This window comes from Strix aluco, chromosome 1, assembly GCF_031877795.1.
Source record: "Strix aluco isolate bStrAlu1 chromosome 1, bStrAlu1.hap1, whole genome shotgun sequence".
NCBI lineage: Eukaryota > Metazoa > Chordata > Aves > Strigiformes > Strigidae > Strix > Strix aluco.
The window spans coordinates 10,479,449-10,551,537 of record NC_133931.1 but is presented as its reverse complement, the minus strand read 5'-3'; the positions used below and the strand labels follow the sequence as shown (position 1 = coordinate 10,551,537).

Here is a 72,089-nt window from a genome sequence, read left to right as displayed (position 1 = left end):
TTGATGGATTTATTATTATTAAATCCTGTGGCATAGATCAAGATACGAAGAAATCACAGTCTTTGAATTTGAAGATCATACAGGAAGGTTGTGAGACCTGATAAGAAAAAAATGTAGTTATTTTTATAATCTGAGAAAGTATTTACATATGCTAGAATATTTAAAAATGAGGTAAAGTATTATTTAAAAATGAGAGAAAATAAGAACTAAAGGTTTAGGAAGTACAAATCTCATACTCCAATCCCAAGCTTTACCCTGCTTTGTGATCACAGGCACTCTCATGTCCTTCCCTCATTTCCTAAAGAGATTCAGTAATAAACTGTTGTTAGTATTATCTAGTTCCTAGGTAACATATTTATTCATCAATCTCAAACTACATTACTAACAAAGCAGCATTATTTTTTGTTTTTCAGACTTGGGGCAGGAGCTGTGCAGAGAGAAACAAAAAGACTTGTCCAACCAAGGTTGGAACAGGACACCCTTCTCCGACATCTCAGGTTGCTCCTATACCTGCTAACCCCCACTTTGAAGATTGATCTCTTATCCACAAGGGGTTCTGAACTAAATTAATTAAAGTTTGAGGAGCCTACTGGTCCTGAGTTGAAAGAAGTGATATACACTAAGTGCATGGTAAATATTTTATGCTTTGTGTCTATAAGACACCAAAATTACTATATCATTTTCTCAAAATACAGGTAAGTATTTGCTTGACAAAAAAGAGAAGATGTTGTTCCATGACTATTTTGTATAGGTGGTCAGTAAATGGATTTTCCAACCAAGAGGAAAAAAGAAACAAAACAGAATCTTACAAAATTCTTTAATAGAACTTTATGCAAAAAAAAAGTATTTCTTCTCAATGAAAATCTTTTATTCTGATAAACTGAAAATATTAGCTCATAGGCAGACCTTTAATATGGCCTTTCAAAATAAGAAAATATCTTTTTTCTGCATGCTTTTCTACTGATTTTAAAAGAAATATAACCAAAATCAGTAAGATTTCCAAGTTACTCATTATAAACAAAAAATTGTCAAAAAGTGAATTTCCCAACTCTTTTGTTCTCCACCCTTCCCATTTTAGATGGTTCTTTCTGTCCACCAAGGGGATGAAATAAACATGTTGTGTATTTCTGCAACATGGTTCCCTTGTGAATGAGACCTTCACACAATTCTGTAATCATGTTGTTGTTTGGGAGGATTTACCCTTTGTCCTTATACCTGGGGACAGGAAGAAGAAACAAGTCCAAACAAAACTAAAACAAGTGTGTGAGAGAAATGCAGATCATGGTAAGGCTGTCTGAAGTGCTTGCATTCAGCTCTACCCTTCCCACAGAAGCCAATGGCTAAAAGCTGCCCGATGACTAAGTTTTCTCAAGTATGTTGCTCATTTCCACCAGGAAATTTTGTCCCAGTGTAATCAGGCAGTTTGTAAAATTTATCAGAGTTTTCTGGACAAACAGCAACCTGTTTAAAAGACTGTGGTCCATCTGATTCAGATGCTTTATAACTGTAAATACCTACTTCTCCAACATGCAGATGAACTATCTTATGGGTAAGCATGAAGGCAGCCCCTTCACTGAGCACTAGATTTGGTGTTACACTATGCAGAATCTTGCCAAGAAGTGTTGTCTGTCCAATTACCTTCCCAAGTGACTTCACGTGCAGCAGAAGACCCAAGACATTTGTTCCCTGAGAAGTTTAACGCATCTGAAACACCAAGCCCATACACACATCCCTGTCCAGCAGCTCGCAGAGTCCTGGACAGAAACAAAACAGATTTACAGCTCTTTAGGCTTGCAGTGAGAACAGTTAGGCTTCTTCAAAGCTCTCTGGAGAATTTTTCTTAAATATCTCTTTTTTAATATTCCTGAAAATCCTGCAAAACATCATAGTAGTGGAAGAAAAGCTAACTGAAATATCCAGTGATTAAACTTTCTCTACTGTTTCTGTTTCAAAAGGCATGAGACAATTAATTTAAGTAGAAAGATAACCTACTACTATCATAAATGTAGATGTTTACTCTGTAGTATGTGCTTTTAACCACTTTAAATACTTCATATCTACCCTTTTACAACAGTTCCTATATTACTGTTTTTATCTCTTCTGTATTTTTACAATAAGCACCCTAAACTTTTCTTATCAATCTATTGTAATGATTTACTTAGTTCTAGTTAATAAGATACTTCTGTTTATATTTGTATTTCAGGATTTTTTACTAATTTAGTTGCTGTTTAACAGTAATAGTTGTAAGTGGATCCAAGTACCTGAATGTGGTTTATTTGGTCTTGATATTGATGTCAGTGTAGCACTGATTCAAAATTAACAGAAGTAAGCTAAATGGAGGCTTTATGGACCAGACTAGTCAGTGGAGTGGCATTCTCTGGCTCAGATCTGCTGAAGCAAAACTGCTACAAGGGGAACCTCTAAGGTTTTTAGATCAAAATTCAGACATTTTGACAGACATGATAAAGTGTAAATCCCACTTGCCTAATCTTTCCACTGGTGTTCCTGTATACGTACATCATCTGGTTTGTGTGTAATGTATATTTAATTTTCAGTGTGTTATACCAAATGACAAGTGGAAGAAGACAAAATGCAGCAAAGCCTTTAAACAAATCTCATATTTTCCTGTGGCCTGACTTCTGGCATTTGAATATTTGAATTTGACAACCCTGCCATGGTTTTCCATTGTCATTTCCCAGTTTTATATTCATGGACAAGGTATTAGGATGCTGAATCAGAAGAGAGCTGTCAATATTGTAAGCAGCACAGGCCAGAAGGTGTAAGTTCCCATTTGCCACAAACTGGAGATATGTAGTACTGAGCTACTCTGACTGAGCTCTTTTCCCGTGGGGTGCTCTGGCTAAATGTCTGTAGTGTGCTACTACTCTCACATGTAATGGCTGCAAAAAAGCTTATGGGCAAAAGTCAAGTGATAAAAGAAAACTGAATTAGAAGCAGTCATTCAAGGTGCAAAAGAGCTTATATAGCCTGGCTTTCAACAGCCCCTTCTGATAGCTAGTCAAATATGTTTGCTTTCCCTTGATGGAGACACAAAAAGATCATCCTTTTTTTATGCAACTGCTGACTTTCCTGAAGCTGTTTGGTACTTAACATTGCTTGGGATTTCTACTTCTTCATCAGATTTTCTTGAAATTAGACAAAGACCTCAAATGTTATTAGGAAAGGTCAGACGGATAGATAGACACATGCACGCACACAGAGTATGATCAAACAAGCCTCATTTCCTTACAAGCCTGAGGTAAAAATAACATTTTGGAATTTCCACTGCTAGAGTTTTGAACACTTCTCATTACAGGATCAGGAATGAACCTTGGCACTGCTGACTAGAGTCATTTATTGTAGACAGTGGAATTATTGTTTACCCTCCAACGAAATGTTTCCTTCTTCTTCTGGGCCTCACATGAGAAGGGGGTAAATTGCTTAAGAGCAGAAATCTAAATCCCACCATGGCTACCAGAATCCTTCAATCTTCTGAGGAATACTAAAGGAGTCGTAGGTGAGGAATAATTGATTTGACATGCTTAATCTATTCCTTGTGCATGGATATGTGTAAGCATTTTGCAGTTTCCCCACATTAACCCATCCATTGAGGAAAGTTCACCTACTGCATGTTCAGAGAGAAAAAACTTGTCCAGTCATAATAACAGCACAGAAACCTTCTGCAAGATGGTCTACAAAGAACTGACTGGTGGAGAGGGTGAATACAGAGTGATTAGTCTCTCTCATAGTAAAGGAACCGAGGGTTCACAGAGCAATGCACAGGTAGTAACACTGCTGCTAAAATAAACAAAAGGACAACCTTTTTCACACATACGGTACTTTCAAGATTACAACATGTGTAACCATCTAAAAATAAAAGCCAATCATGGTGTTTTCTTGGGAGAGGAGGATAGCACAAAAGGAAGTTCAGCACAGCAATTAGTTGCCTCTTACATCTTACTCCACGTAACTTTCTTCTCTACCCCTAAGATCTACCCATCCCCATTACATTTGTTCTCCTTCCCTGTAGCAGAAAGCCTCCAAGATGAAGTGAAGGACTCTCTGACTTGGCAGCTGCCCTGAGAAGGACGGATTTACACAAGGGCATCATCACCTCTCTCTGGCCTGAGTCCTTCCTTGCACTGTATTCCTGCCTCTTATTTCTGAAAAATAGTTCTCTGTCCCCCTTCTACTAGCTACACAAGATTACCTTAGTAAGGGAAGGTGGCAACTATAGAGAGACGCACAAGTTGTTCATGAATAGCATCCAGCTCTTCGACAGCAATATGCAGTGGTTTCAATGACATCAGAAACAACATGCTAAACTTTTCCAGCTGAATTCAAGTTGGAAGTTGTAGCCTATGCCTTGCAATGGGGAAACATGAATTTAGCACAGGCCAAGTGTGTGCTCATTGCAGAGAACAGAGAGAAAAATCTCCCTTGCATACATCATCTCAGGGAAATGTTTTTGCCAGAAAAGTACTATTGAGACACATCTGAAAAGGTGTGTTGCTACAATTCAGCTGAACAATAGTTGAATTGTAATAACAACTGCTCAGGTGAAGGCTTGAAAAAATACAAACCAGGAACTTTAAAGATGGCCCAAATTACTGCATACACTGATGAAACTGAAATCATCCAAGAATACTTGTAAAACCTCAGGCAAGAAGGTGCTTGACGTCTCCTTAGAAAAAGTGACGAGCTTTTCTTCATATATCATTGACCCAACAATGAACTCAAATCTTGCAGAAAGCACTTTGTACCTCATTGATGAATTCCCCTGTGTTTGAAAACCCTGTAAGAAAACCAGCTGATGAAGCAGATGCAAGAAGCATGATTATTTTTAACACCATACATCAGAAAACTAACTTTATACTTGTTTCAAGTTGTTCTTCTAATAGAAATATAAACTCTTTAAAAGCATGAAGTGATGCCTCTTGAAACTTTGCCGGAAGGATTTTGTGACAGTTAACCAAAAAAAAAAAAAGGTTCAGTTATGAAATGGGGACAAACTTTATTGAAAACTGATAGTGGGACTTTTAACTAGAAAATTGCCTCACCTTGGTTAGTGGAAAAGATGACAGAAAATCTCTCTGAGTTGGAATTAGGCTGGCCTTTTCTGGAGGTCAAATAAATAGATTTGAATATTAAAAAAAAAAAAAAAATTAGAAGAATCAGTTAAAAAAAACCCCACATCTACAGCAAAATAAATTAGGAAAATTTGCAGAAAACTTGAATTGTCAGTACTTGAAAATCTGTTAAAAGAAAAAGAAAGAAAGAAGTTCCCTAAGTACACACGGGCTGAATTCAAAAGGGAAGATCATGCCAACACTTCAGAAAATTCAACTGATGAAACTTTGCTCTATCTCCAAATGCCAACAGTGAATATGAAACAGTTACCAAATGCAATGCTCTTAACGACAAATTCCAGCAAATGCTTTGGACCAAAAGAATTGACTCCATTTTGATAAGTATGGTTGAAATTTTGAGTTGCTCTGTCATTTTCTAAAATTATATTAAATTACAGCACTATTTATTCATCAAGCAATTATTTTAAATGTGTGAATAGTATTTCATACTACCATTAGTTCTTTAATGAATTTTTTTGGTAAACAACCTGATGATGCAAATTATCCACAGATGTGTATGAGTGGTTACATTCAAGAATTTCTATCCTTAGAGAAGTGCAGATTGCTTCAGATGTAGATTATTTGTGTCAATAATATACCTACAAATTTAATTCACCACATTTGGAAGCCAAAAACTTAATTTGTTCTCTAGGAAAAACCTGGAAAATAGGTCACCTTGCAGATGTTTATGGTTAAGATGCAAATTCCAGGTAAGAAAGTGCCTGAAGGTCCACTGTTGGGACTGGGAAGAATAATAACTGCTTTATCATATTTGTCCTCTTCATTATACCCTGATAACTCTTCCCTACCTAGTATTAAATCTTTGAATGGAGATCTGTGTCTGTATCTTTCGTATGATTTCTTTTACAACCTGAAAGCAATGTGCCATGATGTACTTGGTGTCAGTCCCAGCCCACTTTCATCATGTCTCTGGCTATTCTTTCCACTGGTATTTCATTCATTTTAGACATAAGCAGACCTTTTCAAACAATTCATCTCCTGGATTATAGCCTCGTGTGAGGTTTACATCAAATTGACTCTTTTCTTGATATACATTGGAATGTATACTAATATCACATAATTTTAATCATATTCAGTTTAGACATGAGCTTGCTTACTCAGTTCTTTTGCCACTTTCTTAAGACTCTCTGGAAGGTTGTGGTTGACACCATTATAGCAGTATTTTAGTTGTAGTTTAATATACCTTCACTTTGTTTTAACTCTTGTTTCTTTTGTGATCCCTTGTTCAGCTTGTGATATAATTTGTATTTCAGCATCATTGTCCCTTTAGGACAACAAGTTTAGAAAATTAAGGTATTACAAATTGCTGCTAAAAATGGCATAAACAGCTGACCACTGAAAAGAAATGTGGGAATTGGGCTGGTAGGGATAACAAGTCATCTGTTAACAACAAAATGCATTGTCTTTTGAGGCCTTTTCCTTGGATAATAAACTAATCTGTCATATTAAAATCTCTTGGGGGGGCACTTAGTGTTTGCCAGCTACAGAGAACATAAAAACTCTTCTGCTTCTGACCACCCTATGTTCTTATGGCCTGTCTACCATAATTATTGAAGGAAAATTGTTCATTAGGAACTGCTGTAACATGTTTTCTGTATAATACTGAAGCTCTCAGAGGAAAGAAAAAGAGCTACTAAACAAAAACAGTGACAAGATTACAGGTCTTGCATTCCTTGAGCAAGAAGTGAATTTACTTAATGTACAGTAGGACACAAAATAATGATCTGAGTTCTACAGCAGCTTTTGTTCAAGAGTTCAAATGATGGGTAAGGTATCTGAAGTTAAAGGGAATTAAATGCCTCAGAGGCACTGCTTCAGACAGTGTATTTTTAGCCTACTGAGGAAGAAAAAAAAAGAATAAGGCAAACATTTCCCAAAGTCCTTGGTTTTTGTATGATCTGCCTGAAACAATCAATTGAAAATTCTTAAGAAACAGTCCTGTATGTATTCATGCACTAAAATCAGTGAAGTCTTACACACAGCTTCTTGGTGTAATTACTCAGGATTTTGAGATTACCCACAGCCACTTGTGTTGATAGGCTATTTCATTCCACATAAATTCCTGGGGATGTCTTTTCTCTTCTAGTCTTCAATAAATCCATATTCAGACAAAATTCCTACTTGAACTGAGAAAAGGTTTTTGGGCTTAGAATGATTCAGAATCAAAATAGTCCATACCTAGAGGTGAGCTACAAGAAATCTCATAATCCCCCCTCTGAGAACACAGTAAGAACATACGAAGAGCTGAATCAGGTTAGACCAACCCAGTGACTGAGATGGATAGTGGTGTCTTTGTATTTTAATAAAAATTCCTCTATTTCTTTTTTTCTTCTCATGATTTTTTCTAATCATTTTTGGAAATGATGAAAGCCTCCAGCATCCACAATATCCAGGGGTCAAGGAGTTCTTCATGTCTGGGAGAAGAAAAATCACCTTTTGGTCTATGCACATACTGCATGGGAGGTTGATGTACTAGTTCTTGTACTGGAAGAGGCAGTGAACAATAATTTCCTATTCACCTTCTCCATGTCATTCATGCTTTTGCAGATCCCCTTCCACTCATCTTCTTTTTCCAGGCTGAAAAGTACCGATCTATTTATTTGTTTCTCATATGGAAGATATTTCATGCCTCTGATTACCCTTGTTGTCCTTCTTGAAATCTTTCCTAGTTCCACTACATCCTTACTGAAGGTGTGGGGGGAGGGAAGAAAACATCCTAAATAGAGCATCATAACCAAAATGCAGGAGTACACGAATTTTATAGTAGTTTGATGCTTTCTGGTTTGTTCCCTATTCCTTTCCTAATACATCCTGATATTCAGTTTGCCTTTCTAAGTGAGGAACTGACAGTTCCACCAGGCTATTTATTATAACCAGAAGATTCTGTCTCTCAGTGGTAGTAGTCAGTTCAAACCCCATTGCCCTGTTTACAGATTACTTTTTTGTTCACCTTTGCTGTGCTTTTTCTTAAAGTCACAAAAAACTATGAAAAAGTAATCTTTATCTGAGATATTGCAAAGAAATCAGCCAGTCAGCACAATCTGACATGTTGCAACATCTCCTTCCTCTGCGCTGGTCTAGCTCATGCCATGTCCAAAGCATATCTCTGTGACAACTTGCCAATTTGCAGATTCAGGTCTGTTGGTGGTGGGAATGAAGGACACCATTTGGCTCTGCATTCCACCAAAGCCGGGGAAAGAGGTGACCAGCTGTTCCCTCCTGCCAGGCAACAACAGCTTTTATGAGAGTGAAAAAAAATATAAAAAATCTCTGGATCTTATTATTGTTCAACATTTTATGTTTAATAGTGAAAAAAGAGGCAGGTGACTAACCAGGACTGTTTGAAGTCCAGCTGGTGTTGTCTGGAAGAGGATGTGTCGCCTGTAGTTGTGAGGTACCAAGATGAAGTGGCGATTTAGAAGGTGGCTTTGTAAAAGTCATTTTTTTATAACTTGAATAGTTTAGCCTCTATCAAATGTATATCACCTGTTGTCCCTTATCAAGCATGCCTCTGATGTTTTTGATTCACTTTGTTCATTCATTCTTACTATACAAAACAGCATTGGTGGGCCTGGTCTCATAAAAGCAGATCTCTAAGGCCCTTGGGGCACAGGAAACCAGCAAATGCATGTTTAAAAAAAAAAAAAAAAAAAAGAAAGAAAGAAAGAAAGGAAAAAAGCCATATGACCTAGCACAGGAAACAAATCTAATGAAGGAATGTCCTCAGCTTTCACAGGAAATTATTTTCATTTTATGCCATTTTCTGCCTCCATAAAAAGTAACAGAGTTGACCTCCTGCGCTCCTACCTGACCTTTCGGCATCAAGGACTGGAGAGGAGAAGTGTTGCCTCGACCAACAAGATGCTAATCCATTAAGAGTGTAACAGAGAACAGACTCTTTTCATCATGGGCAACTTAACTGTCACACCACAGCCAATATTTTCTGAAACAGAGCTTTGTAGGGAATGGAGGATATTTGCTGTTTTGTAACCAAACTGAGATATTTAAAAGGTGCTACATTTTTAGAAAAAGCACTGAGCACTTGCTTTCTGGCAAACAGATCCCAACTGGGATATTCAGAATCACTGACTGTTCCTTAAATCCCAATAGTTTGTACTAAACAGTGTAAAGCAAGACTGTAATAAATTACAGGCAGTTGTTAATAGGGAAGGTGGTTTAACCTGACGCTTTTTGTCATACACACGTGCTGATTCTGTTTGGTTTTGATTTAGGGCAGAAGCTGAAATACTGTTTTTATTTTCATCTCCTGTAGTCTGCACCTTAGTTCGTTTTAGCCTTGTGAAGGAGCTCAATATCTTCCTGCATGACAAACCTTGTATTCACATCTTTTATTGCTGATATGATATCCAAGGAAGAAAATGTACTGGGCATGGCCTGACTCAAAGAAAGATAATTCCACAATGTCCTTAGGTTGCCCTGTTAATGTTGGAACAGTTGATGATTCAAACTCTTGTGTTTGTTTTCTCATGGTAGAAAAGCTCAAGAAGGTAGAAATAACAGCAATAAAACTACTAGATGTCAAAATGTTATTTCTTAAAGTAACTGCTTCTGGAGACAATTTTATAAAATGCTTTGGGTCAGGAGGTGAGTGCTCATGCCCATCCCCCTTCACTAGTTAAACATGTTAAAACTACAGAAAATAAGCCTCCAAAACATAGTTCAGAGGAAGCCTTACATGGAATCAATGATCAGCCTTTAAGAAATAACTTTATCTGCACCATATTCACTTTCTTTCTGTAACTTCCTGCAACTCTCAAATTAGCACCAGTGCAATGAATCTTTATAAATTAATGAGTTTAATGAGTGAACAAGAATCAATCACTCTCCCTTGTTTCAGAACTTCTAATAAGAACTTAAACCAAGTATAAACCTCTGAGTCACAGCTTCTTGCTAATAACACTGGTTTTGCTTTGAAGAGAATAATTAAATCATCACCACATTCCTTTTTCTCTGTATAACTTCCTGTATGATATGAATTTAGATCAAAACATACCCTTTCTCCCCTAAGGGTTCTTTGTTATATCACTTTGGAAAATGATTTCATGAATGACTTTTGTCCCTGAAGGCATACAAATCAGGCAAGGAAGTTAGCAGTGCTGATTGCCTGGACCTCAAAAGGAATTGATAAGCCTGACACACCCTAATATTTTACAACTGTGTTAGATAGCACACAGATCTATGCAAAGCTTATTATAAAGTAGAAGCTGTAAAAAACTGGACACTGACACAAGTAGTACAACAGGCAGGTTAGGTTGACAGTAGAAGGGTATATCGACAAAATGGACATAACTGAAAAACACAGAACATCCAAAATCTATTTAGCAATGGAATATCCAACTCTAAAATACATATGAATTTGAGGGTGGGTCAAAGGTGTAGGGGAATAAGATTTTGCCATAAAATTGCTATAAGACTCTAAGAAGAGCAAAAATCTAAGTGTGAAGAAAGCTACATTAGACTTTGTGGCTGTGGACCCTGGGTCATAAAGGAAAAAATTTATTGTGGCTGGTTAATATTACCATTCGCCAGATCAGGTAAAGGCTATTGAATGCAGAATGTGGAGAAAGATCAGAGGCAACCCAAGTCTCATAAAATGGTGATAATGGGTGACCTTTGTAACCTGCATATAAACTGGTCAAATGTCACAATGGGAAAAGGTTAACAGAAGCAATTTCTTGGTACCTTAAATGATTGCTTCTTGGAATAGCTATTAACCTACTGTATTCCCATCTGCCGGTGTGTTTTCAGTTCAAACAGGTAGTGTATTATTACTAACAGCTGCATATCCCATATACTTATGATGAGGTTCATGGAGTACAGTGAGGTCAGAGCACCAGGGGAGTGAATAAAGTGCAGAACCACATGTAAGATGACCTGGTTTCTGTTCCCCATCCTGCCAAAGATTTGCTGAGTGATCTTGAATTCAGGTTCCTTGTCTTCTTCAGGCTTTCATCTTGCCATCTGTAAAGCAGGAGTATTGTCCACTCATTGAAATCTCTGGGAAGATAAACTCACTGGTATGTAGAGAGTTTTGAGGTCCTCTGATGGAAATAGTGGGTAGAAGTGTAAAACATCGCCATGTATGTTGAGCAGTTATTGTTTATGGTCTGAGAGTGCCTCAAAAGGATGTCATCTTTCAGCAGATGGTCTAAATCAGCAACATTGTCTCCAATTAGATTAAAAATACCGTGACTGAGACCAAATACATGAAGTCCACTCAGTCATTGACATCATGGCAGATTAATCTTCTTTAACAAGGAAAAAGCATACTCTTATTTCAAGTGGTGATGGAAAAAGACTGAAAAGGCTCAGCATAGTGGCAGGAGCTTCAGGAAACTATTTTCATGCTCACCATGGTGGACAGATGGAGAGAGAGCGGGACATCTTAGCTCCCTGTGGGAAGGAATCTGCAAACTATGAGCATTTAGTTCCTCATAATGCATGGCTCCAGCTATCAGCTGGTCAACAGGTTTTCTTCTCCCACACAGAAGAGGGATTCCTTTGTTCAACATTATAGCTTTGCTTTGGTTGTCAAGCCATGAAGTTAAGCTCACGGCCATATTTGTCTTTATGCTAAACATAAACTCCCCCAAAAAGGCTACTCTTACACTCTCCCTCTACTTTCAGCAAGCTCCCAACTCTGAATCCTGTTTGTGTAAAGTTTCCAAACCCATGAGCTATATCCCCACATCTCAGCTTGTTATTTCCATCTTCATTTGTTATCACTTTATACCCCAACTTTAAAATGTGTTTGTTTCCTCTTAGGATGTAGCTGTTAATTTAGCACTTGAAATATCTGTGTGTGAGCGCAAAGTTGCAAACTCCCACAAAATAGATTGCACATACGTTTTTCATATGTGTATGCTATTTGACTCTTTCACCCTGTGCAATTAATGCCACCTACAGTTATGCATTTTGTAGAGCCTTTATTTTTGAAATGTGTGCACTAAAATTCCACTTAGTAAATTTGTCTTCCTATATCCTCAGCCAAATTACCAAAAGAGAGCCCTGATTCATCTGTGACCACAGACAATTAATTCTCTTGCTGGATTCGGTTTAGTGCAACCAGAACCTATTCTGGGGAGAAGAAACATTGTCTCTTTCTGGGTTACTGCCCTGGGAAAGGGGGGATTTTGCAGACTGGTATGCATTTGTCTGAAGAGTGGCTTTTATTTCTAATTATGTTTAAAAATGGAAGGAAGTACAAACAAAGCTTTCAAATATGGGTATGTAGAAATAGGATTTCAAATCTATTTTGGGTCTGGTCCTACAAAGAATAAATGGGTGCATAGTTTTGTGGAGACTCATGCCTTATACTCAACTTCTGCACATTCTAAGCCCAAGCAGGATCAGATCTTTTGCTTTGAAATAAATCTGTTCTCGTGTTGTAGAAGACTGAAGGATCTTCAGCTCATTGTCTTTCCACCTAGTGCTGTTTTTTTTATAGGAGGCTAAGAATAATTGCCCCAGCTGGAAAATGTTAGCACATAAATGGGCAAGATAAAGATTAATTAAAGGAATAAGTATGTCTGCAACAGCATACATGTTTCTACTTATCCAGCTACAACTACATATGGAGGTACAACTACAAATGCATTTAAAAACTGGATACTTAATTATGTAAATGTTAAATTGCAAGTTCAGCTCACTGTTTCCTTCAGCACAATCCCAAAGCTCACGTTTAATTTAGAAACATTCTTGTCCAAGAGCTGCTACAAGCTAAAATGAAAATGAATAGGTCATACATTGGGAAAATAATTGACCAGATGTAATGATGTATGACCATTTCTTTGTGTACATACAATCCATGTATGTGCACAGTGACTGTGACTGCATCAGAACAGCACTGCTTATATCCACTAATGTACCTTGCTGAGGTAGCAGTGGGTCCATATTCACCATATGTGAGGTGCAGAAATCTCCACTCAAGCTCCTCACACGTTAGTACCTTCACAGGACATGGTTTCAAGCCCAGAAAGCGGGACAGCCTTCAGGCTGATTAGCTTGGGCACGGTGCTCTGCTAGTTACACTGATTCCCTCAAGTGTCGCCCTGCTGCGCTTGGCTATGTGCTGTCCTCACACCCTCAGGCTGCCAGAGCTGAAACCCAGGAGTTTGTATCACCCCTCTCCTTTCTCCTGCAGAGCTCTCAGCTAAGGAGAAAAATCTTGTCTCGCGGCTCTTTTTAGATGTGTGAGTGGGTTATGGAGAAGTTGGAAAAGTTTGCAGCTTCTAAAGTGGGTCTATATAATATGTTGCACTTTGAGACAGAATAAGCAAATTTATGAGAGAATATAAACAGTGCCTATAAAGCCATTTTACAGTCACTTTTCAGAGTATGACTGCTCTTTAAAATATTTAGAGATATTTTTTAATATTTTATTGGATATCCTGGTTTACAAGTAAGTGCCTAACAACCCCACATTGTAATGCTTGACATTTTCCTGCCAATATCTCTGGCTTCTAGTGTTTCAAACTGTGTTTCAGCAATAATATCAACTGACTTTATTCAGCTCAGTTTGCATCCTCTGAAAATTATGTGAAGAGACAGAATAAGGATTCCAGTAGAGCAATGCATACATTAGTACTGGCCAAAAAACCAGGAATCCTCCTGTTAAAAAAAAAGAAACCCTTTTTGGGGAAGGACAAAAATATCAGTCTTGCATTGGAATGGAAAGTCAAGACTATGAAACTTTGCATGCAAACTGGCTCACTTCCCTTTGTAGATACTTTGTATTATTAATTATTCACTGGGGAAAAGTCTGAAGTTTAAGGATTGCACTTATATATATCCTAATTGTCAGATGAAGATGGTTACACATTTTTTCTTCATCTCTGTCTCAGTGTCTCAGGACAGTAATGAAATAACTCCTAAAAATAAAAGGAAAAGATGTCTTTGTTTTATAGTATGTGATAGTCAGTGGCGAAGAAAATTCACCTGGGAAACTGAACAAAGTGAGGTCATGTTAGCATCTTTTTAAAGTTACTATGTCTCAGCTGTTTTTCTGCTGAGAGCCATAGCCTCAGTACTTCTGTGTTTTGTCTTTTCTGTGGTGCAGGAAAGATGAAAATAGACTTTACTTTGGAATGGAAACTCCAAGGGTTTTTATAAATTGCAGCATCTCAGAAGAGGGTCTGAATCTTGTTAAAATGTGTTAATGAGGTTGCAAGTAATCATAACCTGTAGTTCAAATCCCTGACTTGAATCAGAAAGACAGTTAGTCAGAAAATCGTTACCCTCTCATGAGACGCCCAGCCTTGCTTTCTCATCTTTCATGAGAAATTCCTCACCTGTCAGAGAGGTGTTCAGCTGGTTCAAAACACTAAGACGGTTAGTGTGACAGAGGTGATTCCTCACCTAGGGTAGCATGTTGAGTTCAAGCCATAGTATAGTCAGCTGTAAATATTCTTACAAATCAGGTCAATGTTAAGAGGAAATACTGCAAAGAGTGCTTAATATAGGGCTGGTGACTTGTGTTTTGCTATAGAGGTACAGGTTTACTTCCCCCAGGTGAAGGAGAGAAAAGAACATGGGCTCCTTCTGCACATACCCCAGATAAGGATTTGACCCCTGAGACACTTGGTTAGAAGAGAAAGTATTTTTCAGTAGTTCCATAAAGCAGGCCTTCTCTCTATCAACCTACCCCTACCTCTTCCCCTGATTTCCCCACCACCACACAGAAAAAAAATAATCTTATTAGTAACAGTATAACTTCAATATCAAACTATTAGTAAGTCGTCTAATTAACAAATAATTTCCCAGGGACCAAAACAATAAAAGGTCATTCTGTTATTTTTCCCAGTCCAAAATATATTTGGTGGCTTCTGTTTGGTACTAAGTTTCAGCCCAGTTTCCAGAGAACAAGATGAGATTCACTGGGCAGTTGTGGAGGCAAACCACTCTGACTTGTCTGACAGCTTCATCTCACAGCACCTGTGGGCCATAAGATTTATAAGCAGTGAAAGAAATTTCTTTGAATCTATGTGTTGCCTCTCTGACATCAGTTACTGGTGGTGACATTATCCCAACATGTCAATAATCTTGACCTTTGCCCTTCACACTGTCTTTGTACAGTAGGACCTTAGCAATGAAGAATGAGCTTTAATTACACTGTGGTATGCCCCGTTCTAGACTATAGGCATCAGAGGTTTGGAATAAACAGGAAAAAAAATACATTGGAGTCCCTCAGGCTGAAATGACTTGATGGTGTTTGAGTGCAGGAGAAGTTGTGCTGTAAATATTGCTCCTGCTGCTGACAGCAGATGTAGATATGCTGGTGGCTTCTGAGAGGCTGAGAGCAAGGGAGCATCAGAAACCTGTGCTCCTCAAACATTAGCAGGTGGTGGAAACAGAATTGCACCTAGTTAAAAGCACCAGGTAAGCCTCCAGGCAGACTATCAGTGTCAAACAACGGAAATTATGTTAAAAGAGGGTGGAAATGAAGTCAAGAGAACAGCTCATTAGCTGTCATTCATCGCCAGGCCATCCTTTGTGGTAAAGGCTCTGCCCAAGCAATAGTCATAGCAATGCACTCCAGATTTTCAGAGCAGCAGCCAGATTTGAGAACTTCAGATCAACAAGCATCACCATCAGATCACTGAATGGTCCTTTTTAAAGCCCTGTTTTAGTTTCAGCTGCCCCTTTTCAAATCCACATGGTTTGCATCAGGGTTAGTCAAGGCATAGTTTAGTTCAGTAAACTAATCAAAGAGTGGACTGAAGTAAGTCACATGGAAAGGTGAAATAGGTGGTCAAAGATCAAGGGTTTCTAATGAACATCAACTAGGTAGGCTAGAGATCTTCAGGCTTAAAAAATGATGGGGAAGATACATACTTTCCAATCACCAACCACTTATCTTAAAGTGGCCTGTGAATTCCAAGTGCATTAAAGGAAAAAAGTACTTGCATCCAGGACACCCTTCAATACACAAACTATGGAGAAGTATGGGGTCATAAATGGTTACTGACTGTGACTAGACCTTCTCAGCTTATACAGCAGTAGCAGTTCTTTCCCAAAACGAGGTCCTGAAGTACAACCTCATAAAGAAACACAGATAAACAACATTGGTTTTTTACTCTTGAAGGTGAAAAAAATCCCAGGTGTTTATAACTACCTGTCCTTACTCCCTCGACTTACTCCAGTTTCATACTCAGTAACATATGTTAAGTCTGTTAACATTAAGGGAAGTTTCCTAAGTGGACGTGGGAGGAGAGGAAACAAACCAGTCGCGCTGCAAACACTGTATGCACTCTCCTCCGAGTATTCCCACAAGATCAACACACACTGTGAACATCACATTCTCTATTTTGAAAAATGCAAAATCAGAAGAGTTGAGCCTGAAGCCAAACTTTGGATCTGGAAACCTCTGTAATTTAGGGAAGATTGAATCAATATCTGAACACTGTGGCTCAGACCTCTTCCTAAAATATAACAGTTGACCTCCATCTGCCCTCAGTGTGTCCTCTTCTCAGATGACTGAAGCTCCTTTGCTTGCTGTGGCTGACTACTTCAGAACAAGACTGCTGGAGTGAACTGTGAGATGATGAAAAGTAGACGCAGTGGGAGTTTCTTCTGATGTGTTATTCTGCAGTATGCTTTTTTATTAGCGTCTGAAGAAGTTTTAAGTGACTGTCTCAGTATTATTATGTCATTATGTCTTATCTCTTGAATAAAACCACAATAATAATTACCGCAAGTTTCAGTGATGTTTATTAGCATTTGCATAAAAATTGTCATGTTAAAATTAACAGCTTTACTTTTATGATGTATAACTGAGATCTGCTGCTAGTCACTGCCTAGTGCAGTGATTAAATAACCAAATATTCCACCATGGTTTAAACCTTTTCCAAATGATTGTGGTGATTTTTGGTTTCATCCACCCTGCAACATGCTCTGTTAAAAGCCACTGGATCTTCTCTTTCTATGGGTAGGAAGCCCCAGAATAACATGGCTACCATGAGCTAAAAATGTTTATACTTTAAGGTGCCAAGACAGTGGCAGAGTTTTTTACTTCTGTAGCATTTGATTTGCCTTAGACAGTTGGGAAGTGTCTTATAGTATATTTACGTTAGAAGTGTTTTGTGACTAGTGCTTTGAACAGGTTCATGGAGCCAGTGTTCTGCAGATCCTTCTAAGTAACCTCCTGGCTTTGTTGCCTGTGGTGCTTGGACACTGGGTTCAGAGACTCCAAAGGCTGATTTGAGACCTGTATTCTGGTTGAAAGGGCAATTTATTACTCTAGCAAGAGTAATCTGCTATTGCTCTTGCTAAATTCATCTGAAGTATCCTAAAAGCCTTCAGGAAGGGAATACAGCAAGGGGTTTCAATTATTTTACAGTAGCAACCTTCTTGGAACTTGGAACTTGGAACTGCACTTGCATATGCATTTATGGAGGTGTGTCTTCAGTGGAAGTGCAATACGTCCGCACCGTGAGATCTGCAGCTACTGGATACTGTGAAATCTGAAAAGATAAAGTGTGTGGCAGCTCCGTGGCATTGCAGTTGAGATCTAGATAATCTATCTCCATTAAGAGGCCTCAAAAGCAACAACGGTTTCTGCCTGAACTTGCAGACTTGCAATTGCAATTTTGCAGCTCTCAGAGATGGAAAAAAAAGTGACCTTTTCCAAAGAAAGATGCCACTCACAACAGGAATAGTCTTTTAGATTCAACAGCTTCAGTGGCCAAAAAGATTTGTAAAGTACCCAGAAATAAATCTCCTTTAAAAAGGAAATAATTAGTATCTTTTTTTTAAAAAAAAAGGAAGAAATAAAAAGACAGAAATCAAAGATTTATTAGCCCAAATAAGACAAATGCAAGAAAGAGTATCTTACCTAATCCTTTTCCTCTTGGTATAACTCTCATCTGAAAGAATGCAGTGACCCACATTACTGACCCTGGATGGTATCTTTCTGTGTAATATCTTTGACTGAAATAATTTGTGACTGGGTTTAATTATTTTCACTGAAAAAGAAGCACTTAAATCAAAAGGCAAAAATTCCAATTTTTTTGGTTTATCTTGCAAACAAAAAAAAAGCCCTACAGCTCACTGTTAATCTTCATACAGCTCACTGTTAACCTTTTCAAGATATTTGGGAAATAGAGATATATTATTAACCCTGATCTTACAAAAAAGAGGCAAGAAAACAGATGGATAAAAAGCTCCAGATTTTCAATGAAACTTAGGCATCTGTAGCCTACTGATTTCTAAATGTCTTAACCAAGGTCAAACAGCTTTTGTAACAGAATAGGGACCTGAACTAAATTACTCCCATACTCATTAGAACATCTTTCATCTTAACTGCTGTAGTGGTAAAATTTAATGTCATTTTGAAAAATAAATTTTAAAATATTAATACATAGTTATATTACTACAAAGTTCTCAAATTAGGAATGGAAAACACATATTATTACTCTCTTTGTTCTCAGCATTGTATAAAATAACAGCATCTTTGGAGGATGTAATTTTTGGTCACATCTGAAAAAGCTGGGTACATTTTAAAATGCTGGCATGTGGGAAATCCTGGTGATTTAGTGACTACATAGTATGCTTACTTTACAGGGGATCTTAATTTGTGCCTAAACTCTGTGGGCTAAGGAATAGTCTTTGACAATGCGGTAGAAGAGAAGGGAAAATACCCAACAACAAAAAACATTGGCAGATTCTGGTGGACACAAATAGTCTGAGCACCAAGACATGGAAATTCACATGGTCAGCAATGTGTCAAATAGCTCTATTGTTTTTAATCTTAATTTAGTGTGCAGGAATGATTATAGTTTCAGGGTTTTTTCTCCTTGTGCTCAGTTCCTAATTTGTCTGAATCATACGTACTTAATGAAATCCTGCTTTATAGTTCAGGCAATGCAGCTCTGAGCTCAGTAGGGTTGTTTTCCTTTGTGCTCCAGGCATATCTACAGTATCTGGCTTGATTAATCTGTTGCCATTGTATGGTTTATTTAAAATGTCAAATGAATTGTTAATGTGGGAAAACATTCTGCACCAAATTCATCTTTCAGCTACACCTGTGCTGCCTAAGCAAAATCTGCAGCATCCTACAGCTGTAAAGAGAGAGTAGAATTTTTAGCTCATTCAGAACAAAGAAAATATGCAAATCTTGGGTACAATTTGTCAATGTTTGTAAGAACTGAATGCCTATAATTAAATCTCCTCATCAATGTTAAAGGTTGTCCACTAAAATCAGAAGAAATCTCACAATTTGGAGCCTGACTGAAATTTAGAGGATCAAGATTTTTCCTTTTACAATGGTCTCATGCCCAACACACCAGGTTTTTTTGGTTGATTTTTGTTTTTATTTTGCCATAGATACATGGTGATGGCTGTACAACCACAGCTGAGGTTACAGCACTAGGTGTCTGAGCACATCACAACTTTTGCAGTACTTACATGTTCAAGGTCTTCTGGGACGTATTTGCAGATGGAGAAGACAGAGAAAATCTATCATAATTGAGGTAGCCCGAAGTAACTAAATAAGTAATGGAAATGATCCAGTCACAGAGGCACAAAGCTCCAGCAAGTTTAGGAATAACTCCTGTAGACCTCCATGCTCCAGTGGCTGTACAGTATCTAAGTATCAACCTGAGGAACACCCCAAGGAAAACCGATGGACATCTCCAAAAATGTGACTCATCCCATCTCAATATCTGAGATAGATGAGACAAATCACTCCTTAGAGTTACATTTCTTACCCTACTGAGTCTGGATAGAGCCTGGGTGACTAGCTTAGGCTGAATGCTTAACTTTGATAGCTACCTGAAAAAACTCTTAGCATAATGGACTTGCTACAATCTTCATTCACTGATTTGGCAGAAGAATAATACAAAGCCCAGTCTCCTGAATGTCAGGAGAATCTTTCTGAAGAGTCCTGCAGAGAATAAAGAAAGATCTTGAAAGCTAGTACTTAATATAATCAGAAGTCAGACAAATCGGATTGCACACTAAGACTCTCACTAAAAATCAAAGTTGAGCTTGGTGGTGTGGGTCTGTTACATGTTACGAAGATATTATTTTTGCTGACTTGACATTATTTTTTTTGGGTTTTTGGTTTGTTTTTTTTTTTTTAAATATGAATATTTGTTTGCTCAGCAATATTCTCAGAGATTATGCTGGTAAATTGCAACTACAGGTATCTCTTTTAAAAGCATCCCAAGAGGATTCCAAATATTGCTTTCTAAAAAACTGTGAGCCAATTGTCCACTTCAAAGGAAGGCATTCCTGCTGACCTAGCAAGTTGTGAATGCAATCTTTACATGGCAACAAAGCACATGATGCACACACTGTTGATCAGCACTGAAATGAGAGCTGAGAAATGTGATGCCTTTGTTTCACCTCAAGACAAATGCTCTGATGGCTATACTGCTGCACCATGATCTAATGATGTAGACTTTGCTGTCTCATCTGCTTCTCCAGCAAATAAAATCTAAGTCCAGCACCCCGTACAGCAGTATTAACTCAACTCAGGCCCAGCTTCAGATCCACACCTGAAATACAACCTGTGCACAGTGCAAGTCACATTGGAATATTAATATACACAAAATTCATAGAGGAGATTACTGAAAGAGTAATTCTGAAGGACAGGAAGTTGTTTTGTACCAAAGAGTGCTTTTTAGGCCAGAGTCAAGCCCAGTACAGCTGTTCTGATCGGCTCCCATTGCGGATGAGGGACAGCATATGCAGGGGAGAGCATATGGAGATTGGCAACTTCAGAACCTTTGTTGAGAACTACACTTTATTTTTTAGTACTGATCTTAGCATTGTATCAGGCAGGCACTCCATTGCCAGTCCACTCCTCATGCTGTACAGTTAACACAGTGGTTCACTGCTTTTCTGTTTGGTGGCTGGACTTTAGTTTCCTCCTTAATTTTGTTCTCAGAATATACTAAACTGAATCTTGCCTTGTAAAGCCCATATATACAGTTTGTGCTCAGACTCCATGATCCTTTGAACAGAAAATACGATAGCACATACTGAAACAAAATTGTCAGCTGCTGGTAAGGAAGAGTTTAATGATTTTAGTGGCCTAAATGGGAATTAAGTTGTCTTTCCATGAAAATCCTTGAAGATCCACTTCTGTTTTAAGATTTGACTTTTGGTGTGTTTTAGGTGTCTAAGCTGAGAGTCTGCAGATCATAAGCCTCTTAAATTGGCTGCATGGAGAGGAAAGCTCCATCAGAAGAGAAAAAGGAACCTAACTGAGGTTCAGGGAAATGCCTACAGAGAAGCCTGTGCAGAAAGATGACCGCTCTTCAATTAGATAAGTTTGAGGATCCAGACACCTGGAGACCGAGCTATTCAAAAGCAGCCTGAGAAACCGTGTCAATGAGAGCTACCTGACTCTGGTCTCCACATGGGCTCCAAGCCTGGTGAGAGAATCAAAGGGTGGAGTTCAGATTTGTTTGCTTGTTCAGTCCTTGGGCTGCTGTCCAAGACCAACAGCAAGAATGCCGATGGTGGTGGAGGTTTCTGTGATGTGGTGTACCCTCTCTGCTGCTCCAAAACTGTCTATGCTTTTCTTATTCTCTTGTATTCTTGGAAATTCCAAGGTTTTTTTAAAGATTTTACAAGAGGGTAACCAGAAACATCCTATACACCAACAGCATTCTTCCAGAAGTGCATTTTGCTGCCTGGTAGCTACCCACATCACTTCAGTGTCTAACAGCAGTTGACTTTTGAGGTTGTGTTTCTCAGTGTGCTTAAAGGTGCTCAGTTATGTGGTTTCCTGACCACTGCGGTCCCTAGGGACTGATGAGCAGAATCAGCTCAATACAGAATTCGGTGTTGACAGGAACACAAATGCCTCACTTTGGCACTGCACATAAGTAAATGCTTAAATCACACAGAATTTAGTGAGACTTAAGCACAGGCTTCTTGTCAGCTGCCTTTAGCCACATTAGTCATCTCAGCCACTTTCAGTTAGTATGGCACAGGCTTGACTGCAATTTTGAGAACCCAAAAATGTGGTCTGTTCAAAGACCCTCAGGGTGCAGAAAGGCTCTTGACAGTGGGCAATACACAAAACACTGCAGTGATTGATAGGAGACATGGAAATGATTAGCTTATCATTGGACAGTTTGAAGAGTAGATACAGAATCACCAAAAGCAGATAGGGAGCTGCTAAATCAATTTTTATATATACCTCCTCCAGTCCAGTTTTTTCTAGGCATCCAAGGTGAATTACTCCTGTCTAACTCACTTCTTTGGCAAATGCACTTAAGTATGGAGTCTTAGTTTTTGTTCCTACTTCAATTACACTGTACTGTAATTTATTAGCACTGACTCCCTAATGATTTTTCTCTTAGAGAATATTAAGAAGTCACTGACTCAGAAATATAACTGGCTGCAATGATCAGTTCCACCACCCAATATACTGGCAAGAAAAGGCATTTGTTGTAGTAGTTTGAGAGAATTGTCCTTTGAGAATGGCATTTTAAAGTGTTCACCTAAATTACAATTGTGCCATAAATATGACAGGTTTAAACTATGGCAGCTGAGAAATTATATATATGAAAAATTACAGGGATATGATCTTTTTGCACTGGCGCATAAAGATTTAATCTCCTGGGTTAAGTACCCAGAACACAGCAGTTGTGTCAAGATAATAGTTAGAGTGATGCTCAGAGAAATGTTTCTCGTGGTTATTTCTCAGAGCTTTGATGTTTTCTTTGAAGGGAATGCCTTTTGTGGAGTACAGGTGCAAAGCTTTTGTGGTGGCCCCTGGGTGAGCACTCTTCTGGGGAAATGTTGCAGGAGGGCAAAGGAGGCAAGTGACCACCCCATACATTTCTGATTAAAGCAGCACAAATAACTACCAGGAAAATGGTAGCATTCCAGGAGAGTTTGTCAGAGATGAGGTCAAGAAGATGCTACAAATAATTCCTCTGAACCTCTGTAGCAGTCCCAGATTACCTTAACAAATTTCTGAGCAATCTAGGTACTCTGGAAACTGTAACCTATAGAAAATCTAGTAGTCTAATGGGGCTGTGATAATAAATACCCTTTTATACCCCAATTTTTTCCTGGAGTAGAAATTATAATCACTACTTATTATACTTACCCCTTGTAACCATGGTCTTTATTCTACTAAGAATGTGGTGGATAAAGTTAAATATGTAGCCATGAAACTGTAGCTTTTGATGTGATACTTGAGCTAAGCTTGTTCAACATTCTAGCTAAGCTCCTAAGCGTCAGGACTCTGAAGAAGATCTAGGGGACATTGGGTGCAAGCATGACATATATTCTGTGACAAAATAGATTAATGTCATCTTTAATGTGCAAGTGAAGAGTACTGAACCAGCAGAGAGAGGTGACCATGCCCTGTGTGCAGCACAGTCTTCTGCTACCCTTTGTAGAAGAATGATGCACACTTTTCTGGTATTCTACATCTTTTAATTATTGTAGAAAGCTGGAGAGTGTTCTGAAGAAAGCTTAAAATGTTTTGAAGATGATGAAAATTTTGTCCATGGAGGCACTGAAAAGATCTCAATCTGTTTATCTGATCACAAGAAGAATGGGAGAGATTACAAGTATGAAGACTTTTCCCAGGGAGAAGAGAGTGGGTACTAAAAAGTCACTTTGATCTAGGAGAGAAAGGCATCACATAATACGAGAAATAACAGACAAATATTTAAGAGGGAGGATTGTTAATCAGTATAACAAACCACTGACAGCATGGGCAGATTGTCTTTCTGGAACACATCTTTAAGATGAAGTAGAAGCAGAAATTATAGTTTTCCTGTAAGTAGGTGATATTTAAAGGGCTGTAATATACTGGAGTTCTAGGTAAATTAAACTGTTAATTCAACTTCTCTTAGTGACACAATTCATATATCTATTTCCTTCACATAAAATACGTTGCTGTTAATAAGACACACCATTATAAAAAATAAAATTCCATCAAATGAGCAAAGGCAAATCCCAAAGAAAAGTATTTACACAATGCAGAATTCTAGGAAATCTTCCATTCACATTCCAGATACCAGTACCGTAAATAGTTACTTTTTTTGCAGATGAAAAAAAAGCAGAAGAACTGCTTTTAAGTGTTATTTTATATTTCTTATAAACGGTAGCCTGCATTTAAAGCTGTTGAAAAAATTCTAGTGAACACAAAATCAGATAAAAGTTGTGGAGTATGAGTCCTGTTCGCTTTATGTGTCCTTCACAACATACTTGGATGTGGACATGTGCTTTATAGCTTTCTTTACACAGAGAGTATCCTTATTTTCTTATAGGAGAACTCAACATTTGTGGGATGAATCTCTCAAGGACACTTTGGATGGACCGCTGTATAGAATTGGATCTCTGCTATGTATCATGAAGATACCTAATAAATAACTTTTTAACTATATGCATGGTAAAGACAAATCTTTAAATTACATGTTGCAAAATGCCAGAAATGAACTGTGAATGTCTAGTTTTCACCAGGGGGAATAAAAAAAAAAAGCCAAATTATATAGTGATATTACTCAGTAGTTCTTTAAGAATTTTCTAGAGGAAAACAACTATTACTCCCTTTTTTGTGGAAGAAGAACATCTCAGTAAACCGTAATGATTTGACCAAAGTCACCAAATACACTAGTGACAGAGCTGGGAGAAGACTTAAATGTCCTGAATGTCTGCTTTGTGCTCTCTCCTTCAAACAACTTTTACAAAACATTAATTTCTTGTATATGTAGAAACCCTTCACATTTCTTTAAATCCTTTGTGCTTAAACTCTGTCCAGGTCTGTGAGACTTCCTATAAGATTTCTTTTCTGTATGTATTTGTTCTATGCATGCTGCTGGCAAAGAGAGGAGGAAAGCTGGCCAAAACTCAGGTATTTTACTGTACATCTGGAAGCTGGTTTTGCAGACCTGGGGCGAAATTCTGGCCCAATTGAAATTAATGGCAAAACTTCAATGGGGCAGAATTTCACCCCTGGGAACTAAGCAAAAATATCTCCACCCTTACAAGCTGAGAACAGAAACTTGCTTTCAACAAGACATTATTCGCTACTACCTATTCCACAGTAGTTCTAAAGAGAGTTTTGTAGTCAGTCCAGTTAGCAGTTTAAAGGAAATAAGAATAAAAATCGTGGTAAATTCCTTTTCACCGACCTATGAATACAGAGACCAATTAATTTATGTACACAGAAAAATAATAACAAAACCTATGTTGCAGAGACCTTTTTATTACAGATTTAGAGTGAGGCTACTTCTGTTAACATTTAATTTTTTTCAGAATATACATATATATTTACCTGGATTGAATTTGAAAAAGTTTACTACAGGGTTAAAGTAATAAATCAAAAGAAGCAATAGCACCCTCTCACAAAATCATAAACAGCCAGAACCTGATCTCTTAAATGCAAAAAAGAAAATGTCTTCAAAAGTCAGAAAAAAAACAGGGTTGGGGGAAAAATAAAGCTCCTTTTTATTTCAAACAAATGTTAATTCAAAGCTAAGTGGAAAGAAACACCATAATTGCTTCTAAGACTTATACGTCTGGGCCTCATTTGTATGGAATTTTCCAAAATCTTTCAGTTCTAAGGACCTAAAGTCACTCTGTGCCTTGTGACTGAATGCTACAAGGCATTGTTGAAACGCAAACTTTGGCCAGAGCCATCATAACAGAAAGAGGCCAAGATGTTGGTCCAGATGTTCCCTATTCCTCCATTTTAAAATGGAGACCAAAAGGATGAGCAAGCTGGGCTGGAATCCCTCTTTTGCTTTTTGCAAAGGGTAAAAGTTGTGAAATCATTGAGACCAGTCACTAGGACTTCAGAATAACTGAGGTTAGGTCATTGCTGAAGTGTGTTGCTGAAAGAGAATGGACTCTTGGATTAAGGCCCAACAAAGTGGGATGCAACAAAATCAATCACCGCCCAGGTCCAAACAATTGTCAGCATAGGTTTCATAGGACGAATTGATTTACATAATTGTTGTTTAACTGTTCAATTTCACAAGGAAAGGCTAAAGACCTGTCCTAATCCTGGCTATTAAACCACATTATTTCTTTCCATTTACAGCTTAGTTGTTTTGTTGTTTCCTCTCTCTCTCTTTCATTTTTTTTTTTAAATTTGCTCTCTGATCAGGTCTCAAGACATTCACCTTCCTGCTTCAGACAAAGCATTTTCTCAGGTGCCGCTATCCTAGTAACCTCAGTTAGTAATTGATTCACATATATCACTTTCCAAGATGGCAGTGCTAAGATTACTGTGAGGAGATAGATACAAACAAGGAGGGGTATAAATTACAACAGCACATTTAGTGGGCACAGAGGATCATAGCGTAGCAGCAGGTTGGCTGCATCTTTGCTCATATTCTCATGATATTTTGAAAAGAGATATAAACACTCATCATGTTCTGAGCACAATTCAAGCATACTAAAAAAATCATGTTTAGAAATGCATTACATGCCTGCTGAAAGAGCTAAAATTGGCATATGAGATTTTCAGATCAGTTTGCTTCAGACAACATTGGGATTTTGTGCAGATGCTGCTAAAATGTGATTGTGTCATTGTTCTAAAGTTCATGGGGAAATAAGTAGAGGGGTGTGAATCTGGACAAAGTGAAGAGTTACAGATATTCCAATAACTGGTTTTGCATCTATATGAAGTAGTTTATAGTATTAGGAGAGCGTTTTACTTCAGACAAGTGGAGTCAAACTATTGAGAGAGCTCAGAGATAAATTTACAAGTATCTAGAGAAGGAGCCAGACTTTCAAAAGAGCTCAGCTCAGGCTCAGTTGTGACATTTATTCCTTAGACTGATTTTGCCTTATTTTATGCATATTGTTTTATGATTCACCTTATTTCTTGGGTTTTTTTCTATTCTGCTTTCTCATCTTTCTGTGTCCTTTCCTTTCTCTACTGTTTCTCCCAAGTCTTTCCCATCTATGCTCTCTTCTTCACTTTTCCTTCTAACACTTTTTCTCTCCCTCTGTACCTCATTCCTATTGACTCAGTTACTAGTGATTTTATTTCAAACACATTCTAATATTAATAATGTATGTGAAGGCCATTCAGTGTCACTTATTTTGTTCTTCCCCCAACTTCCCTGCATCTTTTTCTGATACACAGAAATATGGAGGATGACCAAAGCTGGGAAATGGGAGACAAAAGAGGGGCTTAGATTTCATGATATCTGGAGCTGCTGGCTGGGGAAGTATAATTCAAATGACTGAAAGAGACATCTAAATTCTGTTTGCACCATCTGAAGAGAGGTAAGTGCCTTGCACCAGACAGTCAACAGGAAACATCTGAAGAAGCACTGTGTGAAAAAAAACTGACACTCCCTTGAACAGCGATGATGAACTCAGGCAGGCAGAGAGATGCCTTTACAAAACTGGAATTCAGACTGCCAAACGTCTTCCTGCCTTCTTCATATGTTTGGGCAGGGACAAGTAGGTTGCTGTTCTGATGCCAAGGCAGGTGGTCCAACTCTTGCACCTAATCGTTTCCCAGAACACCCTTTGGAACAGCCTGAGGACTTGGAAGACGCTAAGGAGGCTTCAAAGCATGTCTATTTTCACTTACTGAAGTTGTACATCACTTTAGATGTGCATCCTAGGATATGAGTTTTCTTAAACCAAAATGAAGAGGAGGCAAACTAGTCGGGTAACACTTCAAGATTTTACTCAGCCTTTACCATTAGTAGGAACTTTTTGTCTGGCTTATATGGTAGGACCTGACTTGTTACTACTGTTTCATATTCACTGAGAGTCTGCAGTGATCAACAAAGTGGTCTTGTCCATAGCCCGCACACCTTCAGAGATGGATCCTGGAAGGCATCATTCCCTTCTCTCATGTGGATATGAGAGTGAACAGACCATATTCAGCACCCAGGGGATCAGGGCCTCGTGCTCCTCACATATTCTTGTTCTGTTAAAATAAAAGCAAGAAAAGCCTTTGGTTGAATATAGCTATGAAGATACATGTCCCCCATAATTACCCAATTTAGCTGTACAAAAGAACACCACACTTAGATCTGGAAAAGGGTTGCATTTTTGGGAACTGTTTCGAAATAGACCAAATTTGAGTCAATGTCATCTGATATCACTTAGTTGTTGTGGTAGCATTGTTTGAAGTGGTTTCTTTCAGCATTGGCTTGGGCTCATAAACCAGTCAGCAATGGTACATGCTGCCACCCACATTTAACTCAGAGGCAAGCAATGCACAGCTGGAAATAGTCATTGCTCTAGAAAGAGCAATAAGAGCAAAGTGAATGAAGAAATTGCTGACTCATGTCTTCGGCTAGTTTGGTTTTAGGGAATTTAATGGTTTATGAAGGGATGAAATCTAGAACTGCTTAATTATATAGGGGGAGATGTCAGGATCCTGTCAAATATATGTCTGTCAGAAAATCTTAGCTCTTTCTGCCTACAACAGGCACAATTTTAAGTTCCCTTCGTTGCAGAGCTTTGTGGATTTTTACTGTAACTTAGAAAAAAAATATAGAATAAACATATACTAATTGTCAGTAAGGACTGCAGAGAGAGGTAAAGGAAAGCAGTGGTGGTAGATCTGCAGACCTTTAATGAAAGAACAAATTAAACAGGGCTAATATGCTGAAGTGTAAGAAGTGAAGTTTTGCCTGAAGTCTAATAACAAAGCATTAGAGCAATAAGTAGAACAGTGCAGAAATTAATCAAAAATAAATGGACCACAAACTTGCAAGGCATTAAGAAAAGTGCCAAAGTCTGTAACAAAAATCCAGTGGATGAATGAAAAATTCTCTTTATCTTCCTTCCTTCTACAGTACATAAAAAATGGTATGAAGGTATGGTAGTAAATATCTAGTAATTTAATTTTAATCTTTGCTCTTGTTTGTACTCCCCTGCAGTTTTGTAATAATGTTTTCTGCATCTTGTTAATTATTTGCATTTTAATAATAACATGCTGAGTGTTAAAGATCAGACTCTCACTTAAGTGGGTTGCCCAATGTTAGTAAGTGTCAAAAATGTAAAACCAGACAAATAAAGAAAAAAACAACAGGACAAATAAAAAGGAGAAGAGGGAAAGGGGCACTCTCCCCAGTTTACAAATAGAGCACTGAATTTTCCCTAATTTATAGATGGAGCACTAAGGTCCTTTAGTCGTTTCATAAAACATATCAAAGTTTCAAATGTATTTTCATTGCTATGAAGAAGGAAAGCAAAGCTTTTCAGAATTTCTTGGAGGAAACAAATGAAAGGAAAGCCCCAGGAAGACTTGCTAATAGGTGCTTGCATGTGATGTGGAAGACCAGACTCATAGATATTCCAGAAAACAAGTGGGAACTTGAACTAGAGTGATTAGTGTTACCTATGAGGGCCTGAAACTCTGAATCAGTCCACCTATGTCTGCAGAGTCATCCTAGACCTGGGGAAAACAGTCCACAGAATTGATGGGACATTTTAGCTTTAAAGAAGTGTCATTTTTCACCAGGTTACTGTTCTGTAAAAAAGAAAGTTTTTCACCTGCTCTGAGTCCTTGTTTACCAGGCTGCAGTGCAGGTTGGCAGCAAATTTTTCTCTTAGTAGTATTTTGCTGACAAAAATTTTGTACAACATCAGCATATAAATTTCATGTATTTGGACTTCAAAAACACCCTGGAACTGTACCACAAAATAAAATAGAACTGCTTTCCATGATAACATCTCCCAGTCACTCCTAATAACATATACCATCATTTTTTACTGATTGAGTTAACTTTAAACGTATTTCCTCCAAATGAATTATGGTAGGTTGAAGACCTGCAAACGCTTTTTCTACTCTCAACTAGCCTTTGTTTTTCCACACCAGTCACTCCAAAACTGACAACAGGAAAGGTCAGGTAGGTCACGCTTAGCTAGTCCCAAATGCCACAACATATTATCCAAGACAGAGAATATAATTATCTTTTCACAAGTGGCAATTAGTAAGAATAGCCCCCATCAATTCTGTTTAACATTCAACATTTGTAATGTGGCAGAATCCAAGGCATTACAACAGCCGAGTTACCTTAATAAGGTTAAAACTAACATCAACACGGTTTTTGTGTCAGCAGAAATGTTCAAAAATTTGAAATTTGAAGAAAATAAAATAATTTTTCCAAATACTTCCAAATATTTTTGTAAAATGCTATATTGTAAAAGTATGTGTTTGGTTAGGGTGTTCCTTCTGCATCTTGATGTACCTTACAGATGTAATGGATAACAAATAAGTAGCAATGATTTTGTATTATTATGGGGTAGTATGCTAAGAGTCTTATAATCTCTTTTCCATATATAAGCAACTTTTTATAAAGGAAGAGAATTATCCTCCTTATTACTAAACTCATTTACAGTGGACAGGGGAAAATGGAGGTAAAGAGGAGTTAAGTAAGTCATCAGTTAGAAATGAGATAGTTAATTTGGGATACCTCTGTTGCTGAGTGCCTGATGTAAGTACTTGGAATTATTTTCTGAAGTTTTCAATTGTGGTCTGGCTTCAGTCCAGATCTCCTCTGTCCCAGGTCTCTGCTTTAACCACAGGATCATTCCTGAATCCCTCTACAGTGAATAAAATGAAATTATATAGACATTGAAAGTCTTCATTTCAGTATCTACAGCCTAACACTGAAAGTATCCTGGATCACTAACAAAGAGTTCATACACTACGAACGTTTATTTCCTATCATGCCATATCCACAAGATCATTTTTTTGCCAAGTTAACTTTCCTATGTGTAATGGTCTCCAGTTCCAGCACTGAGTGAAATGGCCTTGGACTTGATCATCTGGGGCTGTGCTATGCACCAATAGCCTGGACACGTCTCTATGATTTCTTCCAAGTGATGCCTATTTTTCTCTTATTTGTCTCAAAACTACAGAATCCTTTTCTGATGGATTCTCAGTTGAAAATCTCCTTCCTTGTATTGTTGAGGGGAGCAAATACATTTAGTGTGGCACCAGGTTCACAGAGAACTCCATTAATTCCCACAGTAATTTAGCCATAAGCCATTTGGGATGATCACAGAAATGCCCTTTGGGAGGCATCAAATTAAATTTTCCCCACTTCTTTCAAACAGCTGAACAACACACTGCATCCTTCCTTTCTCAGAGGACACAGCAAACCCCTGACAGTCAACCCAGCAACAGTCTCTGGCTGTAGTTTGTATCCAGGAAAATCAGCTTTCTGGTAGTTATCTAGTGGCATAAGTCATAGGTTATATGAAGGAAGGGTGATTTTCCTTCTTACCTTCTTTCCTTTCTAAAAATAACTGGCAACACTGCAGACAGCTGGCTGAAATGGAAAAAAATTATTAGGAAAGCATGTGCAGAAGAGTCAGGGTTTACGGGAGGCTTGATAAAAAAGGAAATACTTATTGTCAAATTACAATTAACCTTGAACTAACAGTACAGGGTAATGATGCAGTAACTAACTGATTTATGCATTGAAGTTTCTCCCAAGCATTTGTGGGTAGCTCTGGAAGACTGTCTCACAAGAAGTGCTCCTGTAGATTTCTGGAAGGGCTCTGCCAACCTCTGACTACAACCCAGATGATTGAAAACTTTAAACCTTTTAAATATTACCCACACAATTTCACCTGATTTCACTGGCACTCAGTACTTAGCAGAAAATAACAGAGAACACCTTTTTATTGTTACTGGATCAGTGGCTAGTAGCCATCACAGACTCTATTTCCATCTTCTACCATAAAGATGAGTGTACTAACTCAGTATCAGGTACTTCACCATTATTGCTCAATCAAGACCTTTTACATATCTCATTCATGCAGAAATTACTTTTCCTCCTCTCTATCTTCTGAAAAGATATAACACAGCTTTCTCAACAAATCTTTTTTTTATGGTTTACAGAAATCACATTAGCCCTCAAGACTGAAAAGAAAGCCAGAAAGTCCCCTGGCTGCTTAGAGATGGAAGAATTTGTTTAACTCCCTCAAAGCTTATGAGTTCCTGTCTTTCCATTTGCTATTTGACTACAACAGTGTATAAGATGCTAAAACTAACTTCAAGGCCTCCATCTGAGACCTGAGAAGATGATGATATAACTGGCAAGACAAAATATAAAGGGAAAGAAGCAAAAATTGCTGGATTTTTATGCGCATGATCCTGAGACAGTGGGATCTTTTGCCTCAGGCCACATGAAACATCAGCATCAGGATCTGAGCATGGGGCCCCCAGGTACATCGATCTAAGCCTTCCACCTGCAGTTGTCTCCTCCTGGCTCAAAGGAAAGGGCTTTTCAAAGCTTGCCAGTGTGAACCCATCACAAGCCTGAAGAAAACCCACTTAGTTACCAGCAGTGACCGCACCCTGACCTTCATTTCAAATGCATGTAACATTAAACATTAACCAGCCAAAGAACTAAAACCTTGCAAGGGGCTGGTCTGAAGCATGGATCAACAATAGCATGCAGTGTGCTAGGGACAGACATGTGAACAACAAAGATGCTCTTGTCTGATCTATTCTTTGGAATTTGGCTACTACTTGAAACTCTTTAAACAGACATAAACTACTTCTCCAACTTTCTTTGTCTTGAACAGCTACAGAAGTCAAAAAGGACTACCAAGCAAAAAAGCAAGAAAAACAATGGATTTCAGCAGAACAGTTTTCACTGTGAATATCACTTACAGCATCATTGTAAAGCACAAAGGTGAAAGAACTTTTTTATAGCTGCCGGAAATCCTGGTAACACACTCTCTTTGTTTCTAAGGTACTGAGGCCAGAAAAACCTTGCCTGAATTCTTTATGTACAAACGTATAACATCCTTGTACCTGGCTCATGGGAGGTACCTCCTAATGCCTGCTGTCAACTCATTTGTGACACATAACCGTAGTCGAAAAGTGGTTGAATTGCTGGTTTTGTAATGTACACACACACATTTTTCAAGATTATTTAACAGCATTAGCCTCTGGGAGAAGGATGTCTTCAGGGTTCTAATTAAAAGAAATCATAGACAGTCAAATCAAGTGCTTCCTATTTGCATTTTATTTAATAAAGAAGGAATGACAGAGACAGTATTTTCCCCAACCTTGTCTTTTCTGTAAGGGGCAGAGGAGAGCAATGGGCCCTTCAAAGCTCTGCAACAGCCGTAAAGTAGTCCCAAATCGATTGCCATCCCCAAACCCCTTCTCTGAAGGCTTAATGGTATTTTCACGTGGGATCCAAAGCAGGCGGTCTTCAAGGAAAATTATTGCATCTGGTGAAAAAAATAAAGTTGACATTTTTTGACAAGACCCTTAAGTATGCCTTTCCCAAGAGGGTTGTAACATAGAAGAGGCTGAGCAGGTGGTAATAATCAGCATTACATACATTTGAGCATTTTCTATAACATGGATTATCATGGAATTCCTTCCTCCCCCTCCTCTCCTTGGGGAGACTTGCACAAATTGCAAGCATTTTCAAGGTCCTTTGATAAGCATTTCTATCACCAGTTTCACAGCTGTAGCTAGATTGTTTAAAATATATAAAATGCAGCCCCACCTTCCCTCGAAGATAAGGAGTAGGGAAGGAGAGGACTCTCCTTTCTTTCTCAGCTCCCACTAAACCTGTTTTCTAAATGCTACCTGAAAATATTCTATTGTTGTGCTTAAGCAGCAACAAGCCATTGTTTGTCTGCTTTGGAATGAAGGGTGGATGCACAGACACATCTCAGAGAAAGTCAGTGAAGAAAACCAAAGGTAACTAAGCAAAGATTAGTGTGTTCTTACAAAAGGCCAAGAGTAAATTTAAATCTTTTATTCCAATTCTTCTCCTACCTACACCAGAAAGACGTAAATAGTGAGAAGGTTTAATCACAATCAGAGCCCCTTTCAAATCCAAGGGAGAAATCCCACAAGGAAGTGAGATGTGACAATCTTTCTCCCATTTGTGCAGCCTTATACAAGGTCTCCAGGATGGGAGCCCTGGACCCCATTGTGCTCTTGGGAGCTCAGGTCCCTGTACAGAGAAATGGTCTCTGTTACAAAGGCCTTACAGTTTAAGATGATGTAACGCAACAATGAAAAGTGTGGTATTAGTAGTTGACATTAATAAATGCTTTTATAATTAGAGTTTGGTGATATGTTTTCACTGAATAGTAATTTGACAAAAAATGCAGTTTCCAGAGGTCACTGAAGCAATTAGGAAATGGTGAGTGGTTTCTGCCACAAAAAAAGGGAAGAAATGGACTGTGAAAACAGGGGATAGAGGAAGGTCCTTCAAGATAATGGCTCATTTCTACTCAGTAATTTTAATCATCTTTTAATTTTTTATTTCAGAACTTTTTATTTGTTTTATTATATTCTTTTCATTGGTTTTGAATTTTCTTTCTGAATTCTGAATATTCTTTCTTTTTTTTGTTCTGTTCTGAGGGGAAGATTTTACTAGGGAAAGAAAGCACTGGCCAAAGTGCTTGGATCAAATAATCTTTTCTGAGTCAAAACAATTACTGTTGTTTCTTCATAAAAATCCACATCTATATCTTCTTGGGCTTCTCTGTATGCTTTTTAGATTTAGGATCCTTTACTTTAAAAGCCATTATTGAAATTACTTCAGTATAAGTACGCCACATTCACATGTCCTCTTCAATCTTATAATATTTATGCATCTTCAGAATTATTTTATGAATTTCTGTAGCACTAGTCGTTAATACTTGAGCATTGACACTGATAGAGACTTTTGATTCTATATCTCAACTAGTATTTACCTCAGTCTGATAAAATCAGACTTTAATATGCATATGTTTGTAAAAGGATATAAAGGATTGTCTGTATTTTTTTTCCCCACAAGAGCTTTAGTTGGCTTTCAGGTAGTTATTGAACACTAGACTTCTTTTATCAACAACCCTGATAATTTATGTGCTTCTTAGCTGAAAAACATTGACCATAATTTTTCTTTCATCACAAATATGCTTACCCTCCAAAGAGCAACTCTGTCAGCTCTCCCCTGCTTTCAGTCATAGTCACATTATTTTCTCTTATTATTTCATTTTCTTCCAGAAAACTGCAACAAGCTTTTATTTTACTTAAATTCTAGAGGGACTTCAACAGAAGAAAGCCTCAGTAAAACCTTAGTGTGTTCTCCCATGGTCTCCTCTGATCATGTTTCAGCACACTGAGGGTTTTATTTCCAAAGCATACAATCAATTTCCCTTGAAGCCAGAGAAAATAAATGATAAATTTACTGGTTCATTTCTATCACTTGTGTTGCAACTGTGTCTAACAGCATGGTTAAGACCAGTTTATTAGGACAATATACTCTTCCATGAAGCAAGTTAATATCCATTTTTGCTTTAAAAGATCATTTTGCTAATGATATTTGAATTGTTTCATGGAAAGATTAGGGATGTGTCCAGGCTAGCATCTCTGTGTGTAGGAGAAAGAGGTTGGAGAGACTGTAATGAACTTGGGACATGTAGAGGATTGTCTTCCTGTGTTTCCACATATCTGTAAAATCATAGAACATTTGTGAACCAGCATAAAGAGGAGAAAACTGGGGTATCAGTATGGCCTCAATAAAATTAAGCACTTTCAGTGAACTTAACAAGATCTGACCATTGTAAATCAAAGTAAAATCTGAACCATTGTTGTTGCAAAGTATGTCTTCAGTCTAAAAAAAAATGCACTGCCATGGACCTATGTCTCTTAGTCCTCATATTTCTCTTGAGTCTATCAGCTGTGCATAAGCTACCAACTGCTACCCTCTGGGATACCTTCTTCTGCCATGTCGCAACTTTCAAGGATGCCCTGAATGGGAAATACATCTCACTCAGACCTACAGGTCCTATCTTAGGGACTGGGACCCCTGGGCAAATCAAAGAACTCATGCCTTGGCTCACCTTGGACAAAGCCTTATCTCAAGGCTCCTCACTCCAGCCTAAAATTGGAAGCAAATCTCTCCAAGTTCATAAATAAGGTGTTTGAAGTTTATTTCAGATGCCTGAGTGTTGACTCAGTAATAGAGCAATCCAGAATGAATTATGACCTTCTCATGTGACAAGAGATGTCATCTTTTTATTGATAAAGTAAAATATTAAAACCAACTTTCATCTGATACCTGCAGTCATATAAATGCACATGGGAGAGCAGACTGTAAAATGAGAGCTGGCACTTGAGGTAGCTGAGGTCTGATTTGCATACAGCCAAGTAAAACAAACTAAGTAAAACATGGATGCAAAAGCAGTATTTGCTCACTAAGGGAAAAATAAAAGACTGGTTTCACAGACATGTCTGTTGGGGAGGGAAAAACTTACTACATAGTTGTATCACTACGAAACTTGCTGATTCTGAACTCGACATAATGAACATGCTAGTCTGATTTGTGGATCAGTGCCCTGTTCTGTGGACGTTTTGCAAGTTCCCATTAAGGGAACTAATATTACTATCCTCACACAAGCTGGTCATTGTAGCAAAATGTGGAAAAGGAACTCCAGTAGCATTAGTAGCTGTATACAGCAGTCTTAAGGAGTTTCTAGCTTTTAGGCTCAGTAGTGCCTCTAGCTAATGGAGTCATAATTAGTTAAGACAATTACTTAAAGAGGTCTTCAGACTCTCTTCCTTCTACTTTTCTTTTCCTTGCTTTGCAAGCTGCCTCCTATTTGACATCTTGTTGTCTGCTTTCAGCTGAAGCCTCTGCATGGCCACAGCAGGATGCAAGTCTCTGATTTCCATTCACACACAGAGTTCCTGTTTCTAACAGGGGGGTTGTGAGATCTTGGACCTCAGAGGGAGAATAGAGGGCAATTTCACCACTGGGGAAAGAGCAGCAGAAAATGTGTTCTGAATTATCATGTCATTCCAAAACGCTGGCTTTGGTTGCTGTCAGTTCATCAATACAGCAGTGCCTAGTGGTAAAAAAGGTTCATCTATACTTACATGAACACATCCATGATGCATACTGCTTAGCTGACATCTGTCATTGTTTCTGACTGCCACTGCACTCACCACACAACATCAGCCAGACTCCAGCATTTCATTAACAACTGATCAGCAGAACTACTGATTTTATATTGTATCTTTACTCTGGAGGCTTGGGATAAAACATGTTCCTCTTGTACAAGAAACTTCCCAGAATCTAGCTAAAGTCAGTGCAGGTAAGGATCAAGAGAAATGTCAGATGTGCTGCTCCACTGCCACCTGCATCTACTGTACTATATTGCAAAATTAAGTGTCTACAATTTGTTGAACTGAGATCAGGACAAAAATATTGAAACTGTATGAGGTGTTCAACAATATGGTTCTCACAGTCCAGATAGGGTAAATAAATCCTGCATGGATTTCATATTCGCATAAAGAATTATATGTTATAACATATGAGGCATTTGATGTCATATTTACCATTACTACACCTTCAAAAGACATTGGGTTTATGTTAGTTTCCTCTAAAGTTCAAATTTGGGCTCTTTACGTCAAGACAATACTTTCTAAAAGACACGGGGTAGCTCGTATAAAAGCTGTTAGTTTTATTTCCTGGAGTGCCTGCCATAAACTGGCTTTTGCATTTGACTTCTCATTTTACACTTAGGAAACTGGATTCAATACTCTTTTTTAATGTTAGCAATTAGTCTTCACAGTGCTCAACAGACTACTGTGGACAAATATGAAAGCAAACTCAGGAAGAAGTGAGTCCTTCATGGAAAATAACCCAGCTAACCCTGTGCCGGCTGCACCCTCCCTGTCTTTTATCCTGCAGGATACATCACTTGACCGAAGCTGAAAAGATATGCTGATACACCATTTATGCAAGGGAAACAGTTTATGTTTCCAGTTTGCCATTGGCAGAGACTCTTCTTTTCTTTCTAGCAAAATAGCTGTCGCCCACAGAAATGCTGACTTGTAATTGTAAAACGCATGGTCTAAATGCCATTCGTAAGCCTGTGGTGACTCATAAGTTCTAGAGACTTTCAGACTGTTTGCCCTGAGCCAGATGGGAGGCCCAGATTCTTTTAATGTTGAGTTGATTGAAAGAGAGCTTCTACCCTGTTACTGGAGCTGCTAAAACCAATTGCACAAGACGCAATATTAGGCATGTTTAAAACATTTCAGGAAGAGATTAGTTAAATGGTATGCTGGACCTTTTCCTCCAGCTGGGCCCACAAGCAGCGATAGCAAATCCAGACTTTTCACTGAGGTTGGTAATTAGGTCTGCCTCACTCCCAGGAGATTAATTCTCTGCAGAACAGATTATTACAGTCCAGCTCCTGTATCCATGGGCAGACTCAGTCAGCAGGCTGATTTCAATTAGAGAAGTTAAGTGCTATTGACTTCTCCCATGTACAAGAAGAGGTAGGCATGGGAGGTAGGAGCCAGATAAGAAACCAGATTACTGAGTTAATTTTACAGTTATAAATACTAGAAAGAACCTTAATCTGTTATCTACTAAAAGAATAGATGAAGATACATTTTCTAATTTCATTGCAATCAGCTGAACCCTTATAAATGACTTGCAATGAAATAAAAATTGTGTGGTTTTGTTCTAGTTTTCTTTCATACGAGATGAGAAAACACAAATGTTTTGTATCAGCAACTAAAGTCTTGTCCTGTCTACCTTTAAAGGCTTTGTGGTGATGGAGGACTAATCAAGTTATAACCTCATAAGAGTCTGAGGTCATGGTTTAATGGTACAGGAGCTCAGGCAGCATTAATGCTTTTCCATGGATCTGTTTCCATGCTTCTGGCAACATATTCCCATGTTGTTAGTACAAAACACTGCCCCATAACTGTGACAGAAAATAGTCCCCTTTCTGAAGTACTTGGCCAAAGAGAGTCTGTGGCCTCCTCACTGTGCATGGCAATTGGCCAAAATATCAGTGTATTTGTTGTCCTTGACAATCTCACCCCAAGCAGGAATAGTCCATGGGGAAACCTTGCATGTTTATGGCTATGTATCCATTTCTTTGGTCACTACCTTCTTAATGTGTCCTTACTGATGGATTAAAATGAACTCACAACTCAATAATCCTGATTAAAGCACCTGTGGTATGAGTGATCACCTACTATGTAGAATACTTGCTGGAGGTCTGATTTCTACTGTGTCTGAATCCTGTTGAAAATGAATAGAAATTCATTTTGTTCTCACAGTGATAATCAAAATGTTGATGTTGCTGCCCCCTTTGCACATACTGAGAACACTCACAGATTCCCGTGAGGTGATGTAGTCCATAGCGTTTCTTACAACACCTATTCAGGAGGTAAGAAAAATGTCCTCAGAGGGGTTTACACAGTCTATATATCAGAGACAGTAAGGACAAATGTAGAGGAGGGGTTGAGGATAGTTAGTGCACACTGTTTCACTTCGTTGCACTGGCAGAAAAGCCAAATGTTTTCTGTTTGGTGACAGCAGGGGCTGCTGAGCAGGTGGAGAGAGATGTGCAGGTGGGGAGATCACACAGGTTTCAAGAGCGATTTCACATCTGTGCTCAAGGCCTCTCTTTCATCACAGCATTTATCTCTTCTTTTGAGCACCCTGACTACAGGAGAGTTTGGGGTTTTTTTGTAGCTTGAGTGATGCTCAAACAATGCTTACCATTTACCTTAAAAGTCACAGTCAAGTAACAACTACTTCAGTCTCACAACAGTCCTGTAAAGTGGGTAAGCTCTTTGTTATTTGTAAAAGATAAAGGAATAGATACAGAGAGGTTCAGTTGCCTCAAGACATGCATCCAGGTATTGGCAGAGCCTGGGCTATATCTTCAAAAACACTGTTAACTTCCATATAGTGTACTGCAACATGGCAGTGAGGTCGGAAAGTTTAAGCAGTGGGTGGGTCTACAGGATTTCTTATAGAGGGAAGAGCACAGGCAGGTTGTAAACTCTGTGCTGAGAAGACCTCCTGGTGCTAAGCTCCAAAGACAGGCCTAGGAGCCAGCTCTCCCACTTGAAGGACAAGAGAGCTGAGACAGACATGGGTGTTCACAGGAAGGACCATGCTTTGAAGTCCTAGTACCCAGCTTGGCTCACAGCTGGACACCGCTATAGCACAGCTGTAGGGACTGTAGTGGATCGGCATATGCGGAGGTGGATCTTCTGAAGTTAGTGGCTACAACCTGTCTAGATGGTACTTTTGTTATCTAAGTGACATTTCAGGTTTTCCCTTTACAGTTTTACTCCCCTCACTGTTAGTATTAACATGTATTTTCACTCAGAATTTCACAATTCATTTATTTCATTGCAGTAATACCACCTGGTGCTCAGATGTGAATCAAGTGAAGCCAGCTCTGCCCAGGCAATTTGAGGTATCTGGTAAATGAAGAGACTGAAATTCTCTAGAACCTGTTACTGACAGATTCAGTCTGATTTCAATTTAAAGTGGTGAAAATTCAGATTATTTCCATTTTTTCCAAATCAATTTATCCACCAGTGACAAAGCTGCAAAATTCTCAGATCTTCTCTTCAACATGTGTGTGAATTTCTTGCTGCTACTGGAGATTTTCATGTTGAGCTTCTGTACACAATAGGGCTTAAGCCACTGCAGAGTTTGGGAGTTTTCAAATCTTATTGAAAGTTCAGAGTAAAAGTAATTTTAATGGTGTATTATTTTCAAAAAGAATCACCTTTTCTTTAGGTAAAAAATAAAGAAACATGATGAAACTAGGAAAGCTGTGTCTGATAGATGAAATAAACCAAGCTGTTTAAGTTCAGTAACTGAGTTATTAAAAGTCCCTGGTATATATGTGTACATAATGAAAGCCCTGCTAAACATTCCTCTTGTAGGTAAAAGCAGCTGCCACTTCCATGTAAAAATATTACTGTGTCATGATATTGTTATTTCCATATATATGGAAACATATATATGTGTGTGTATATGTGGAAATAGCAATATCCTGGCAAATTTCCCCCCATACTCTCTCTCTCTGTAAGTGTATAGGAATATACGTTTTAGAAAACATAAAGCAGATTTGTATTCTGCCAGTTCCCCAGCAGCACACAAAGTAATATGATTTGACCAAGTGTAGAGTAAAGCTGACAAAGGATTATAAATTATGTAGTCAGGTGTATTCCAAATGCCAGATTAACAGGGTCTGAATTTCTCCTGGTATGTCTTCCATATCCTTTAAAACTTCCTTGTGGTGAAGACATCACAATTTCCCCGGGCAATCTATTCCAGAACTTAACTTTCCTTACTCTTAAAAGCCTTTTCCTATTGCCAAACTGAAATCACCCTCACTGTGATTTAAGAGTTTCTTTTTGTACCATCCCCACTAGGCAACAACAATATTTTTTTTCTTTTCTAATGTAAAAGGAAAGTAGGTAGGTCTAAAATATTATTAATTCTTCACAAAACAACATGAAATCATTTTCCACTTCCTTGAGACCTCCTTGGAAATCTCTTTGGTCAGTCACCTGAGTATCCTAGGAAGAATTTCATAAGGCCTGGGTAGGAGGTACCCAACTCATACAAGTCCGACCAGGCAGTTCATTCAGTGTCATAATCAGAATTTAGAAAAAAAGGGCTTAAGCTTTCCCAACTCCGTCTGCCAATCATTTTCCCTCTCTATCAAGTATCATATCAACATTATGCCCTTCTCTTACAATAATGCATTATGAAATATTGCCCTGCATTCATTTACAGTTGGATCTAGTTCTTGTCTTTTTTCTTCTGAATTTTTTCTGATTTTTCTTCCATCACATTTGCATTTGGTCTTGGGAACTTTGATGCCATTTCTACTTTTCTCTGTTTGGTTGTGGGGCTCATGTTCTTTGAAGAACACATGGTTTAACCAAGTTTGAATCTCTCTAGATTCCTTTTCTTTTTTTTTGTATTTGCACAGCTTGTTCTTGTATCTTTAATATCATATGTTAGAAAACTGCAAATTCTTTCAAAAACATATCTTCCTTAATTCTGTTTCACAGGCTGTGATCAGTTACGTGTCTATGAAAAACAAATAAGACTGATTTCAGTGCAAGAATGACGTTAGGTTAATTTCTTCCTCACACCATAAACAGACCACATTTGTGCACTGACTTCTATGTCACAAACCCGAGTCTGATTCCAACCTCACAAATGTAGGTAATGTCACCACGAAGTCATATATACTTTTCTTTCTGCAAGTCTCTTTAAAATGACTCATGCTTAACAGCAATAAGGATGATACAGTCACTGCTACTGACTTACAGGAGTTACAAGAACTACATCAGATAATTAAAATTGTCAGGTATGACATCTGCTGAACATCTACCCAATTCAAAAATTCTTATTTGATCTATATCCATTCCAATCATTCCTAGTGATCAGTATGACTGCAGTCACTATGTGCTAAGCAAATCTGCTATAAATAACAGTTCCTGTCCCGAAGAGTTTCCCAGTATGCCTTGTCAAAAGCAGAAATGTCTATTCTGCAGGAAATTCCAAAATTCAATATTTTTTCCTGAATTAAAGCTGAAGTCTAAAATACAGCTGCAAATAGCTCCCAAGAACCTAATTCAGGAAACCTTTTTTCTTTGATATTATTAATCTAGTAAAATCCAAATATTCAATATAATAAAATAGCTATCTTTCTATTGCAGTTGGTGTTCTAATGTCAGAATGAAATTGAAATTATTTAAAATACATTAAGTATACTCTGTGCATAAATCAGAAACACAGTCACCTTATTAAAATGAAAAGGCCAATTCTCTTTAATAATTTTTCTATTTAAATTATCAAAAATGATATTGTCCAATTAAATGTTGTGATTTTTATTAAAGTATTTTTTCCTGTAGAGGCTAGTCAAAAAATTCACTGTGTCGCTTTACATTTTATATAACCAATGAAAAGTAAATTAGATTAACAGGCAGGACTGACTCATCAAAAATAATCTGTCGGATGCAATTAGCCAATTAAAAGTGACTATTACTATATTTATCCTTTAAGACTTTTTGTTCCACCTGCTCTGTGGACACATATGCACTCATATTCTTCATTCACAGCTGAGGACCTCACTCTCTGAGCTCACATTTCTCTCACACTAATCCCTTCCTGATGCCAACTGAAGATGGTGAGTGTATACGAATGTAAATAACCACTTTAAAGATAATAGAAAATGTATTTGGCTAGTTGACCTGAAGTAGAGCACTAGTGCCTTGCTCTATCACAGTTCACAGAATCACAGAATCACAGAATCATCTAGGTTGGAAAGGACCTTGAAGATCATCTAGTCCAACCGTTAACCTTTGTTCTTTGTATTGTTCTTTGGTTCTTTGGTATTCAGTAGTCCGTGATTTTTTGGTTTATTTTAAGAACTAATCCTTGGCACTACGTAAACACACTGACCTTCTAACTGTAATAAGTTTCTGTCAACTCTCCCAGCTTCTCACCTTCACTCTCCTTTCTCTCCTGTTATTCAGAAGAGCTTGGGAATGTGGTCTGTATGCACCCTCTAATGCACTAGTGGTGTCAGTATTTCCTCAAAGGTACCCATTAAAAAAGGAAATCTAGAAGACTTCAAACCCAACTAATAATCTTAGGGCTCTGACTCATGATCTTTATATCAAAGACTGGCAATATTGATAGACTTTTGTATGTGACCTGAACCTGTAAGTCCTTCCTATTTCCCTGAAATCATGATGGGCACTTGCTGTTTCTGTTCAGTTGAGCATGGTATTAAGATTTGTTTGGATGTGTGGGCAAAGCTAGCTTGACTTCCAGAAGAAAACACAAGCTATAGTATAGGAGTCAGGAGTGAAGGGGTAAAGGTGGGGCAGGAAATAAAGTGTGGGGAGAAGGTGTGGCTTTATTTTTTTTTTGCTTCTCACCATCCAAACTTATTTTAATTGCCAATGAACTAAATTATTTTTCCCCAAGTCAAGTCTGTTTTGTCCCTGATCGTAATTCATAAGTGAATCTCCTTGTCTTTATCTTGACCCATGACCTTTTTCACCCTATTTTCTCCCCCATCCTCTTGAGGAAGGGGAGTGAGAGAGCAGCTGGCTGGGTATCTGACAGCTGACCAAGGTCAACCTGCCACATTGGTGTATCATATTATTTATCCATATTCAGGAACATCCCTATTTTCTGTCTCATTACTGATTTGCCAAAGACTTCAATTGCAGCATGTCTTTTAGATCCCAAGGTTACTGGCTGAGAGCTGGAGCCTACTCATTCTCCAGTCAGTGAAGAGGAGGAGGGTTCTCCAGAACAGACTTGGTGATTCAGTGCAAACTACCTCAGATACTCAGAATTTCCTTCCAGAGAAGAAGAAGAGACAGAGGATGTGTTTCTGAACTACATGCAGAGGGAAGCATTCATTCACAGAATCACAGAATCACAGAATCGTCTAGGTTGGAAAAGACCTTGAAGATCATCCAGTCCAACCATTAACCCAACATTAACAGTTCCCAACTACACCATATCTCTCAGCACTAAGTCGACCCTACTCTTAAACACCTCCAGGGATGGGAACTCCCAGATCAACACTCCCACCCAACTTGGTGTCATCTGCAAATTTACTGAGGGAGCACTCTATCCCAGATACTGTAAAAATACCTCTTAGGCTGTCTGTGTTGGTAAACTAAACATTCCCAGCACCTTCACTGGCACAGATGCAAAGCAATATGGAAGATTATAGGGCTATAGTATTAAATTCCCTTATCTTTTAAAACACTAAGGGCTGTATTCTTTTTATTTAATGTGAATGGCCTTTGGCCACTGTTCCCTAAACAATACATAGTATTGTTTGGAAGAGCCTGGGCTGGCTTGGGCCAAAGTAATGTCAAGGGCCATTCTAACAGTACAGCAGTATAAGCAATCAAGCCCCAGGGCCTGGGAACACCCCCTGGTACTGTTTAATTTACTAATACAAGTTTAACATTAGAGTCAAATTTTAATCCCTGCATCAAATTTGAATAAATGTATTGATTCAAAGAGGTTTTGCAGGAGGCCACAAGAGTGTGAATCCCCCATGACCGACAACACCCATTGCCCTGCAGGCTCATATCTCCTATTCTGGAGCTGCTCAGTCCATTTCTTGAAGTGGGTGAGGTCCCCTGGTTATCAACATCTTCCTGTCAGGGAAAGCAAATGATCCCCACAGTTTTGATGAGCCACATCATTTCTTTCACAGAATCCTCCAGACTTGCCCCTCTTATCTTCCAACTGCTTGTGATATTAAAGCAGTATGTATAATACTGGGTAAATCTTGCCATTCCGAAACGTTCTCTACTGTTTTCAAGCACCTTCAAGTTTTACCAATAAACTAATCAATATTCACCACAAAGGCTTGAAAACTCTATTCTGTCTCTATAATTGAGGACTTGCTTTCATTCAGTGTGGGAAGAAGCATGAAAATGATTTACTGATTTAGGAACTGGGTGGAGTAGACCACAAATGAATAAACTGAAAACATGTGGTGTGAATTATTTGCAAAGGAGGAGGAAAGAGGGAAAAAATTGCCTATAGATCTCTATAGATAGATCTGGATATATACATATATAATGTGGAGTACCAGTGAAACAAAGCACAAATGATTAGGCCAAACCAAACATTCACATTAAACATTGCACTTGGCCTTATTTCAAAACAGGCAGCAGTAACAGCAGGGAGAGACAGCTTGCCAAAATTGCATCAGACACACATTAGGGAAGGAGGAAATGAGTTTACTTGAGCCAGCTGTGACATCAAAGGGGTTGGTCTTGAAATGGATTGTGGGAAAGGGTTCCCCCTTCGGTAAAGTTTGCAAAGTTCAGCCAACCCTTTATAAAGAGACCCAACTCTAAAGACAAAATTACTTCAAAATGACTTTTCTTTTTTTTTTCCCCTTTCCTAAAGAAAAACATCATTCTCAGTCAGTTAGAAGTGTGAGATGGGACTGCTATAAGAGGGGAATAAACCTTAAAGGAAAGGGTAGACAGAAGGTGTAAAGATTTGTTCTGGAAGAAGAAGATTGAATCTTAGTTTGAATACTTCTCTCTCTTACAAAAAGTGCCTTAGTAACAAGTATTGCTCTGTGCTAAAGTGATTGCAAGAGTTTTTTATTAAGAACAGTCTTACTGAGATGAATTAGGAAGGCAAATCTATGAGAAACCATCCACTGGTTCAATAATTTTCCTGAACTGCAGCCAGCCTAATGGAAACTATAGATAAAACTTAGAAAACAAAATAGGATGAGACAACTCCTGGCATCACTGAGATCAATGGCAGAAGTCCCACTGACATCAGGGAGACAGGAACATATATCAGTCCACCAACTGCTCAGTCACCTACCTTGCAATGCTGCTTTAAGGCCTGTTGCAAATTTTCACAGCTGTAATTATTACCCAAGGATGTTCCTGACTCAGTCCAACCTCACTGATAGCAAGAGATGATTCAAACAATACACTGGTCTCACTGCTGCTCTTTGGGACACCTCATATTCAAAGTCATGTGGAAAGCAGGCTGTATCCAAATATTTGTTTTGCCATGGGGCTTGGTTAATCTTTAATACCACTTAAACAGCTTAATTCCATCTTTGATGTATCTTTGTTGACTATGTCCTGCAGACTGAAGTTGTAAAAGTAACTCATATAATGAGATGTTTTCCAGTTTTTCAAAATATTTTTTCTTATTTCTCTTGAAACTAATTTACAAGATGTTTATGCTGACAAAAAAAACCCCAAAGAAACCCAATGCCATTCAGAAAACTTCATCTTACTCATTTGAAGGCAAATTTAGTCAATATCGGTAATAGTATTCTCTTTATACTCAAATAGTTTTTATTTTTTTTTATCAAGCGTTTTCCTAAGACTATTTTTACTTTGAATCTGCCTAGCTCTGCTATAATTTATCCTTGCAGAGCATGTGTCAGTGTATCATAACAAGTCCATGCATAATACACAATTTACTGTATCCACCAAGGAGTTACCATAATTTAGGGTTCCTTAGTATAGGGGTTTCGTGTGTACTGGTAAACCACAGAATCACAGAATTGTCTAGGTTGGAAAAGACCTTGAAGATCATCCAGTCCAACCATTAACCTAAAATTCACAGTTCCCAACTACACCATATCCCTAAGCGTTATGTCAACCCTACTCTTAACACCTCCAGGGATGGGGACTCCACCACCTCCCTGGACAGACCATTCCAACGCCTGACAACCCGTTCTGTAAAGAAATGCTTCCTAATATCTAGTCTGAACCTTCCCTGGCGCAACTTGAGGCCATTCCCTCTTGTCCTATCACTTATTACTTGGTTAAAGAGACTCATCCTCAGCTCTCTGCACTGTCCTTTCAGGTAGTTGTAGAGGGCGATGAGGTCTCCCCTCAGCCTCCTCTTCTCCAGACTAAACAACCCCAGTTCCCTCAGCCGCTCCTCGTACGACATGTGCTCCAGACCCTTCACCAGCTTCGTTGCCCTTCTCTGGACACGCTCGAGTCATTCAATGTCCTTTTTGAGGTGAGGGGCCCAAAACTGAACACAGTCATCGAGGTGTGGCCTCACCAGTGCCGAGTACAGGGGTAAGATCCCTTCCCTGTCCCTGCTGGCCACGCTATTTCTGATACAAGCCAGGATGCCATTGGCCTTCTTGGCCACCTGGGCACACTGCTGGCTCCTGTTCAGCTGGCTGTCAATCAACACCCCCAGGTCCCTCTCTGACTGGCAGCTCTCCAGCCACTCCTCCCCAAGCCTGTAGCGCTGCTGGGGGTTGTTGTGGCCCAAGTGCAGCACCCAGCATTTGGCCTTATTGAAACTCATACAGTTGGCCTTAGCCCATCGCTCCAGCCTGTCCAGGTCTCTCTGCAGAGCCTCCCTACCCTCCAGCAGTTCAACACTCCCACCCAACTTGGTGTCATCTGCAAACTTACTGAGGATGCACTCTATCCCCTCGTCTAGATCATCAATAAAGATGTTAAACAGGAGTGGCCCCAAAACCGAGCCCTGGGGGACACCACTCGTGACCAGCCACCAACTGGATTTAACTCTGTTCACCACAACTCTTTGGGCCCAGCCATCCAGCCAGTTTTTTACCCAGCAAAGCGTGCAATCATCCAAGCTGCGAGCAGCCAGTTTCTCCAGGAGAATGTGGGAAACAGTGTCAAAGGCCTTACTGAAGTCAAGGTAAACAACATGCACAGCCTTTCCCTCATCCAATAAGCAGGTCACCCTGTCATAGAAGGAGATCAGGTTTGTCAGGCAGGACCTGCCTTTCATAAACCCATGCTGACTGGACCTGATCATCTGGTTGTCCCGCATGTGTTGTATGATGATACTCAGGATGAGCTGCTCCATCAGCTTCCCGGGCACCGAAGTTAAGCTGACAAGCCTGTTGTGAGATGAATTTTGCTACCTCACAAAGGGTCCAATTATGAAGCTTAATCAACATTTATAAAGTGCTTTGAGGTCTTCAGGGGGCAACAGTTAAAACACTATGCACAAATATTTATTATTACTAATGTAAATCTCTCCTGTCAATGTTTTATCAGTTAGATACAAAATTATTTCAGATGCCAACCCAAGGACAGCAGCCAGCACTAGTAATAGAAAATATTGAAACTATTATAATAAATATAAAGAGCGAGGATGAAATGATATAAATCAAACATGCAATGTGAGGTGGTTGGAATAACCAATTTATTTTCACTCAAGGGATATAGCCTTGTGTAATTGGCACTGATGGTTTCTCTGCGCTTCACCACTTGTGAATTTTGTAGTCATCCCTCAATCATAAAGATAAATGGATCTACCTCAATACGTAGTAAGTGAAGTTTAAAATAATTGCTAAATATTTTGTTTCCATTATTGTAGCTGGACTTCAGGCCTTGTTGTAAGAACTTTTAAAAAAGTGAAACAAAACTGCATGCTTGGAAAATGGGGGAATCTTGAGCCTGGGCAAAGGTTTCCCTATTCCTTATCTGACTACAGTTTTAAGTAATTATCACATTTATCTTGCTCAGTTTTTTCTGTTAGACTGTAGTGTGTACCTGTGATAAACATAACCTCTTGTGCCTTTTGGAGCATCATAATAAACAAACAGCAAATGTATGCTGGTACTATGCTATCCTCATGTCTTGTTCTTCAGCTTCTGACCCAGCTGTATACTGTATGTATTTCTCAGATGCTAGGAGTTAATTCCTCCATCCCTATTTTCTAACATGTCTTCCTTTCCATGACTCCTCTGTCAGCAGCATAAGGTTGCAGAGACAGACACAAGAGTTGTTTCTTTGAACATGACCTCACCTTCTTAATACAATAAGTTGGAGAAATACTCATGAAATTCTATGCCTTTCAGGTTTTCTCTAGTATTTATTTACACAGAGACTCTTGTTCTTGGTTCCACATTCTTCTTGGAAAGCACGACACTAAATTTCCCAAATAGGCTATTAACAAGAAAAATTGCATTCAAATGTGAACAGAGGGTGAATCTTAGCTTCTAACATTAAGACAACTAGAAAGCTTAATGATGTGCTTTCTTAAGAAACAAAGAGACATTTAAGAAGCACCCTAACACTGAAGTTTGAAGCTTATAACTTGAGTCCTTTTCAAATTTTAAATATTACTTCTTCTCTCTTTGTTTAAAATTAGGTGAAGTAAATTTGCCTTTGCCCTCAGTTGCATAATTAAGTTATATTTTCCACTCCATTTAGCCAGCCTAGAAGCCTGGTTTGTTCCTGAAGCAATTTAAGTACAATGATGTCTATAAAATGTTATACTTCAGTGCGCTCCCCTAATCATCAGTTTTTGAGTTAGAACTTCAAACACTTGCTGTGCAAGTTGTGTCCCAGTAAAACTAAAATAAGGTAAATTTCAGCTTCACACATTACTGCATGTGATTCAGAGCTGACCTGGTGGAATAGTATAATGTTTCAAATAAAAAAATACAGGCATTGAATTGAAGATCCTGTTCAAGTAAATATTAAGTCATCTTTATTTTTTCTAAAGTCGTCAGGCTCATGACTACTCTGTATTGCGTTTAGATCTCAATGCCATTAACACCGCCATGGTCTCCTGGCCCCACAGTCAATGCCAGCTGGTGAGATGGAGATCAACAGTGAGATTTACAACTACTTGTTTAAGCCTGATATTAAGCTATTGCTCTGCAAATCCAGAGTAGGTGGCAAGACTCTTCTCCAGTATATAGAAAAAGTGCCAGACCAGAGTCAGCAAGCATAAACTCCATCTCAATTTTCATTAATTGAAATTAATTCATTGAAATCTGAAAGATATGTTAATTTTCATTTGATAATTAGGTTTTGTAGAAGATGAAGATGTACTACCTAGTATACTGTTAAAACTGTTACTTTGTTATATGACTTGATTTTGCTGACATATTGATCCTAAAATGGCATATTGTGTCATGCCTGGACATCCTGGAGATATTGACACTATCTAACTTAAGGTACATGATCCAAGCACACAAACAAAATATCAGTGTCCCAGGTCCAAGTGCTATTAATGCAAAACTAACACTTCCAAAGGCAGTGCAGGAAGCTTGCTGCTCTTTTTTGCTAACAAAGAGCCCAAGAAAACTATTTAAAAAGTTCTGAGAATATGGGTCTGTGAATATCCACGTGTTTTGATTACTGGAATGATGCCTCTGTTGACCAGAGATTATTTGTGTCACATTCTGCTGTATGTTATCTTGTATCTAGAAGGAAAGGGGCACTTTTCTCTTAGTTCATAATTTGCTTGTTACATCAATCCTGTAAAGAGTCCAGTAAGGAACTTAAATGACCATGGTAATAAGGATTTTCCCTGTTTTCTGAAAGAAGTTTTTTTTGGTAATCCCAAACCTACCTGGACTAAAACTTGCCTCCTTTGTCTACCTCACAGGATGCAAAAAACAAGTCAAAAGGGGAGAAGTAATTTATCCAGAAGAAACCATTATGATCATCTGATCTGGTTCATTGACAGCTTGGGCTGTCAAATTTTTCAGGATTCATATTTGTTTGAATGGAAGCTTTATTCAGTGTATGCATGCATGCATATAGGGGGTAGATGAAGGATTGTACTCTGCAAATTTCAGGTCTGCAATATAGCAAAAAAGATCAAACTGTATTCAGTCTAAATTTACCAAATATTTTTTATCCTTCGATCCGATTGATAAAATATGCACAATGAAGATGCTGTCCTTTTATTGTCTATTAGCTGAGCAGTTAGAACATTTTCCCTGGATGTAGGAGAACCTGCTACATTTCCTTCTACACTCTGAAGTGATTTCAGCTTGTTATAGACAAAGGGTGGATACTGACTTTAATTTCCATTTTCTCATTTCAAACATCATTATAATGTGGGGGTGGGAGGAAGAGGTTGGCTCAGAACTGATGCTCACTATTGTTAATGATGTCCCTTCCACTTTGTATGAATGATTAACCCTTGACTAGGGCTGGACATGGAGCCCAGGTGCTCTGTTGCCCAGCTGAAGATCTTGAGGAGGACCAAGTCTGAGCTACTAGTTGACCCTCAGTGCATATAACTTAACCTCAGGTGCAAGGATATTTTAGTTTTCCTATCCTGAGGAACACAATCTGTTCAGCCTCACACAGGCCCCTACATATCCTTTTAAGCCAATAAGCAAAGCAAGCCCAAACTGGAAGAATCATTAGGACTTTCCCAGAATATCCTAAAATCTTTATATGGAATGACAGACCATGGTTCAGACCTCATCTTATCTTGGATGTTCGTCTACCCGAGTGAGTAGCAGAACACGTGGATAATGACTTGTTCTGAAACTGGGTTTCCAATGTCTCTACAATTAAAGCTGTTTTCATGTGTATCAGATATTTAGCAATTAAGCAGATGTTTCCAATAAAAGGCTAATAATCTAAGTAGTGGCCTTTATAATATGTTTTACTCTTTGCCCCTCAGAAATAAAAGTTACAATTCAATGTTCTGAGCCTAGCTGGACTGCAGATAAGTTTTCAGGCATGGAAAAGAGACTTTTACAATGCAAAAGGTACTTCTCTGCTCTTCTAGAAATGAAACCCAGGAGCTATAAATTCCCTGGAGCCTTTTTCCTTGATCCTGATTAACACAGTCCATAGGAAAAAAAATCCTGCAAATTTTTAACTATAAGTACACACATGAAGCTAGATCCACTGACCATTTTGCCATGTGTTCGCTAGAGCCCAGTCACAGAGGGAACTGTGTTGCAGTGAGCCAGTATCTGTGTAGGAGAGAAATTTGCAGTGCTGCACTAGTAGTCCTTGGACTGTTTCTTTGTGGGAAAGCCTGCTAGTATTTCCTGATTAAACTGGCTTCTTAAAAGACACTTAAGGATAGACAATGAGCTCATTGTCACTGTGCTTACTTACACTGTGATTTTTGAAATTATTTTAAAGTCTCTTGCCCAGGGTTAGTATTAATATTTATTCCATCTCATACATAATAAAAATAACTTGGTAAAGTAATGCTATACATGTGTTGATTAAGATTTGGTTTCTGGAGTTACGTCTTTGTTTCTGACTAAAACGTAGTTCAGCCAAAGAACATGCACAGGATCTACCCACAAATATCTTTTATTTTTTTTCATATAATAAATAAAACCTCTCTTTTTCTTTAAAGGAAATTGAGGAGTAGGGAATCTTTTTTCCTCTTTTCTAGCTTTTCTAGGGCAAAATAATAGAAAAATGTATTTAGATCAGATGTGAAGATCTTATTAGGAACATCTGTGCTAATCAATGTTTATAAAAAATATAAATAAATTATACAGGAAGGGAATATTAGAAAAGACAGTTCTTCATTTTCTCACTTTTCAAGCTATTACATAAATAAGACCTGATCCTTCAAATCTGGAGTCATGTGAGTGATCTCTGTGAAGTTGATGCATTCACTGAATTAACAGGAATAAATTGCTACTCACATAACTCAGAACTTGAATGACTGAAGCTCTGATATAAATATTTTCCTCTCTTGTGCATCAGATTGAATAAATCAGCAAAACATTTTTTTTCAACTTTTTGAAGACGAAGAAATCAATTTTAGAAGTGTTCAAGTCCTTCACTATTCCTGACCTTGACTTCAGCTCCAGCCCTACAGCTGCTCCTACTTCAGAGACTTTTAGACTACTAGATGCAGAGGTCATCTAGCTCACTGGAATCAGAGAACAGAGAATTTTGACTCTCCACTTGACCCCAAACATCCCCAGCACAGTGAAATCAGGTCCACCCTAACAGGAAATCCTTTTGTTCCAAATTTTTTATCTAGCCCTTATCGGTGACCGTTTTTCAAATGTACTAATCTCTACTAGCTGAAATTTGACTGTGGTTAAAGGCAACTGTATAGTTACAATCTTCAGAACTGGGAAATCTCTCTCCTAGAAGGATGTTTTGGCTCTCTCCACCATCATTCTTTTGCACGAACATTCACTAGCCAAGTACAACTTGATGCCAAAATATATGCCATGGGAAAAAATGTTCCTACCTTTGGTTGCTCTTTGAACAATTTTACTAGTCTTGACTCAAGTAGAGAAAACTTCATCATATATCCTGTAAGATCTCACAAAATAATGTAATGTAACCTGACAATTCAGAAAACTTTATTTAGGTGGACTGAGAAAATGCTTACAGAGAACTAGCTACTGTGATTCCACAAATGCAAGGCATATGATTAGGTTAACACAGTAGTCAGACTTGAGACAGTACTTCCATCAGTAGCCTTGTACCTAGGTTATTTCTGAGATGGGTGGCCACAGGGCATTGATAAACATCTGTATGGACCAGCTGGTGCTGAATGTCACCCAAATGGTGTTTTCAACATCTTCCTGAGAACAAAAGTTCGCTAACTAAAGATTGATCTGTCAGAGGAAAAATATTAATTCTCTGTAAATACCAAAGGTCGACCACTAACACCCTTAAAATGCATCCCACAGTAGATTCCTCTAACATTTTGAAGCATTTCATGTCTTTAGCAATTTTTTAGACAAAAGCCAATGTTTTGGTTTTTTTCCATTCACCCTCCTTCAGATTATGCTACTTGACCTCTGTCGATTTTTATTTTAAGGATATTCAGTCTTATGATCCTAGATAAATGTTTCAAGTTACGCACTCAAGAAAGACGTCATACTGAAACAGACCAATGATTGTAAGTATCTTTCCCTACAGCATTAGCCTACACCTGGTGCTTCAGGGGCATTTGAACAGTTACCACTATACAGAATACTGGTAATGTAATAACCTGTTAATAATTTCATTTACCATAATTTAAAACAATGTAGCATAATCCCTACATGATTCAAATTCATTCTACTATTCTGCAGCTGTACAGTTATAGACAGTCAAGAAAAATACAGTTTAATTTTCATTCAATCACTGTCCTTTAACATTACTCTTGTTAACTTCTCAGTTTTGTTAACAGGGTACATGTTCAGGTTACTGACATCAGCTGGTCTCATCTGTATTTCAGTTGGCATTTTCACAGAAAAGTGTTGGGCATAACCTTCTGCTGGTAATGGAGGAGCCAGTACTGATTTTTGGTACTAGTCAGAGGTGTATAAACCATGCGTGTCTCTAATACACGCATATATTTATCATTTAACTAAAGGATCTGATTTAATTATTGAGGTTTATTCTGACTGAAACTTTTCCTTTTTGTTTGTAAAGCCAAAGAAGAAGGGGAAAATTTTATTGATCTTATTCAAGGATAAGAATCTAGTATACTTGCTAAAATGAATTACCCTGTAGTAGCATGTTCTCTGATCAGACTGAATCTCTCATGATGACATTTTTCTGGAAAAGTCCATCTTTATACCACACCCTGGAGCACGTATTTGGGTGGGATTGGAGAAAAGATATTGGAGGTCTTCCATATGCTAGGGCAGACTGTTGCTAACTGTGCTGTAATTTCACTGGATACTTACCCAGGTTTGGATGGCTTATCTTGGGTTTGATTTTCCAGACAGCATTTAATATTTTCCATCTCCAAACCAGGTTATCAAATATTCCTAAAGTAGACACCCAAAGTTAGTTGTAAATTTTAAAAATCTGGCCACCAATCCTCATATCCTGTGTTTTCTGCTTTAGATATTACTGATATATATTTCTGAGAGAGAAAAACATGAATTTGAACCTCCTTGCATCTTGGCTTTTGACTGCCTATCACGACCAGCTCTTACTTTTGAGGTCAACTACACAACTGCTACCAAAAGGTTTTGTCAGTTTTCTTTTTCTTACATCATCACTGCAGTTGCTACCTCCACTTGTGGAGTGCAGAAGCAAACAATTGAACGGTGCTTAACTCAGAAGAGCACTTAGCTTTGAGATTGATGGCACTTTGCAATCACAGTTCATTCACATTTTAGGTATTTATTCTACACACATCCTTTGCAATGAAGCATTTAGCCCGTATTGTGTTCATAAATAAGCTATGGTCACTAGAATCCTGATAGTCACAACTTTAAAATCAATTTTATTTACTGGAAAGTAAAGATCAGCTCTTATTTATGAAGCTGGATTAAGGACTGTTGAGCCTTCTCAGAATATAAAAGAAACATTAATCAGTTACAGTCCCACTCTGGAGCTTCCAGCCAAGAAAGTTTCAAGCCGTGTCATTTGCCTGCACTATTTGTCGAATGTGTTTCCATGCCTCCTAGAAACAAATAATCTTGATGCAGTGGAAACATAAGGGATACTCCGCATACAGAAAGAAGAAAACCTGCTTTATCCAGCTTCATCCAAGCTGTAAACTTTTTCAATAGGTTGGCTCTGTGGCATGCAGAAAACATAGGGGCTGCACTATACACAGGGCCAAAACTCACTGTTCTTAATCCCACTGCTGCCAGTGTGGAGGGACTCAGTCTCGTTCACTCCATGGACTGAGGCCAGGGGCTTGCACCCCGGGGAACTGTGAGGTGTTTTGGCCCCATGTTTCTACTTCTTTCTTTAAAAAAATAGTTTTAAAAAAATGTGTTTTGTGCTTAGCACCTTTAAACCCTCCAATAAGCTCATAAAAAAGAAGTCCTTTTTAACAAGTCTAGCACTTTGTCAAGTGAACTAGCAAGAGGAAGAAAAAGCTCTTCATCCCACGTGGAGTCAGATTTGGCTTTCCCAGAGAGCACTCAATGGAGCAGCTGATTCCAGGGCCTTTGCTCGGACACCTACGGGAACAAACAGGACAAGGGCAGCTCTCGGCTCCTGAGTCTGAAGGAAAAAATCATCATCAGCTGCACAATCAAGTCTCCCCTAGATCTCCTGGTAAAAGTCTGACATAAATCAAATGTGTTACTGTGGCAGGGAGCCCAAGACTTCTGGGAAGTATGCTCAAACAGCTGTTGTGCCAGGGAACTCAGCAACACTTCAGAAATGGATGGTGAGCAGGCTATAATTAGGATGTTGAACTACCCGTGGTTGTTTGCTCAGAAATCCTTTGGAAACCTCGGACAATAAAAAGAGACTCGCAGTGTACTTTCTGTTCAGGGGCAGAGCACTCCCACAGATCTTCTTCAAGTGTGAGATTACTTTCTCATCTGGCCCTTTGTTTTAGTTGTCTTACCCCACTTTGCCCTTTCCACCGTGCCCCCTCCTTTCGTTATTTACACAGATTTTAGATAATTCTCCTACAAGACAGAGATACTCAGAAGCAAACTTCCTACTCTCCCTAGTGCACTGCCTGTCCAAACAGAGCCTGCTTCCCTGCAGCAGGACATCAAAGTCTTCTGACATGTTTCCTGCATGTGCTTTGAGTTATTGTTTTATCTCTTACAGTCTCTTCTTTTTTTTTTTTTTTTTTTTTTTTTCTCTTACTGGATGTCTGTAGTTTCTGTTGATCAAATCTCAGAGGACAAAACTTAATGAGCAAAAATCAACATCATGAGCCTTTAGTCAGGTGAATTCTTTTCTCCCAGTAATACCCTCTTCCCAACCAATGGAAAGTCTGTAAAGGAAGGGGCACTTATCACTAGTGAGGTAATTTCAGCCATAGCTGTAGTAAACCATTGGAATGTTTCTTGCATTGTCTTTGAATGGATTTTTATAAAACAGAAGGGCACAGCTCTGCTCCACATGTTTCAAGGAAAGCATTCTGGCAAACGGGACTGGTAAAGCCAAGCAGCATGATTTGTCTGTCCCCACCACGTATGTCAGGTACGTATGTGAGAGTGCCTGAAGCAGTAGTATCTACACGATGTGTGAAACTTGGGATGGCATTTCTCAGTCTCAGCCCCCTCAGCCATGCCATGTTCTTGCAGGGGCAATAGGAAAAGGAAGTCTGGCTCTTCTGGCCAGGTCTGAACCATCAGCCCTACCACTGCAAAATGAAGCTTTGCCTTCACCAAGAAGCTTTATGCTGGCTCTGGAGAGAAATTAGCACCAGAGAGCAAGGGTGTGGATTTAAAAAGCACTAGCTGCACTTTGGTGTGGGTGTTCCCAGCACAGAGTACAACAGCTTTGCAAGACACTTAATGAAATATTCACGACACACCACTATCCAGAGGGAAGGGCTTCTCAGAGGGGTATTCAAAGTATCAAAGGAAGGCTCTTGCTTTGAACCATTTTTTGTGGGAGCCTTATTCTTTCCTTTGAATACAGTGGAATCCTAGAGGCAAAGATGTAGTATCATTTTTTTTGGAAAGTACTTACAGAATAGTATCATCCTCTTGTAATATCTGCCATTAATTTCATCCGGGTTACTTGCAGTAATTTCCTGACCAGATTCTAACCATAATATTTTACACAGTTTTGATGGTTCAGTAAGATATGAGTAGTCATTATAAATATCTTTAAGCTATCAATAGTCATCATGTCTAGTTATGTGTACTAGCAAGCAATTTCAGTGTGTGACCTTTACCTGCTGCTCCCAAGGATATGGTGAGTTTGTATCCATTTCAAAGATCAGATAATTATTAGATGGTTCTCTAGGAGTAATTCTACAGTAAAGCCTTTGGTTTTACAGTCTAGGGGCATGACTGAGGAGATTAGAAAGTAGTAATTCACACTCTTGATACCTGAGATTGATCCTGAAACGAGCAGCTGTTTCCCCCCCAAAATTAGACACTTTGCATATATATCATACTGTTAGATACCCTCAACAGTGCTATCTTCACATGTGCTCTAAAGAAATCATTATCCATGCTCCAGCTAGAACTATAGTGAAAAAATAAATACACACAAACAAGGCATTTATCAAGTCCATCTTTCATAACATCAAATCAAAAACCACAACGCACAATTCATAAAATTGCGGTGTTAGAAAAGAGTGATGAAATTTGCTAATCCATCACTTTGACTATGTGAGATTGTTCCTGACAGTGTGTTTGGTAGTGCTTTGATACTGTCTAGACTTACAGAATTAAATGATCGACTGTCTGTGAAGAACGGAGACCCTTTTGTGAGTGTGTTTGTCTATATGTGTCAAAAGCATAATGATTTCTGGTGTTTATCCCATGTGTTTTCACAGAGAAGATAATTTCTTTGTATGACAAGAACATGATAAGGTGACAAATTTGGATAAGCAAAAACATTTGGATGTTCAGGTTTCTTATTTTATGTATCACTGCAAATACTTTGCATACTTCTTGACTTGTGTCCTGGAGTCAGGGAGTTAGAACGTGAGTTTACTGCATCTGTCTGTCAGGAGAGAACAGCATCTGTTTACATTAAAGGCCTGTACTACCAACTGCTAAGGGAGAGTCATCATTGGCGTCTGTGGTCTTACAGCAGGATAATGATGCCCATTGATTTTGAGAATTTAAGTTGCCATGAAACGGTTAAAGACTCTTTTTGAACACTATTACAAGAGGTAAGTCCCAAGTTATTAGTGTGTTAAAAGCATTTATTACGTATTAATTTTAATAATCACTTTTCCACTTCTAAGCCTCTCAATTTCTTTTTTATGTACAAGATTTGTACTTGTCTATCATAGTGGCAAGAGTATTGAGGGCAAAGAGTAGAATTCAATGTTTCTGTGACTATAGAAATTATTTATAGTTCTGCTAGGATGAAAAGCATCTTTCAAATGTTATTCAACTATTAAATACAGTTCCAGCCTCAGACTGGCTTCACAATTTTGTGTGATTTACTAATTATATATGAAGAATCTACTTATATTTGGTTCTAAAAGACCTGGTTTTAGCACTCTTGGACATGGGACAAGACAGAATTCAGTGCTGACACCGGAGATGGTAATTCTTCCATCCCTTACACGCCATGCCAAAAGCCTGAGACTGACCAAACTAACAAACTGAGATACCCCAGTCTACTAACTGTGGTTTTAATGGCAGTCCTTGAGGAACAAAAGCCCAGTGAAAGAAAACAACACACTGGTGTCAGTGTATTCCAAAGACTGGTCAGAAATAAGTAATCTGAAACGTTATTTTATTCATGTTGTCATAAAGATTAAGAACAAATCAAAAGAGCTAAGGCAGCAGATTCCATTAATACTAACTTGTTAGAAGAAATGAAAAATAGAGACCACAGGGACTGCTTAAAATGTGAATTACTTTTGTGTGTAACTGCAAGAGAGGACTCGGGTTTTGTCAACTCTGAAAGACTTTTTCTCTGAGGCAAAGTTAAGAAAAGTTGATTCTCATCTATGGCAGGGAAGGGCTATGAGGTGTTTTCATAACTGAGAGCAAGGATAAGAGAGTAATAGCATATGTTTTCAGTTTTCATCCTAGATTTCTGCTTTTCTTCTCAACAGTTTTCCAATATAGTCTCCAAATACTTTAGCTTTTTGCTTGGCTGAAAAACACCAATCAGCTTGTCCAGTGTTAAAATGCATAAGGGTGAATCAAATGTATGAAAATATATTTGATGTATTCACATATTTAACAATACCAGTGCGGACTTTGTGATCTGTGATTGGAAGCTTCAGGCTCTGATGATGCCTTGTCACTGCAAAAGCATGTCCTGTAAGAGCGTGTTCTGCTCATTGACTAAAAACTTGGAGAGCAAAGGTACAAGAGATGGAGACATCCTACAGCTTGCTTCCTTGCTGAACTCCCTGATGGGAGGACAAACAAGGAGGCCAAGAAGGAGTAGAAAATACCTGCCAGTCTCCACTTGACTGAGAATGAAGATTACCTACTAAGGTTAAAAAATATTCAGGATCCAGCCACCAGTTCTACTGCCTTGCAATGAAACAATACAGGCATAGCCTCAAGTTAACATTTCTGCACCCAAGCAGATGACGAGCGCTGCTAGTCTCCACAGGAATTTCCATTTTGCTCTACTCAAAGTCAGTGTATGAAAGGAAGGAGAAGAGTAAATCCCCGTGAAAGGTGCTCACACACATTACCTTTTTAGTGTTTCACCCACAAGTGTTTGCATCCTGCTCAACAGCCATTTGTTTGCTTTGAAATGGAGCTATTGCACTGTGAAAGGTGGCATTCTGATACGAAACTGTGATGTTGGAAGCAAAATTACTTCCTTAGTGGGTTCTGGCCTATAGTTAGTGACATGTTAATGAGAAATAAACTGCCTTTTTGGGTCCAAAACCCAAAGGTACAGTTGTCTCTCCTAACCTCCAGGAAGCCAGGTGTGGCCATTAGTGCCTGATGCTTATTTAAAGAGCATTATACCACCATGTGTGTAGGGCTACCGCCCCCAGAACCACACAGACTTCAGTATTGCTGCACAGGGCAGATCCTGACGCTTAGCAGGGACAAGGACAAGTTCAGAGGCATGCTCTGAAGTTAACAAATACATCCCCTGATTGCAAATCTTTATTACTTTTTAAGTGAGCCAATATACTGTAATGCAAAATGGCATTATCACTAATGAAATAAGATAATTACACTAATGGCATGACCGGTGATGCTAAGTTCACATTGTACAAGTTGTAATGAGGCTTCTGGATCAATAAGCAGCTCTTTGGCTAGTCACATCAGGCATGCAGGATAAAACATTTGTGAGAAAAGTCTTTAGGAAATGCAGATGGTTAACTCCAAAGATGCTGGAACAATACTCCTTAAAAGTCCAGGTTTTCCTCTAGTTGCACTGATCAGTCTTATTACATGTTTCATTAAACAAAGTGATACAATTCTACGTTACAGAATCACAGTGAGCTAAATAGTGCCAGTTTTCTCATACTTCTTGAAAATTATGAATGGAACTGACGTTGATGTTATTCTTCCAAAGAGTTAAATGCTATTCTTTTAGCTAGGATGGAAAATTCACTAATTTTTTTGTTAAGTCTTCTTGATAGGATCTTTCCCAAATTGTGAAATATTTTTCAATGTTCTACTATTTTCATTCCACAAAAGAAAAAAAATCTTGTGCAAAACTGATTCAGAAAAAAAAATAATTCTCTGACACATAAAGTAGAGAAAACATTTCTCTGTACCCCTCTCAACTGTCACTGCTGTTGGGAAGGAACATAAGGACAAAGATAGTGAAATCTTTTGTCTGACTATTTCCCTTGGTGGTAATATTATTTTTATTTTATTCCAATGAACAAATTCTGGACAAAATAAAACTATGATCTGATTCTTCAGGACCCAGACAAAGAACAAATAAATATCAAAAGCAACTGATTGGAAAGAAACTTTGCAACTCTACCTGCTTCTACAGCAGAATACCACTGTGTACATGCTATGCCCTGGCATACATTGCACCCTGGTATCAACACAAAGAGTATGTAAAACCAGCAGACTTGTCCTCCTGGGATTTCCCCTGGCTGTTTTTGGTGAGGGGGTGAACGCCTAAGAAATCAGAATTAGAGGGAGAAAATGGATGTGGTGGAATGCAAAATGATCTGAGCACAAGGATTGTCCCTGCAGATCAAGATGACCCAACATCAATCAGCCGAAGAAGTCTCCAGGCTGCTTTAACTGCAATGCTGGATGGTCTTGGGATATTGCTACTGATGGTAGCAACATGAATTCCCTTGGAAAATTACTCATGGGACTTGAGGGCAATCACAGGACTTACTAAGGCTCCATTTCTATCACCAAAAAACAACAACAAAAATAAGTACAGGGCACAACTTGAAATATCACAGTAAGGATTTTTTTCACTGAATTTCTTCAAAATATACTTCCCATGATGCAGAAAAATTTACTGCCTTCTGCCTGAGGAAGGTGTTAATAAAAGCGATGATCCAGATATTTTGTTGGGACTTCATGGAATGCCTGAGAGGCACGAGCAAAATATAATCAACAACTTTATTTAATAATAAACAACACCAAAATATGTTCAAGTATTGTTTTGGTTGATTTTCAAACCTTTATTGCCATTATTGAACTGGGCTGGAACATGATTGCTTAATTGCAGTCCCACTGGGCCCATCTCAGAAATGAGATGTGTATCTCATAAGCCTCTCCCTCAGAGTTATGTTTTAAATAAGTTCCATGTCAGCTAGGAGATTTAGATGTATAACTGATGCTGGGTAAGAGCTTACAAAATGAAACTAGTGAAAAATGGAAATTTCAAGTGTTTTGAAGAAATTCTTTCATAATGAGTTGCATTTTCATCCAGTTTCAAAATATTTTAGTGACAGGTAATCAGAATGTTTTAATTGCATAATATTTTAAATCTAAAATTTTATTCAAGTTCAATGTAATTAATATTCATTTATTAGAACATCACTACAGGAAATTTCTGCTTAATAACAATTGTTCAAAGTGGAAACAAAATTTGTTCCCATGTCTTTTTTGTTTATGTTCTGTGTGTTAAGTTTCCTACAATTTAATAAAAAGGAGGTAGTTTGATCTAGAAGGACAAATATTAAAACATAAGTATCAATTCCCTGATGATTCTGAAATAAAGTTAAAATAATATAGTCTGTCATTACAATAAGAGAGTGTAATTAAGTAACAGAAAATAGAACGAAAAAAGTTCCAAGCTGAAACTAAAAATGTCAAAAAAATCCTTAAGACTTTTCCCAAATGTAAACAAACCCTGAAAGTATTTTGGTTTTGAGCTTAATTTACAAGTTTTCCCAGAGGACTTTTCACTGAGATTGAAATTATTTGAGAAGAGTGTCCATTTCAACAAAAACTTCTTCAATGAAAAAGAAAATTTCAGCCCCACTGCTATTAGGAGACACAAACAAACCACAGCAATGCCTGTGGAATAAGATGTGCAGTGTAACTCAGATATCTGAATGCCATTCTGCTCTTCTTTGGACTGGGGAAGTCATGCAGAGTTATGAGATAGATGTAAAAAACTGTTAAATCTCATTCCTAAATTCATTCCTGGTAATCAGCATGATATTTGTCTTCAAAACTAGCCCCTTCACGATTTGAAGTCCTGCAGTCTTTGCTGCTACCACTCAGCAGAAGAGCTAAGCTTAATATTTGCTGTACGTTATAATCTGTTCCACAGCCCCTACCTGGAAACTTACTTTAATTACCAAACAAAAAAAGCAGCATTTAAACTTGACAGTAACAGGGTAGCAAAATACTCTTCCTTCAGAAGTAAATGTAAGCTGTAAACACCCTTTTTGCTCTTCATAACAGACATAAGCAGGTTTACCTAAGGCACAAGACTTAAAGCCAGACAAGGTGTAATGCAGGTAACAAGTGTTTATCAGCCAGTGAGATCCTCCCCTTGGACAGACTATTAAGAGAAGTTTTGGAGTCTTCTCTCTGAGGTCTGCACAACAAGGCTGGCTGACACTGGAGAAGAAAGCATTGTATGCAAAGATGTATCTGAAGATAAGTCAGTGAAATGCTGAAGTGTTACACGGGAGGCTGGAGGAGTTGATTGATTAGTTCTTTGTGATTGATTAATATCAGCCAGAAGATCAAAAAAATGGTGTTAGTTTACATCAGAGAGGACCCAGAAGCAAATCTTAACTTAGCTAAGCATTTTGCTAAGCTAATAGCAAGTTATATATCAAATTATAATCAGCGTGATATTTCTCCTAGGAACTTCTCTTCTGAAATCTGTGGTTTAAAGACCCAAATCAGAAACCGTACCTTTGCATTTCATAGCTTTTAGGTGACTTTTCTTCTATGAAATTCTAGTTGAATTTTTAACCAATTCATGAGTTTGTGATCCAGAATCCAGTTTGTCATCCAGGTTTATTATCCAGATTTTTTCATCCAGAATATAATTAAAAAGGCATTCAACAATTGACCTATATTCTCCGTATAAAATAATAAAAAGGATTTTAACTTAAATGGACAACCCCAAAATTTAATTTTTTAGCTCCCCTTTGTTAAAAGCTATTAATTAGACAGCCTGATGCCAATAGCAATTCCATTATATGCAATCCAAATCTATGAATCTGAGATGGTTTAATTTTTTTTCCTCAAAAGGGAGTTTAAGGAACTTTAAACACACCTACCATTTCAATTATAACCTGCTTCTACAGTGGAAGCTTAATTCAGGAAATAGGAATGTGAAGCTCGGTAATTCTAGGTAAAGTAATTTCTGATCTGAGAAAAAAATCTGCTCAGGTCCCAGGTGGGGAAAGCAGAGTAAGCCTTGTTTGAAGGGCACTAAGCTAATCACATTCTACAGTTATTGAGGACAGTTAAAACATCATTTATAAAGTAATGATTGTTTAAATTACCTTATTGAATCCATTTGCCAATACCTAATCATTTTTTTATTGCTGATCAGAGGAAATAACTTTGCTATTGGCATCAGCTTGTCTATGCAATAGATTCAACAAGAAGCAGTTAAAAATCTATATCAATCTACCAGCCTTGTTTTGCTTTTTTTCTTTTTTTTTTTCTTAAAAAAAAAGACTTTTCAGGTTCAGCCTCTGCAAAATAATTGTTTAAGTCCTGATGTCAAATAATTTTAAGGTGTGTGATTTTTTTTGTTGTTGTTCAATATTGCCAAATAAAGAGATTAATGTTTATGACAACTCAGATCATGAAGCTGAGAAAATATAATTTTGTGAAATACACACATATTAACCCAATCTGACTGGTTACTATGCTGCTAAATCAGTTGTTTCTATTCCCATGGTAACAAAAGGAGTTACCCCGGGCAGCACTTCTCGCTGCAGATAAGCTGGAGAGACTTGTGCAGTGTAGCAGGCTTAACCTCCTTGTATTTTAGATTTTCTGTATTTCCAGCATTCACTGCCAACATAATTTCTTTTTTCCCAGCAGATTGAACTGCCTTTCCTGAGATGGCAGATCACTGTGGAGAGAGGATGATGGGAAGAGAGTCTTTAGTTCTGGTTTTACCCCAGGTGTTTTCTACAAACTTTTTTACCATCTCCAGCAGATAAATTCTACTCCTCCCATGAGTTTTGCTGCCTTTCCCCATGAACTTTGACTCCCTCCCACCACTGGTGTGGCCATTCTTCCACTCAAAGGAAAGAGAGTTTCCACGGAGGTCTTGCTCTCAAATCCTCTCCCAGCTGTGCAGGAACTTCTTTAATTTCACTGACAAAGGCTATGGTTGATAACTAAATTATGACTACTTGGTAGTGTAGAAGCCAGAAACTACCACTCTAAAAATGCAGACTTTTACTTCCTGGTCTTAGTTAAATACCTTGGATCACCTGTGTTATGGTTGGTATCTTCTGTCTACTAGCAAGATAAATAAAATTTATGTGTGTGTGAACAGTTCAGCTACATGATAGCCAAGAATGAGCTCTGCTGAACTAAGCAATGTAGATTTTGAAAAATCTTGTGTTTCAGAGAAGCTTGAATTCCAGAAATTGATTATCAGATCTAATTAGTTCAGTGAGAGAGAGACACAATTGTCACATCTGGTTAAAAACAACAGCAGAAACAAAAGCATGAACTAAAGAAATCCTGGTTAGCTACATATATATATTAATGTTTATGTTCTCCATAGGCTGCATTCATGCGTTTTCACATAGTGAAGGTTACCTAATTTTGCCTAAATGGGGAAAACAGTACTATAAGTAATTATATTAAGGATGTATATAGGTCTCTTCCATCATTTGATTTCACATCCCTCTCTGAAAAGCAAACCTCATCAGCTGATGCACGGCAAAAAAAAATCCTTAAATGCATGATCCAGGAAACTAGGGAGAAAATGCAGGAGGAAACAAAGACCAAATAAAAGATGTCAAATTTATCTTCAGTGTTAGAGCTGAAAAATTACAAAGAATGCCAGTCCTCAAGAAGAAACTGCAGACTAAAACCTGTCAGCATGATGGAGACACTGAATGCTGGTGTTTTCAAAGCCACCTGAGAGTTAAAAGTATGGCAACATGAGATTATTCTGACTTTTGCCAAAGGTTACAGAGCTGCACTTTGAAAAGCAGCAGGGACTCATGAGAGTATATTACTTTACCATTCAGTCTCAACAGGCAGTTTGCAAGATCTTGGAAACTTTTCCGTGAGTGATCATCACGTTTTAGTGAATGGTACTTAGTGGAATAGCTGGAGGCTAATTTTTAAATCCCTCTGTGTCATGGTGAATTGCACTGCTTGTAGCTGGCAATAAGATAATATACAGAGCAGGGTCAGGATTGGCACATGTGGAATTAGTGAGACTTAAAGTGACTTTATGTGTATTGCATCATTCTAGTTTTCTTCAGTATTAGCAGTGTCAGTAGTTCAGTTTTGGTTTGCTTTGATCTGTTTGGACTTAAGGTGACCCTGTGTGGTAACATTAACTAAGCACAATATAGGATATTTTTTTATGAGCTAGGAAGCCACACACACATGCTATTATCCTATATTATCACATGATTTTATCCTATAATAATGGCAAAGAACAAAGAAATAGTCACCTTCCTTCTAAAGATGAGCAAGGAAGAACAAAGGAAACGGTGCATAGCCCTCAGGTCTGTTCTTTTTCCTTTTAACTATATGTGAAAACTTTTTTTGTGTTTTAGATATGCAGAAATAATAAGTGACTCCTATGAGAGGTAATATTTCTGGAAATCTAGCGAAACAATCAGTAGCTGTGTGGTAATTTACATGCTTTTGCTTCAAAATGGCCCAAGTGTTTTTTCTTCTAATGTCTAACAAGCACTCTTATAATTAGAAGCTTTTGAATCAGGCAACCTGGTCTTTTGGTGGTATTTGCAGGGTTCCACCTCATGTGTTAGTCTGCTCCCCAATCTTGTCATCCCAGACTTACTTTTATTGCTGTTTTTATGTCTCTACCATGTAACATTATTTTGATCTATTTTACAGGCCATAAAAACTGTAAAAAGCTTTTTCATGTGCAAATTCCTTTGAAATCATGGAAGCTAAGCTCACAGGACTATGCATACTGTGCCATACCCTCAGTCCTGAGTGTGTTCGGCATTGGTCTGTCGTCCTGGATGGCTGCATTGCCTCAGGTCCCTGTGGAGATGCATTTTTAATTCTTTAATGCCAGCAAATGATACAACTTTGTCCTGGTTCCCCAAAGTGATGGTGCAGAACAGAGCATGCAACAGATTTGATGTTAACACCAAAATTAAATTAATCACAGATTTTGATTCAAAACAGACAATTCACACCCCACTCATAAAGCTAGTCTTGTTTCACAAAGACTGTGTGAGATTTTTAAAAATAAACTAACAAAATAAAGTAAAATAACGTTCTGTACAAGCTGTTGATCCAGCCTTTGTGCATTAAAAGGAAAGACAGGTTTTTTATACTTTGATCTAACAGCTTTAATGTGAAAAAATGGAGAGGAAAGACCTAATTTGTTGGTTTAGAAAAGTAATGCCACTCATTAATCAGAGCACTGAAGAGAGAAAACATAAAGTGACTTGAGTTGGCTTTTATCACACAGGCCTGATGATAAAATACCCACTTCTACTGGAAGCCCCGCCATCCCAGTTTCATTGAATATACAGTAATTCAATCATGACTAGGAATAATTTATTTGTAACAAGGAAGGCTTCTGTTTCTCCATAATGAGTTGATTATATCTTGTCAGAGGAACCTTAAACCCATCAAATGTCAAATGAATTATATCAAACATATTATTTTCATAGCAGCTGGATATGAGTAACTGATGAAACTGAGCTCTCTATTTTCATTTTGTACTGTGAATGATACAATGTAGCTCATAAAATGGAGCCTGTGACACAAATTCATGCAGGTCCCTAATTTCCTACCTTTAAAAGGTCTGATCCATAAATATGATCTACTAATTTATTTGAAATATTAAGTCATAATTTGCTGGGGGAATTGTACACCAGAACATTCTTGTATAAAATATTTGTTCTTTTTTTTTTAACATTCAAATGAAAGTAACCCCTGTTCACAACTCATGGTCTGATAATGCACTTATCCAAAAAATTAGATTTGAGATAACATTTGATCCCATCTATCTCTAAAATCACTTCCTGGAAAAAAGAGTGTGGCAGAGGGTCTGCTGCAGGGCCAGAGAATGGGAGGCAACCAGAGGAGTATCCAGGTGTCTGTCCCAAAGAAAACAGGGATTAGTTTTACCTCACAGCCCAGACCAGGGCTTTGGGTGCCTGCTTGCACTGGTATATGGTGTTTGCCTGTGGCTAGACCTCTTTGACCTCTCTTGCTGCTCCATCTCACTGGATGGGATTTAGCAGAACTAAGCAGGGCAAAGTGAAAGAGAAGAAAGGACTCCTACCTTGTTGTAGGAACCAACTCTGTGACAAATCATGCTTTTGACACATCACCCCTGAGAGTTTAGTAACGGGATTTTCTAAAGACAGCTGGGCAGCAGGAGGCAGCATCAAAGATGTTTCTGGTTCTCATTACAGATGACTGCATCAAAACTGAGTAAATCCAGGTAAGAATTCACTCAGATTCAGTAAAACTGAAATCAGTGCAACTGTCTCTGCTGGTAATCTAAGCAACACTTTTAGAGACTGAAGACAGACCCTGAATACTTGGACCATGCTGAGACCAACCTCCAAAATCATGAGATAAATGTGGCACAGATAAAAAAGAAGTGGATTTTGCCTATAGGACATCCTCACCCTTGGACAGGGAAGTGAAATAATGTCTCAGTACCACGGTTTTCTTTTCCCAAATCATAGAATCATAAAATGCTTTTGGTTGGAAAGGACATGAAAGATCATCTAGTTCGACCCCCCCTGCCATGGGCAGGGACATTTTCCACTAGACCAGGTTGCTCAAAGCCCTGTCCAACCCGGCCTTGAACAATTCCAGGGAGGGGGCAGCCACAACTTCTCTGGACAACCTGTTCCAGTGTCTCATCAGCCTCACAATAAAAAAATTTTTTCCTTGTCTCTAATCTAAATCTACTTTCTTTCAGTTTAAAACTGTTTCCACTCGCCCCATCACTGCACTCCCTGATAAAGAGTCCTTCCCCATCTTCACTGTAGGACCCCTTTAAGTACTGTAAGGCTACTATAAGGTCTCCCTGGAGCCTTCTCTTCCCCAGGCTGAACAACTCCAACCCTGTCAGCCTGTGTTCTTAGGGGAGATGCTCCAGTCCTCTGATCACCTTTGTGGCCTCCTCTGGACCTGCTCAAGCAGGTCCATGTCCTTCTGGGGGCCCCAGAGCTGAATACAATACTCCAGGTATGACAGCAGAGTAGAGGGGGAGAATCACTTTCCTCAACTTGCTGGTCACGCTTCTCTTGATGCAGCCCAGGATATGGTTGGATTTCTGGAATGCAAGCGCACTTGCTGGCTCATATTAAGTTTTGCATCCTCTAATACCCTCAAGTCCTTCTCTTCAGGGCTGGTCTCAATCTACTCATTGCCCAGCCTGTATTTGTGCATGGGATTGCCTCAACCCATGTGCAGGACCTTGCTTTTGGCCTTGTTGAGCTTCCTGAGATTTACATGGGTCCACCTCCAAAGGTCTTCTTATTTATGAAGTATTTCCTTGTTTTATACAGAATTCCTGTGCTTCTGCAAAGAACCTTGGGGAGGTATTTATTTTCCTTGTGTTTCTGGGTGTAAGGTTCAAGCTAATGGTATTTCTTTGTAGTTGTTAAAATTCAGCTCTTCTTGCTTTGAACAATACTTTACCAGAAAAGAAAAAAGGATGTAGGGTTAATTAATAGAAACTGTACCATCCTATTCATATGAACACACTGCAATGAGTGTAAATGTTGATAACTGTAAGTTTAATAAGGTGGTTATCATTAATAGTAGCTTATAGCAGTCTGCACCTTCCACCAAGAGTTATGGTGTTCAGTTTTAGGAAACATTGCAAGGTGACATGAAGGTTATTACCCAGCACTTTCCCTACTCCTCCCTGTGCATTTTGGTGGGATCTGTGGGCAGACCCCAGAGAAGGAGCAGGGACATGTCTCACTTCAGTAATTCTGGTTCTTTTTCAGACTTGATTATCTTACTCAGTTACAGAATCAAATATAGTGGCTAGTTTATAAGGCACCATAAGGTAAAGGAATCACAGTTGTAAAGTATAAAATTTCCTCTGGTTCATACTAATAGCACTGAAGGAAAATTCAATTATGAACGAGAAAACATATATACATTTAGTAACTGCTATTCCTAGTCCAAATACCAGACTTGAAACCCAGAAGCCCAAACTCAAGTTATTTTGTTCCCGTTAGAGTAAGGACATGCAATAAGTTTATTGAAACATATTTCTGTTAACAAAACTGCTGTATTATCAGTGTGATCATTCTCTTAGTGAATAGAAATATTCTGGAAATTCCCAGAAGTTTAATATTTTAAGAGGAAGTTTTAGAATAATGTTGTGTTTGAAAACTTGCTAAGAACAATATTATTGTTCTTCTCATATTTGATATCCCCTTTATGTTACCACTCTCTCAATTTACAGATTAATGTGTTGCAAAAACTGTATTTTTTTACTATTTTTCCAATGTATTTCTCACTTGTGTTGTTCTGTAAAATCAAACTACCCGTCCCAGGAGCCTGTAGTTGGGAATGTATCTAATATTTTTTTATTACACTGGTAGACTTGAATTCTTCATTAAGACCAGTGAAAAGTCAAAATAAGTGTGTAGACTTCTGTGAGAGCTGTTTTGTTTCCTACACCCTGAAATTAAAGTGGGCCTCCCACTTCTAGAGTCAGCTCTTCAGGAAACCTAGACGCCACTACACTTTAACTGTCTAGATCTAACTGAACTGTGGTTATAGTCAAGTATTTAACAGCATTTCACACTTCTCCTGTCATCTGGATTACATAACAATGTGCTGATTTTATAAACAGCAACTACTCATTTTTGTGGTTGAGTTTTACTGGATGCACAAGAGAAACATCTGACTAAATAAAGCTGGAGACAGGAAAATTGAATGCAGAGGAAGGGCAGGCATTCCTAGGCACATGCAAAACCAAATGGTGCCAGGATTTGCAGACTGCAGTGCCACCACGCAAGGCCCCCGCATACATTTCCAGCCAAGAGACCATAAGAACTCACTTTCTTGTGGTGCTGAAAGTGCTTTTGCTTGGCACGTGCTCTTAAAAACCCTGCAAATGCCACTTATATTATTAAGTATTTAACTATTCAACTGCAGGAGGTTAGCAATGCCAAAAAGCGTTAAAAATCAAAAGAACCCACATGTCTAAACACAAATGTTGGAAGTGTAATAAAACTAGTGAGGCAAACACTCATACAGTGTAAATCAGATGGTTCTGCTGGCTTCAGCAAAGCTCTGTCGGTCTAGGATAATTTAGGCTCTGCTCTGGTAAATACCTCCAAAAGAGACACCTGTATCTTTGCTCCACTCGAGCTCTGTTGAAACAATTTTCTCTAAGCTATTGTTTTAAGTGTGTGGTGTGTTACACTGTGTGATTGCTGTTACTGCTTCAGCAATGTGCAGCAGCATGGAAACTCAGGGACACCTTTTCCTGCTATGTTTCATACTATAACAAAGGATTTCTATTTCTATGTCATTGTACTATGAAGGTGGTAGGAGATACCTCTCTTGGATATGTCAGCTGAGAAGATGCTGGAGAACGTTCATAAACTTAGCTCCTACTAAAAGGTCCTGAATTATCATTTTCTGTAGATTTCATGAGAGCCATGTGAACATAAATATAGATGATTAGAAACAGTATTTGGAGTCTCTACCTAAGAAATCTTTCATATAAGTAGGCTACTCCTCTCTTAGACATGGAAAAGTGAACTCTGCAATTCAAGAAAGCCAAGTGCAATGTCCTGCAAATGGGTCAGGGCAACCCCTGGTATCAATACAGGCTGGGGGATGAAGGGATTGAGAGCAGCCCTGCTGAGAAGGACTTGGGGGTACTGGTGGACGAAAAGCTGGGCATGACCTGACAATGTACATTCACAGCCCAGAAAGCCAGCCTTATCCTGGGCTTCATCA

The 72,089-nt window shown here is 38.4% G+C and overlaps 1 long non-coding RNA gene across 1 annotated transcript; it reads right to left on the bottom strand.

Moving 5' to 3' along the window:
• Nucleotides 1-27,818: 27,818 nt before the first annotated feature.
• On the bottom strand, nucleotides 27,819-46,409 carry LOC141932671 (uncharacterized). The gene is made up of 3 exons (XR_012625879.1): nucleotides 46,286-46,409; nucleotides 30,545-30,674; nucleotides 27,819-28,044 (listed from the first exon to the last, which is right to left on the bottom strand). It is a non-coding gene; the product is annotated as an uncharacterized LOC141932671 (long non-coding RNA).
• Between the last annotated feature and the right edge of the window lie 25,680 nt (nucleotides 46,410-72,089).